Here is a 70,153-nt window from a genome sequence, read left to right as displayed (position 1 = left end):
ATAAATATTTCTCAGCAACATAACTGGAACACCGATTTTTAAAACTAACTTATGGTTTGGTAAACCTGATACCTTCAGACCATTTAAAACATCAGGTGAATATAAATTTGCATCAAACCGATCATGGACAAATTCAGATTGGCATATACTATCTGAACTTAAGTATTCAACCTCATCTCCTGGAAACTTCGATAGCAAACAGTCGTTTATTTCCTGAACCACTTCATTCTTTGGAGCAAGTATTGCTCTTTCGTGAAAATAACTTGTATTGTTGTACTTTTCCAAAATTGAAGGATATACAAAGTCGATTAATGAACCTATAGGATCATGTGGATCATTAATGAGAATATCATCTGGAATATCAATAACCGTTTCTCCATCGTTGATACCACCAAGTTTGCCTTCTCTTATATCCAACAACCATTATGCAAAATCTATGATTTTTTCTATATTAGATTGATCCATTCCAACAGTTAGCCTCATATTTTTTGTTAATCTATGGATCTTGCAATGTTGCCATAAATATGAAGAACTTAAAGAAGCATTAACAATGTTTTGTCTACTTTCACCAGAAATAACAGGTAGAATCTGTGACAACCCGAAATTTCCATTCTAAATCAAACCATTTCAATCCAATAGTAGTAGAGCAGTTACAGTGAAAATTCAAACTTTTGGAATAAGTTTGACAGTTTTAGGGTTTTACACCAAAAAGGGGTATTAGGAGAGTGGTTGCACTAGGATTTTGTGCAGCACTGTAAATTCCATTACCCTAGAATCATTAGAATCCATTCCGAGAATAGAAATATTTTCTGCCAAAAATCTCAGGACTATAAATAGAATTCTGAACCAAATTGGTTCATTAGTTGAATTCCATTTAGAGAAAAGCCCATTTCTCTCTCACGGATCTTCGGGTTTTCATCCCAGATTGTGAGTCTACTTCCCTAGATGTGTTTTAATACTTGTTATATGCTTAATAACATTATTTACATGTCCAAAACACAAGATCCGGGAGTTTACCGCCCAAGAACGTTCTTGGGGAGTAAACTCCAAAATCAAGCCTAAAGGCCACCTAGTCCCATTTCCTTGTTAGACAACTAGTTAAGGACTTATTGTAGGATGTTTTGAGGCTAGAAACAATCCAAGAACATAAAGCTTTTGGAGTTTACGGCCCAAGAGTTTCTTGGACCGTAAACACCATTTTCAAGGGCTTAAATGTGCCCTACTTTCCCCAAAGGCTTAGGATTCATCTTATACAAATACCCTAAAGTATCTAGGACCTAGAAAACATAAGGAAAGCACATATGTTGAAGAGTTTACGGCCAAGAGTAATTCTTGGGCCGTAAACTCCTTTAAAGGGGTCAAAGGACACCCTAAACACTTCCTAAGGCCAAGGGACAATTTTGACAAGTACCTAGATGAGTTATGGACTAGCTAAAACATTTAGAACCCCATGTTTGAGGGAGTTTACGGCCCAAGATGTTCTATGGCCGTAAACTCCAAGAAATGGTACCAAATGGTGCCATAAACTCTCCCAAAGCCAAGTACAAAAGCCTAGAATTGTTCCTAGTTATTATAGGGACTTGATAGCACCATAATCACCCTCCCAAGGGAGTTTACGGCCGTAAAATCCAAGGGAAAAGGGTCTTTGGGCCGTAAACTCCCCAAAGGAGTCAATATGGTGCCCAAACACTTGTATACGCCTTGAAACAATTCCCACTAAGGTTGTAGTAATTGAAAGTACCATCCCAAGCCTTGGTTGGGAGTTTACGGCCAGGAACTTACTTCCTTGGGCCGTAAACTCTAATGAATATGGTCTTTTGACCTTAAACTCACATTAGGGGCATTGCACTCCTTTGTTGCAACCCTTTAGCCTCCTAGCACTTGACTAAAAGTGTTATCCTCGCGCTTAAATGTTATTACTTGTATAATTAGTGTTATAATCACTAATTATTTATATACATATGTTTTCATATGTAATTAGGATCATTGTGTGTGTCTAAGTCTCCACTTGACACCAAGCACTTGTCCGATCCTTCCGTACGATAACAGTCCGTTCAATTCCAGTCACTTACCGCAGGTGAGTTCATACCCCTTAACTAATGTTTTAAACTCTTTTTAAATGTTTTATGGGGGGGGGGGGGGGGATACAAGTAGAATCATGCTACTTATTATGTCAATCACATGTGATTAGCAAGTAGGATTATATTACTTATTACATCAATCACATGTGATTAATATAGAGCAATCAAATGATTTGGCTACTCATTAGCCGTTTCACCAAATAGTTTCCTTCAAATGACTTTTTATAACATTTTATATGTTTTAAACTCCTTTTTACACTGTACAGCTTACTCCGTACATTTCCTTTCAAACTTATTTACAACCATGTTTCAAACAAATGTTTCCTTATACTTAAACTGTTTTATTAAACTTATGCCTTCAAATTGTTTTATAGATTGACACCAAGTCGATCTTTTCTTAAAATAATACTTATATTTCAAATATCTTACAAATCTTATTTATGCTTTTATATTATAAATTGCATGCCTCTATATGTATACTTATATAAGAAATTTTTAAAAGACTTAGGAAGGCTATCCACCCTATTTCCTTTTCGCGCCTTGAGATGTGGTCTGGTGGGATTTTGGGTATTCGTCCGAAGGTCGTTTAAATATTAGTTATATATCATGTACACATATATAGTCATAAAAGGTCCTTCCAGTTCATCCTATGCCCTTGGGTAGCAAGGGTATACATCCATGTCCATACGTAACACTTAGATTACTAGAAAGCTACCATATGGGTAGTTCAGGAAGATACTAGAACCATTGCTAGAACGCGATATCATTCAATGAGTCAGTTCATTCATGAGTCAATACTTTCTAGAACTTTTCAGTACATTACATATACAGCTATACTAGGACGAGAACATATACAACTATACTAGAATGATTACATTACTATACTTGCTAGATAGAGAGAACACACATTACAGCTAGCACACGTAGAACATTACAGTACACTACTGTACTATTACATGATCGCTCTTACTTGAGTACAATTACATGATCACACTTACATATACATAGAACAGACGTCATTAGGTGCTATAGCACGGAACCAGTTCAGGATCTAACTATACTGATGAATCACACCACAATTGTGATAGTTATATCGAGTATACATGATCATTCGGTAATGTGGATGCTCACGGCTTGCGTTCATGCAGGGGTCGTGGGTAGGTCCCAAAATCCCTTTGATAGGGGAACGTATAGTCTGGGATCTAGACATCACATTATACCTTATCCCTCAAATAAGGCAGTTGAGTACCGATGTAGTTATTTTTATTAAATACTACAGTACTTGGAAGTATTACCCTAGATTTAAGGTAATAAGTACGGTTGTAGTTGGACACTACACCATAGTACTACATTGATTTTCCATTACATATTTTTAGTGATAACCTCACTTAAACATTATTGTACAAACTATATTTTTGAATAATGATAGTTATACTTTGGAAAATACATCCTCTTACAAGAGACACACACATTCAGAACAGTTAGGTCTTGGTAGAAGACTACATTCAGAACAGTTAGGTCTTGGTAGAAGACTACATTCAAAACAGTTAGGTCTTGGTAGAAGACTCCTTTTGTTATTAATAGGAATCATAGGGATTCTAGGGTTTTTCAAACACTTACAGTTCATATACACTTTCAATACTTTTAAGTACATATACTTACATTTTCCCACATACAAATTAAGACACTAAATACTTATGATCTCACCAGCTTTAAAGCTGATACTCACTTTCAAAATTACTTGTATCCTCAGGTCATCATAGACAAGTACCGATGCAAGGAGAAAGGAAGATGGAGCTTGTTCAAGACTTATCTTTCATTTTGATTTATGCTTTAGTGTTTATCAAAATTTGACAGAACACATTTGTATAATAATTATATTATTAATGCAATGGGTGATGTTGTTGCTTGTTTACTACTTTACATTGTTGTTGATATTATACATGACGTCCTCCGCCCCAGAACGTTTCCGCCGTTCCTGGTTTTGGGGTGTGACAGATTGGTATCAGAGCATTGTTTATAGTGAATTAAGTATATCAACCCATAAAAGATATACTAACTATAAATACATAAGGGATTAAAAATACTCTGACCAAGAGTTTATACTTTAAATAGTAAAATTTTTAAGTAGGTATACGTGCTGCATTCATACTAAAATCAGTGTCACTAGGATAGTACAAAAGAATTACGATTGTTGGACAACACAAGTGGGCTTAGAGAGATATGGTCAAAACTGGGAAGATATAGCCTGATCACCTATATTATCCGAGGGTTGACTAGCATGTGCCTAAGTTTAAGTGTGTGGTTGCAACAATGCTAAAATCTTACCAACCCTACCACAATGAGAACAATAGAACAACATTAAAATTCAAATACTATAGGTGTATTTGGTGTTACTATAAGTAATTTATACTTGAGAATTAAAACGGGATCTTCATTACTAAGTTGATAGTTGCTAAGTGGATACACTAAGGCTACATGTAATTAGGATGTTATAGACTTAGAATCAGTGATAATTTGGCCTTACCCCTATTCTGTGTGAATTTGGAATTAAGGTCACTTATTAGACGGTCTATCTTGTTTAGATTACACATAGCTGGTATGCACTTCACTAATAGCGATGTAACTAATGAAGATTTTCTAAATAATTATCTAGATAGTTTGTCTAATAATTATTCTCTTACCCTAAATTCTCGCATAGAAATCATAACTGGACTCCATCCCCTTGACAACCAGTATCTTCCGAATGAAGTCATAGCTGGTTGGTTATGATGAAGACCTTTCGTCTGATGCTAACTCTGAACCAGAGTTTGAAAACCTACCCCGAGCAGCTCCCTTTCCCATTTCCTAACCCTCGTCTGACTTTTCATGGCCCGACCCCCTCTGAGTGAGGGGAATGCTTGGAAAAGAGGAGCCAAGGATAAGATCAATCTATGCTATTTTATGGCGACCGAAGCTTTTACGACTGGAGCAATGAGGGCTTAGCAGATGTAGTCTTGCCAATCTTGGTCCGCAGAGTGGCCCGAAATGAGATTCAAGGCAGGACAACCCTACATCAGATTACAGTAGTAGACCCGTTACTTTAATTTTTCCTTATAAAAAGGAATCGTGTTTTCTGTCTATGCCCGATGTGGCATTTTCTATGAAATTATCTTGTACCGTAAGTACTTTAGTCAGGTATTTATGCTGTCAGGAACTATCCTTAGTGGATATGATGTAAGACCTTTCCAAGGTCATTTTCCAGAATCTTTACATCATGAATATCACAGATATTGACAGCCGGCTAACTTCTGTGTCATTCTTCATTCAAGTACTCTTGTCATTCATTCATAAGAGTCTATCTGAATCATGCTTTAGTCAAATCATTAGACTATAGCGATTTATCTCCGGAGACACTTCCAAGTCTCTTTCAGTGGTTGGATCTTGTTATTCACCAACTCACGATACCTCAGCTCGAACGACAAACATCTTGAGACCATTCTACGAACTTACTTCCACCCGTGACTAGGACTGCATCATGGGGATGTAGGTCCAACTTTCGAGAACATACTTCTACTCTTTACATGAACAATCTAAGTACATCAGGGTCAACCAAAGTCGCTCACAAATCCTTATCTTTCGTATTACAGAATCATGTCGTCATCCGGAAACAACCAGCCAAGCAACGAGACCTCTACTTTTTCGATGGACGCTGCTACCTTTCAAACGACATTAACAGCTGCTGTAGTGGCTACCGTAACCGCGGTCATTACGCACCGTAGCGCTAGCAGCACAGTCGATACTGCTGATGGGAATGAAGTTCCCAATCGTGATATCCATCCAGGAAGTCACCAAACAGTAACAGTCATAGGCTCGCAAAGCCAGAAAGCAGAGAACAAGAAACGAAAGCGTCAAGCCCGGAAGGAACGCAAGAGAGCCCAAAAGCTGGCTATACAACAGCAGCAAGTGGAAACCCCTTCCGTTCCCGTACCGAGCAGGCCATATGAGGGAAAACTCTCTAAGTGTGATAAATGTAGTTTCCATCATCATGGGACTTGCCATGAGATGCAATGTTGCAATTGCCTAAACATAGGGCATCATGCTCGTGACTGTGGAGCACCGAAACGACCCATCACTCAAGTCCCTTTCTCGACTTATTTTACAAATAGAATCCTCTGTTAGTTCAAATGGAATTATAGTGTGCTGTTCTACATCCAAGAAATAATAATGAAGCAATCCCACTTGAAGCAACATTTAAAACAATATGACCATCACATTTAATAGCTGCAGATATTGTCTTTCATAAAAAAGTTTTACCAGTCTCACCATAACCATAAACAAAGAAGTCACCTCCTTTATTTTCTTTAACTACACCCATGATATCAAGGAAAATGTGACGCTGCTTATTTGTCAATACAAGAAACATACGATCAAACTCAGTCTTCAAAACAGGAATGTCATAATCTAGCTCCTCGGTGATAAGTCAATTGTTTGAAGAAGAAACGTAATCTACATTTGTGATAGGCATGTTTTTATAATTTTTGAGAGTGGAGTTGTTCCTTAGTAAAACTTGTTCTATCTCGAACAAAGTTAAGTTCTTAAGTTGATCTTCATTGAGTGATAAGTTTGGAGGATAAAGAGAAAATTAATTATAAATATTAGAGAAAATGAAAAAAATAGCCATTTACACTAATTACATTACAAAAATAGCCAAAAAATATCGAAATTACAAAAATAGCCAACGATTTCGCAGATGGAAATGCCCCATATTCAAAATCAGCATGCCATCTGCGAAATTGGTACCCTATCTGCGAAATCCCCATTATTTCACTATATAAACGTTTTTTTTTCTCCATTTTTCACCCTTCTCTACACAAAAACTCTCTCTAACTCTCTCTATCTTTGGGTTTTTTTCGTGATTTTGGCTAGTTTTTGAAGAAAATGGAGGATTATGTCAACAATCCGGCGAATATGGTTAGATTTTAACTCTTTAAATGTTTAAGCTTTTTTTTTGTTATCATTTATTGTATTATTTAGTGTTAAAAAATGGTAATTTTGTTGTATTTTGATAGTTTTAATATTTCTTTAGTATACTTGAAGCTTAAATGGTATTTTGTTAGTGTTTGTTTGAATGTACAAGTAGAGAGTGCGTAGATAATGTTTACAATTTGTTATTTTTGTTGTTTGTTTAGTTGTTGTATAACCTGAAAACTTGTATATGTTATCGTATAATTGTTTATATAAAGTGAAAAATAGTTAAATTATAGTATGTGCAAAATAGTCGTTTGTATATATATTTGTTTTATAAGTATAGCATTTGTATAAGTTGAAAATTTGTTGTATATATATTGTTAGAAATTGTTTGTGTTTGTCGTATAAGTTGTCGTATAACTTGCAAAATTGTTAATTTGGTTGTCGTTTTATTTGAAAAATTGTTTGTTTATGTGACATCCCCAAAATCACGGGCAAAAAAGACCGATTTTGTTTATGCTTTATAAAAATCAGAGTAGTTCATTTTATAAAAAGGTTGCAGAATTTGTTCCCAGAAAAACACGATAAATACGTTATTAAAACATTTTCGAAGAAACGTATTTTTATTCATCTTAAAACGTTTGGGATGTCATCGTTAATACAGAAACATAAGCATAAACAGAACTTACATTTATTTACACTAGTGATCTACATCTCTTTAAATCTCTCAGTGTAAAGTGACTTCATATCAACACCTGTGATATACATAAACTGAGTGGGTCAGGTTGGGAAACCTGGTGAGTACATAGGGTTTTCAACCCACAATAATATAATTGTTATGTTTAATCATCAAACAATTAACCCCATTACCCATCCCCGTTATCTTCTTTACTCTTAAGGATTTAACCTAAGAGTCATCTATCATGCATTTGTTTATTCTGAAGTCCCTTACTTCCAGGGTTATAGGACTGGCACTAAATCCATAGCTGCCGATGTTAGTTCGTAAAACACTAATTCCATAGCTGCTATATCCTACTCATCGGGTACTAAATCCATAGCTACCAGCGTTCAACAGGTACTAAGTCCATAGCTACCAATTCCTACAGGTACTAAATCCATAGCTACCAGCGTCTAACTAATAGGTACTAAGTCCATAGCTACCAATTTCTAACAGGTACTAAATCCATAGCTACCAACGTCTGACATGTACTAAGTCCATAGCTACCGGTGTTTGTCCCATAGGCACTAAGTCTATAGCTGCCAATGTATACTCACATCATCTTCTATCTCTCATCATCTATCTACCCATCATCATACCCCACATATTCGTATATATAAAATACGTATACAGTTTAAATCCTTTAAAACATGTATAAAACGTTCATCCAACATAGACAGCAAGTATTAAGATAATATGCACACATAGCACGTAGTTTATATTAAATACTTCATATCTATGTGTAAGATGAAAGAGACTATGCACTCACCTGATTAGGTGGTGATTCCGAACTCAGACAGCACTTCGTTATCTCAAAACAATTTTCCTCGACAAAACCTAGTATCAATACCACTAGGGTTTAGTTTTTAACGTTAACCACGACTAATTAATAGTCTAGCTATTATTACTATTATATAAGCGTTAAATAACACTCAATATAACTCATAATAATAGCCCAAATAATTATTTTAAGGTCCTAATAATGTTACTATAATTAAATAAAAGCTATATTAAATATAGTATAGGCATAACTCACTTACAATGGGTTTTTATTAAAAACCGGGCTTCGTTGGAGCAGCGTTTCCGAGCCGAAAGCTTTTCTTCTCGGAGCCGTCGGGCGCTCCGGGGCTTTCTTCTCGTGATAGGGAGGTTCCGTAGACTTGGGAGGGGTTTAGGGAGGCTAGAGAGAAGTTAGAGAGAGAAAGAGAGGCTTATGGTGTGAAGAAAATATGAGGAGTTCACCCTTGTATTTATAGGAGTTTTATAGTAAAGTAGCCTCTAAGCTTCGTCCGTAACTTTTGCATACGAGCTCCGTTTTTGTCTGTCTTTTTACCGTTGAGATCCTATTAATGAGATCTTCAACTTTCGTTTAGACCTCGTTAGCTAATTCTCATTCTATCTCGGATTTACAAAACTGTATCGAATTCGCCGCGCTCGAAAAGTAGGGACTAAGCTTCGTCCATAACTTTCGCATACGAGCTCCATTTTTGTCTGTCTTTTTACCGTTGAGTTCCTATTAATTAAATCTTCAACTCTCATTTAGACCTCGTTGGCTAATTCTCATTCTATTTCGGATTTACAAAACTGTATCGAATTCGCCGCGCTCGAAAAGTAGCGACTAAGCTTCGTCTATATCTATCTCATACTATCTCCGTTTTCGACGTTCTTTATATCCATACGTAGGTAAAAATAATATCTACAACTTTCATTTTGGCTCCGTCAGCTAATTCTCGACCGATCATAAATTTAACAGTATGAGGCGTTTAGACGGTTAAATGACCGCGAAGAATTCGTAACTCTTTCATACGAACTCCGTTTTCGTCCATCTTTTTACTGTTGAGTTCCTATTATTGAGATCTTTAACTCTCATTTAGGTCGCGTAAGACAAAAACCGCTCGAACTAAAATTCGAGTTTTGGGCTGTACACTACTAAGCTGAAACTTTGAAAAATCATAACTTCCTCATACGAAGTCAGATTTGGGCGTTCTTTTTACGGATTTTCTCATTTTAACATACTCTACGACTTTGGTTTAGATAACTAAGGCTAAAAAGTCTTCTATCATAAATTCACTTTTTACGCTTCCCGGTGCCGTGCCGGTTTTGCCGTAAAACTTCGACGGGCCATAACTTCTTCGTTATAACTCAGATTTCGGCGTTCTTTATATGTACGGAAACCTTGTGACATATAATATAACTTGGTTAAAATTATTTATTCTAAATAATCTTTTGCCGAAAAGTCATTTTCGACCCATATTGCCTCTAAATTGACTTGCCCGGATCTACGGGCGTTACAATTATCTCCCCCTTAGGATGATTACGTCCCGGAATCATCAACGAAACAGGGCTCGTATAATGACTCCATACGTCATCTCTTCATCCTAGGTAATAATTATAACTTCTATATTCCTTCAAGTCTATCTCTTAGACTCATTGACTGTAAGCAGTACTCGATCGTGCACCTGCTCTCTACCTCAGGCTAGACTTCAAATTATGACCTATCATCATGTGATGCACGTTTAGACTTAGGTCTCTTAGAGTTAAATTCTAAAATAGACTATGCCTTCCTTCATGTTCTAATGTGATATAATCACACTTTAACATGTAGCGTTTCTGGCTACCAACTTCTTTAACAACGAACGCGATACTTTTATTGATCGCTTTGATTTCAATTGTTTGGTTTTTCTCGGACGCTACATCGAACTTGGTTCCCTGAACCACGCAACATACTCATCGTAGTCGGACTCAATTCGGTACGACCACTAGGGTCGGAAATTAACAATCTTTTTAGTCATTATCGAAACGATGGTAATGACATACTTGAAAAAAAAAACAGAATCAGTTACTAGCTTCTTGGTAATCCTTGTGACTTTCCCTGATCCAAGTGTGAGTCCTGTGCTTCCGGTAGTATAGGCCTCTACTACCATTCACACCTACTCATACTCATCCCAAGTATCGTCTCGCAGTTTCCCAAGTCACCATGCAGCAAATCACACAACAATTTCACACACCAGATAACAAAACGAAGATTTCATTATTTCTCGAAACTATTACATAGGTGTTCAAGTTCACCCTAGACTATGCCTCTACTAGGCTACATCGTACGAAAGTATGGCTACTGCATAATCCGATCTTCGGGTAAGAAGTCCTCATTCTTGATTCCTTGCATGGTTCTCTGCCTCGTCAAGGATCATGTGAAATGCCCTCGGCCTTGGTGGCATTTCTGGTCTTGCTGCTTTATTTTTCCTTGGGCAGTCTCTGGACATATGCCCCTTGCCTCCACATCTGTAACATACTTTGTCATTATGCGTGCAGTCTTTGGAATAGTGACCAGTCCTCCCACACTTGTAACAAGTCACTTTTTCGTTGCACTTTCCACCATGCTTCTTCTTGCATCTATCACACCATCTTGCTTCACCTCCATCTGCTCCTCCAAGCTTTGAGAATTTGCTTTCCTTGTTCGGCCTTGAAGATCCTTCAAACTTCCGCTTCTCTCCTACCTTATCTTTTTCTAGACCTTTTTCTCTTATCTGGGCCTCTACGTTCTTAGCTGCCCTAACAACTGCTTTCAAAGTAGTTGCCATTTTGACCATTGGGCCAAAGTCAATGGGCAGTCCGTTAGCAAACCTATCAATCTTGGAGAGTTAAGTAGGCACCAAGTAGGGGAATAGCTTCATCCTTTCGGTGAATGCGGTGGCATACTCGTCAATACTCATCTTCCCTTTCTTCAGGTTCTGAAACTCGTTGTTTAGGTCTATCAGATCTACCTCCGAGCAGTACTGCATTTTCAACTGCTCCAAAAACTCTTCCCACGACATCCTTAAGGCTTCTCCTCGTGGCATCGTATCTGCCAATAGCTTCCACCAGCTCAAGACTCCAGCTTTCAGTTGTCTTACTGTGAAGACCGTCTTCTGTTTCTCATTACAGCTGCAACTCTCAAACACCATCTCCATCTCAGAGATCCAATCCATAATCTCAACCGGCTTCGGGCTTCCTGAGAGACTAGGGGGTTTCGCACCCAAGAAATTCTTGTATATCCACCCATCCTTGTTGTTTCTCCCTTCAGGGCCATCCCTTTGCTCACCTTGAGTCCCTACTTGACTCACTTGGCGGCTGTAGTTCCCTTCCTCTGATTGCTCGGGAACTGGCTCTGTCGGTTCAACATGTACGGTAGGTTCGTCCCTATTCAACATTTGTCTCATTTCTTCCCTTTGTTCAGCCAACATAGCCCGAATCATGGCTTGAACTCCAGCCATGGTGACTGGATCAGGCACAACTTCTTCTACAACAGGTATTTGCTGAACCACTGGGGGTTGGTTCCTGTTCCCATTTGCATTTACGTTTCCGCTACGGGTTCTTGCCATCTTGATCTATACACCGAATAAGGTGAATCTAGATCTTAATTTAGGATTGATGTCTTAAATCATCCTTATCACCCCGAAACATTTGTATGCTAGTTCTAATATCGTAGTTAAACGCTTAGAATCCTAAACATATAAGGCTTCCAGATCCGGTCGGCAACAGACCATAGATCCGAACAAATAACAACATATCATGCACAAAGCATTTAGCACATAAAAGCAATTTAGGCATCATTCCTAAAATAAGCTAGTGCTCACACCTGACAATCATCGCTTAGCATTCTAAGTTTAAGTCTAGAAATAAATCCATATTCCTAGTTCGCTTAAACTAATGCTCTGATACCAACTGTGACATCCCCAAAATCACGGGCAAAAAAGACCGATTTTGTTTATGCTTTATAAAAATCAGAGTAGTTCATTTTATAAAAAGGTTGCAGAATTTGTTCCCAGAAAAACACGATAAATACGTTATTAAAACATTTTCGAAGAAACGTATTTTTATTCATCTTAAAACGTTTGGGATGTCATCGTTAATACAGAAACATAAGCATAAACAGAACTTACATTTATTTACACTAGTGATCTACATCTCTTTAAATCTCTCAGTGTAAAGTGACTTCATATCAACACCTGTGATATACATAAACTGAGTGGGTCAGGTTGGGAAACCTGGTGAGTACATAGGGTTTTCAACCCACAATAATATAATTGTTATGTTTAATCATCAAACAATTAACCCCATTACCCATCCCCGTTATCTTCTTTACTCTTAAGGATTTAACCTAAGAGTCATCTATCATGCATTTGTTTATTCTGAAGTCCCTTACTTCCAGGGTTATAGGACTGGCACTAAATCCATAGCTGCCGATGTTAGTTCGTAAAACACTAATTCCATAGCTGCTATATCCTACTCATCGGGTACTAAATCCATAGCTACCAGCGTTCAACAGGTACTAAGTCCATAGCTACCAATTCCTACAGGTACTAAATCCATAGCTACCAGCGTCTAACTAATAGGTACTAAGTCCATAGCTACCAATTTCTAACAGGTACTAAATCCATAGCTACCAACGTCTGACATGTACTAAGTCCATAGCTACCGGTGTTTGTCCCATAGGCACTAAGTCTATAGCTGCCAATGTATACTCACATCATCTTCTATCTCTCATCATCTATCTACCCATCATCATACCCCACATATTCGTATATATAAAATACGTATACAGTTTAAATCCTTTAAAACATGTATAAAACGTTCATCCAACATAGACAGCAAGTATTAAGATAATATGCACACATAGCACGTAGTTTATATTAAATACTTCATATCTATGTGTAAGATGAAAGAGACTATGCACTCACCTGATTAGGTGGTGATTCCGAACTCAGACAGCACTTCGTTATCTCAAAACAATTTTCCTCGACAAAACCTAGTATCAATACCACTAGGGTTTAGTTTTTAACGTTAACCACGACTAATTAATAGTCTAGCTATTATTACTATTATATAAGCGTTAAATAACACTCAATATAACTCATAATAATAGCCCAAATAATTATTTTAAGGTCCTAATAATGTTACTATAATTAAATAAAAGCTATATTAAATATAGTATAGGCATAACTCACTTACAATGGGTTTTTATTAAAAACCGGGCTTCGTTGGAGCAGCGTTTCCGAGCCGAAAGCGTTTCTTCTCGGAGCCGTCGGGCGCTCCGGGGCTTTCTTCTCGTGATAGGGAGGTTCCGTAGGCTTGGGAGGGGTTTAGGGAGGCTAGAGAGAAGTTAGAGAGAGAAAGAGAGGCTTATGGTGTGAAGAAAATATGAGGAGTTCACCCTTGTATTTATAGGAGTTTTATAGTAAAGTAGCCTCTAAGCTTCGTCCGTAACTTTTGCATACGAGCTCCGTTTTTGTCTGTCTTTTTACCGTTGAGATCCTATTAATGAGATCTTCAACTTTCGTTTAAACCTCGTTAGCTAATTCTCATTCTATCTCGGATTTACAAAACTGTATCGAATTCGCCGCGCTCGAAAAGTAGGGACTAAGCTTCGTCCATAACTTTCGCATACGAGCTCCATTTTTGTCTGTCTTTTTACTGTTGAGTTCCTATTAATTAGATCTTCAACTCTCATTTAGACCTCGTTGGCTAATTTTCATTCTATTTCGGATTTACAAAACTGTATCGAATTCGCCGCGCTCGAAAAGTCGCGTGTCAAGTGGCCTACTCGGCGAGTCCAAAGATGGACTCGGCGAGTAGGTGCTGTATGGAGAAAACCCTAATTTTTGGGGTTGAGCCCTATATAAAGAGCATTATACCCCTCCACAGCCTCCCTTATTCCCCCCTTGAGTTCCAGAAACCCTAAATTCGTGGAGAGTCCCATTATTGAGCAAATTAGAGCTTGGAGAGGTGTTGTTTGAAGAGATCTTGAAGGAGAAGTGGCTTGGATCAAAGGGCTTTGCTTGGATTCGAGTTTGGTTGCTATTGAGGCATCTTTTGGAGGTAACACTTTTGTTCTTGGGCTGTATCTTCCTAGTTTCATCATTTTCGGGTTTGTGGGGAGTATATCTTGGAATGTTTTGGAGTTTGGAGGTTAGATCTGAGGTTGCTACCTCAGATCTGGAATATTGAAGGCCTAGAGTGCATTAAAGTTCCTGTGTTTGAGTGCTTAGTGAAGCCACCATGTCCCAAACCTTGGTTCTAAGGTGAATAAGGCTTAGATCTCCTTAGATTCACGTAAAGTTTGCCACTTTACATGATGGATGGATTGTAGGAGGTTGGATCTATGTTTTGGATCAATTGCATGGCCTGAGATGCTTCTGTATGGATTCAGACCGGTGGTACTCGACGAGTCACATGGGTGGACTCGACGAGTTGCTTGAAGATGGCCTGGAACTCGACGAGTTGGAAGAACAACTCGGCGAGTAGGTTGAAGATGGCCTTGGACTCGATGAGTCCATTTGGACTCAGCGAGTCTTGTCGAGGAAGTCCCAATATTTCTGGTTGAGTCGATGAATCGGTGAGTCAAGGGATGACTCAGTGAGTTGGCTGCGAGTGGACTCTGAGTTGTTGGACTCGACGAGTCTTGGGGTGACTCGGCGAGTTGGGTCGCTAATTGAGGGAAGTTCTGAGCATATGGACTCGGCGAGTCATCGGGTTGACTCGGCGAGTAGGGTCAATCAGGGGTTGACTTTGACTTGTCCAAGGTTGACCAGTTGTCTTCTAGGGGTATTTTGGTAATTAAGGGTATTTATTGAGTTGTATGTTTTGATGTTCAGTGGAGGAATTCGTGTTAGAGTTCGGAGCAGCGGGATCTTATCCTTTCAGCCGACAGTTTCGAGGTGAGTTATCCTCACTATATCAACAGGGTCTAAGGCACCAAGGCCGGCCCTTTATTGGATTGAGATTTGGATATGGTTATTATGTTATTGTTTGATGTGTCTGCATCCTGGTAGCTAGGATGGTACATGCTAGGAGACCTTGTTAAGGTCAGTTTCCCGATATACAGAGTGATGCTATGCTAGTGACCGGTTAGGTCGGTAACCCGGTTAGGGTAATGATATGCTATGTGATCTGCTTGCTCGGTTTGTTGACTATGACTGTTATATGATTGTATGTTTTGTGCACATGGTTGTTTGGACTAGAGAAGGGTTGAGGCGGGTCCTACTGTGTGCTGTAGGCCAAGATACCCAGGGCGGACCGGTTGTTCCGAAGGCCCAGCGAGCGGTCCGGATAGGCTGTAGGCCCTACGAGGGCGGACCAGACGTGCCGAGGCTCGGAGAGTGGACCAGGCCGACTGAAGGCCCGATGCGGGCGGACCAGTCACACTGTAGACTCAGAGAGTGGACCAGGTGGGTTGAAGGCCCGATGCGGGCGGACCAACCCCACTGTAGACTCGAAGGACATGACTAGACCTGGAGGATGGATTCGGTGGACTGAAGGCCCGATACGGCGGACCAGTCACACAGTAGACCCGATATGCATGGCTGTTCTATGTTCTGTTATGTTATGTATGTTTTATATGTTTTGGACCGGAAGGTCATAGCCTGGAAGGGCGTATACGTGGTTGGTATTTTGGGGGTATCTCACTAAGCTTTCGGGCTTACAGTTGTGGTTAATGTTTTTCAGGTTCTTCAGGAGACCGTGGCAAGGCGAAGGCGTGATCGTACCACTCCTCATGATTTTGTAGCAATGTGATTCTGGGAATACTCTAATGATTTGTATTGAAAACCTTTTTGTAAACATTTTAATGAAAATCGGGTTGTTTGGAAAAATTTAAATTGGTTGTATTTTCGGATGTTACATATTAAGCAGTAAAAAAAGATGTTTATTGCGTGAACGACTATTTCCGGACCATACCAATAGTTCGGTGAAAATCGGCGACCTTAAACGTTTAATTTTAAATCGAACATTCCTAGCACTTGATGACGTTGATGCAGTTAGAGTATGTTTGATATACATTCTGTGTGAAGGTTTTTTGGGTAAAGAAGTTAATGATCGGGTGCCACAAGATTGAGTTTTTTTGGTTGAGAATTGGGATCTCTAGAACATGTATATTTTGTTTACGTTAAAAGTTATATTTTATTAAAGTTATAATTTATACAAAAACTAATATTGTTTTTTTGTTTTGTTAGTTTCACTTGGGGTAACTATCTTTGAGATTTTACTTATGTTGACATTGAGGATACATGGAACATAATACATCATTATTTATCACTTTCTGAGCGTCGTCAAACTTTAAAGTACTCCGTATCAGGATTTACGACTCCAATTAGGGTATACAAATATTCTAATATTTAAATTGTTTTATTGTTAAGTTTTTTATTTTAATTTTAACTTTTATTACTGTAATTGTAAAAAATTGTAGATATGGATATATGAGATGATTCCGGCTATGCGCGCATGTGGATTTGTATTGAAAAATAATAAAGACTTGCCTCGGATGAAACGATGGAGTGGAACAAAAAAATTAAAATGGGTTGACGTGAACAAGATTTGGTCAAAGATGCAGGTTTATAAATTTTTCGTTTATTATTAATAAACTTGATTATTATACTTTTATATGCATTTTTAATATGTTTAATTTTTTAGGAAGGTCTACCACCAAGACAAAACATGTTTCCGGGTGATGGTGAGATGACATCTTGTTATTATATGTCATCTCAAGAGTATGTATTTGGTGAAGGGAAAGCAGTTCCATCCCCAGTACGAGACCATTTTAGGAGACAAGACGAATCTTCGTCTAGTATGTCGTCCAATGGTCGCTCTCATGGTAGAGGTAGAGACAGTGGAAAACACAAGTTAGACGAGGTGTTGAAACGGCTACATGCACTGGAGCAGCATGTGTTTATGAACCGACAACCTACAGAGTTTTTTGGTGAAGAATTGAATACTGAACAATTTTGGAACGACATTGCTTTTGATGATCCGATAGTGTCACAAAGAAATTATGATGAACATGTTAGTTACACGCTACATTATTTTTTAAATTTTATTAACAAATATGAATACCTGTATTCATATTTTATATTTGAAAATATAGGTTGTGCAAGATGAAGTGATGAATAAAAACAATACAACTGAAAATGTATTTGGTGATATTCAAGACGACAAGGTTGTTATAGATATTACCTTTACGATTTTAATAATTACTTTTTAAAAATGTGTCTTTCGGTATTAAGTAAAAAGTTATATTTTTAATGTAGGTGTTGGAGGAGAGGAATGACTATGCGGGGAACAAATTTGATGATGATGTGTTTGATGTAAATGATTATACTGAATTTAAAGAGGTTCTTATAGTTACATTAATTTATATTTTGTTTTTAGTAGATTAAATCATTTATTTAATTAGATATTATTGCTTATTAAATTATGTGTATTTCGTTATTAAGTATAAAGTTTTATTTTTAATGTAGGAGTCGAAGGAGAGGAATGACAATGCGGGGAACAAATTTGATGATGAGGTGTTTGACGTAAATGATTATAGTGAAGCTAAAGAGGTTCTTATACTTACATTAAATTATATTTTGTTTTTAGTATATTGAAACTTATTTATAATTAGAGATTATTGGTTATTAAATTAGGTGCCGGACGAAGATGAAATAAGAATTACGGCAGTTGTAGATTATTTTGATGAGTATGATGGCAAAGAAGTTACACACGATAAAATGAGGACTCGAAAACCATCACAATATTTGTGCACTCCTTACACCGAAGTATTCGTTTTATTTATAAAGTCATGATTTTATATTTATGTGAATTATCTGAAAGATATAGATTTAAACATTTGAATATTGATTTTAGTTGCACACGACACCGAAGCCAAAAAGAAGAACAAAAAAGAAGGTTGATATCAAATCAACAAGCCCAGTTCCTCCTCCATTTTTTGGTGTTGCTCATGACTTCTCCATGTTGCGCCTGCAACCTTACGTAGCAGGCGGTGAGGTTGTCATCCAAAATTATTTATTTCATTCATATGATGTCTATCATCGTTTGTTAAATTTCGTGTTAGATAGAGATTTTTGGAACTCATTGTTTGGGCATACACACGACGGATGGTTGGAGTCATCGGTAAATTAATCGTTAATTTATTATTTTAAAAGTTAATTGTTTTTTAGTCAATAACAAAAGTATCATGTGTGCAGCATATAACCATTTGGTACCGACTATTAATGGAGAGACGGTTTGAGAGCGACCGGCATACAATAATGCCTCCAAATTTTTTTTGTTTCTCATGCTTTGGAAGAAGGACAGGACTGGAGGGCGTTTATGTCTGGTATAGCTACGTACCCCGACTTCATGGTTGCTTGGTGGGATGTTGATACGGTAAACTTAATTGTTTATATTGAAAATAATATCGTTATTTTTGTTATGTTTTTGTATTGTGATGTAAAAAAACATAATTTTATTTTATGATCCTTATACAGGTCTTATTGCCAATTCATTCATCCCCTAATCATTGGCTATTTGGGGAACTACGATTAGCGTCAATGGAAGTCCATATTTATGACAATCTTGGTAGAGGGGCTTATGAAAAATTCTACTATGAAGGAATCTTTTCCAAATTTGAACGTCGGGTGGCAAATTATTTGGACAAGATTAAGTATTGGGCCCGAAGGAACACCCCAAGGATTCCATTGAATATGCAATTCATTTATGAAGAAAATGTTCCCCAACAAAGTAGTCATTTGGGAGATTGCGGTGTTTTTGTTTGTATGTTTATGGAACAATTCGTTTCAGGTCAACCAATACGTGTTCTTATTGACCCAAAGAACGCAGCTTTAGAGTTCCGTCAACGGATGACAAATTTTTTTTGGGGGTCTAGTCTTGGTCCTATGTAGTTGGATTATATAATTGTATATCTAAATTAATGTTGGATATGATTATTAGTTTATTTTTTCAGTTTCGTGAACGGATGGCAAAAAATTTAACGTTACAACAATTACAACAAATTAATGACCTACTAATAACTTATGAATACATACAACATAAGAACGACTACAACATTTGTTTTAACGTTACAAGTAGACTGTTGTAAACATAAGTACAAATACAACAATTTATTGACCTAAAAACTTCAAAACCATAAAAACAATATTAAAATGCTTACAACTTGTAAACAAGAACTACCAAGAACAACACCCAACTACAAATCAATGCTATCTTCAACTTCTTATTTTCTGATTGAAAGAGCTTATTAGAGTTAGCTACTTTAGCTATTACCATAGATGATTGGTCCTTCTCTTCACCAACCCAACTGATAAACCCGCATTTTGGTCCCTGTTAAATTTAACATTGGCAGTAAGAAATTAATTTTTTGTCATGTAAACACGAGGGTTTAAATTTGAATGACGTTAACAACATGATACCAAATATGGGCAAGCGTAAAACAATCTTCCTGGGTTTTTAGATGTTCCCGAAATCCTAACGATACGTTCTCCTCCACAATTGCAGTATGCCATTAGCCTTGTTTTTCTTACAAATAGGAGTTGCTTTCACAGATACATTTTTCATACTGAGTGACACCCTTTTATAGAAGAAATCATATTACAGACAATTCTTTTTGACTATGAAATCAAATCCAGACAAGTACATTCTGCAGTATTGTCATGTCGGTCAATGAAATTTGACTATGAAATCAAATGGTTTGACTATGAATTCAAAAAGTTGAACTACGAAATCCAGACAAGTACGTTATGTAGTATTGTCATGTCGATCAGTGAAATTTGACTATGAAATGAACTGGTTTGACTATGAATTTAAAAGGTAAAACCATGAATTGTGAACAGTAGAGATACAATATTTTCTATTTATAATCTCATTTTACTGATATTGCATTTGTGTGATGATTGTAGAGCACTTTCATCGGTTTTTGAAAATGAGTACTTACACCGAAAGAAGCTTTTCTCAACTACCAATTTTCTTGCATAACCTTCAAAGAACAAATCCTAATACCTTCACAGCCATCAAGAAAACCGATACCAACCGCTTTCAATTCTGTTTTGTGGCTTTAGGTTGCGTGGTATAACATACTTCTTTTATTGAGTTATATAATATTTCATGGTAATGTATCTCGATTAGTTTTTACTCATCACTAATATGTGTTCGTTTTTAAGTAGATTCGTACCTTCCTTAGGTGCATGATACCTCTGATATATGTGGGTTATTTACCCCTTATTGGGAGCTATCTGACAACAATGTACTTCGCAGTGGCTTTAGATGGAAATCATGAACCACTATTCTTAGCAATTGGTTTGGGAACCTTAGAGTGTGAAGAATCATGGAGATGGTTCATGATGAGGTTAAAAGATTGTTTAGGTGAGGACATAGAGGTTGGTTTCATAAGCAACCTGTGTGATAAAATAGAATTTGGTGTTCAGAGTGCCTACCCGGATTCCTATCATGGATATTGTCCTAAAGATATAGCTCGAAAGATACGTGACTCTGTGGGACATAACAATACGGAAGTTGAATCGTTGTTTTGGAAGTCATGCAATGCATATAGCGTTGATGATTTTTACTTGTGTTTGGAAAGGTTGCAATGTGCATGTAAGAAATCACCTTTCTTCACCTTGCTTAGGAGTCCAATTTACTGTCTTGACGATATACCGATTTCAAAATGGACACGAGCATTTTTCCCAAAAATACGCTACAATGTTAAATCGATTGACGTCCCTGAAATTTTGCAAATTATATCCAGACGTGAGTTTCCTATAACAACGATAATTGAGTTAATCACCACGTCGATACGATCAAAGTATGCTGAACGGGCCGACGTGGCGGGTAAGGGAGATTGTTATATTTAGTTTTTTTAATGTGCTATTACTTTTATTAAAATATCAAATTTTACAGGGAGGTTTTCTGGTGGGTTGACCCCTTACGTTGAGAGTAAGGTTCAAAAATGTGTCAACAAGTCTTATAATTGGAATGCAAGACGTTTGTATGGGGATACATATCAAGTCGATGACAATTTTGCCACCACCAACGTACAACTTGAACGAAGGGTATGTAGTTGTGGTAAATGGCAAAAAAGCGGTATACCATGTGCCCACGCTATAGCATGTCTAAGAACCCGTACATCTGAATCCATTAACAGAATGGTTGATTACAAGTTCACTAATTATGTGTATTGACTTGCATATGGATCTGAGTTGGTGAATACTATACCATCACATGTGCATTGGGAAATACCAAATGAAACGGTGGTCCTGTTACCTCCCTCAATGCAATAGTTATTCATGTAGCACCTTTATATTTTATGTAGTATTATGTATTAGTTTTTTATGTACCTCGTTTTTATTTTAGTGTCGTGTTACGTATTAGTTATCCGTGAAACCTGTTTATATTTTATGTCGTATTATGTATTAGTTATTTATGTACCTCATTCATATATTATGGCGTATTACGTATTAGTTATTTAATTTATGTCGTATTATGTATTGGCTATTGAGGAAACAACATACATTAAAAGAAATGGACGTTTATTAAATAGTGACGACTATACACATACAACAACAAGCAACTTAAATAACGAAAATCAATTACCTTAACCAACATGCATATTAAAAATAAGGGACATTCTTTAAAAGATTCCATGCATCTAAGTGGGTAAACTCGCTACCATCATATTCAAAACGGTATAGTTCCAAAGCCACCTGCCGTAGAATGTCTTCATCCGTATTTGCATGTTCGTTATCCAACTCGTTGTAAATACGTTGAAATTCTTTCACCTTCATTTTCAAATCCAGAAACTTCGCTTTGACATCTTTTCTTCTTCGATATTGAGTACGCCCTATTAAATGGTGAAACAAATGATAGACACGAGACCAAAATGATCCAGCACGAACTTGTGGGGGACCCGGTGGAAAATCCTCCTCTATAGTTATAATCCAAGCTTAAACCAAAGCGACCTCCTCTGCGTTCCTCCATGTATGTGGTGAGTCCATAATTGCAAGGAGGGAAGTAATACGAAACAACTACAACGGATATTAAAATCTATTTATAACGACTCCTTACTTTCCTGCTGTAATGGCTTGTCAATTCAAGCAGCAATGTATTGTGTTGTCATTCGACCGGGGATGACTTGTGAACTCGAACAGTGCTCTGTTGTGTTATAAGTATAGTACACTGCATTCGTCAGTTAATTTTGACTATGAATTGCAGACATATTAGAAGATTGGACTGCGATTTTGTGTAGAAACTATTATAAATTGACCTTATGTTACATAAATAATTTATTAAATAAACCAATACAGCTGTTCAAATATTGTTTTTTATATTCTACTCTATTAGTTTCAATCAAAATGAGTTCTATATCATGGAGCAATGAAGAGTTCTTGGTTCTTACACATGCTTATATTCATGTGTACGAGACAAGCAAGTTGAACGATCCAATGTTTTGAAGCCGTTTAACCAATATTTTCAATGCTGAAAACCAAATGGCTACAAGAAACGATCGTGATGAACTAGACATCTTAGCAAGATGGTATGAAATGAAAACCGAAGTTCTATTATTCAACGATCTTTATACCAAAATTGACGACACCCGTTTAAATGCTACCGAGGAGGTCATCTTGGAAGCTTCTAAGGAGGAGTACAAGTCATTAAGTAACGGGTTGGAATTCCAGTTTGAAGCCCCTTGGAATATTTTGAAATATATCCCGTTTGTTTAAAATCTATTTTAGTTTATTATGTGAGTACTAGGTTATTTTCATGTATTTCATATGTATTTCTTATGTATTTCGTTTGTTTAAAATCTAAATTAGTTTATTATGTGAGCAACTCGTATGATTAATTTGAATTAATAAATACCCATTGCATTAGTTTTCACAATACATCAGAATACATTTCTAACAAGGATTCCATGAACCATTACAAACATTACAACAATTACATGAAAAACAAAGACATAATACGAACAAAGCATTAACGTAAAACACAAGTCCATGGGTTATTCTTAACAGAAATTAGAGCGGTCTACATGAAATACTATTTATTTTTAACAACCTTCCAAACTTCCTCATATTCGAAGTCTCTGCCGTCATGCTCACAGATGTAAAAATCTGTAACAACTTCCAAGAACTCTTCTTCATCCCGATAACGAACATTGTTACATTTCGCATAATTACATGCTCGATTGAACCATGTCACTTCTTCCTTTACATCCATCCACTTAGTAACAACATCTGATTTTTCTGTTTTTTGTCCTTTTCCCATCTCATGGTTAAACAAAGATGTTATGCGAGTCCATTCATCACCAATTAGGCAATGCGGGGGAGCAAGTAACGATACACCATCCTTAACACTTAGCTAGCAACGTGTTAGAACTAACACCTCGTTTGTCGTCCGTGGCCTTTCAGAATTGGAACCAGGTACTTCATTCGAAGAACTTGCTGCATTCGACGACATTTCTAATAATGGGAGTTCGTTTCGTTTAGGTGATTTGGGTGTTTGGTTTTTAGATCTTAAACATCTATTTATATAAATAAATAGACTACGAATTAAAACTTTGACTATGAAATGGTTACATTTGGACTACGATTTTCAGCTTTATGCAGTGATTTATCATGTCAAACTGTCATTTATGTCATGTCACTTAAGGGTTCTACTACGATTTGCAGGTTACTACAGTAACTTGGCATTACTGTCTAGTCATTTCAAAGTTGGACTTATCATTACTGTCTAGTATGTGTAAATACCGCTTATAGATCAAGTTTATTAAAAATTAGTTACAAAATTGTTGTTATATTATCATGATACAGATTAGGTTGCAAAAGGATCGTTTGTTGTTTTTTTTAAATAACAAGTTGTAATTGTTAAAAAAAATTCTGCAAACTATATTTTATAAAATAAAGGCTTCATTAATTGTTATAATCAACAAACTAAACAAAAATATGAAAGCATAGCAATGTCTTGTAAGATTTAATAGAAATATTACAATACATAATAAGTTAACAACTCGTCATTAGTCTTCATTTCAAGGTTGTTTTATATCAAAATCAGCGTTAAAGGTTTGTGAGCAACTCGCTGAACCACCAATATTAAATGCCATTTCTGCAGTAGAAATTATGTGACGTGCTCCGCTACCGGATGCCCTTCCAGTACAATTATTTCTCGTGTGTCCTATTTGACCACATATAGAACACTCTTTTATAATTGGACCCTCGCCTTGGGATGGAATGCGGTCTGTGTTTCTTGGCTTGCCTGGCTGACGTTTATCCATTATTGGTGGCTTAACAATCATCAAATCATCGGGGATCTCCCATTCGGATGGCTTTGGCAGAGGGTTTATTGATTCCTCATATGTTTTCCTCAGTGTTTCGGTAAAGTAAGCATTTAATGCATACCTCGAGCAGTCTTGGTAATTGTTCACTGTTAAACATCTTATGACATGACCACAAGGGATCCCATCAAGTTGCCAATGCCTACATGTACATGTCATATGTTTGAAATCAACAATCACATTTTGTGCCCCCTTTTTGACCTCGCATTTCGTATTTGAGATCATGCGAACATCCCATTTGGTAAAAGTTTTCTTATTTTCTTTTACAATTTCATCCGCCCAAGGGGTAAGTGTTGTTGTTGCTTCCGCTAAAAAAAGAGCCAAAATGAAGAAGTTAAGATCAATAACATCAAAATTAATAAAACATTAATATTAAAAATTTACTTAATACCTGCAAAGTTACGTCTTTGAAACCACCATTGTTGCATTGTAGCACGAAAAAAATCGATCAACATAAGTATTGGCACCTTACGTGCGTGTCTAGATAATGCATTTATAGACTCCGCACCGTTGGACGACATAAGATTGTATCGGTTCCCTTTAAAATGTGCTCTTGACCAAGTTTCTGGATTTATACTTTTTAAGTACTCCCATACTGGTTCTTTTGTCTTTTTCATAACATCCATGGCAACATCAAAATCATCAACTGTGTACGCCCTACACGCCTCCAAAAAATTCCTTTAACCGTCTTACTCTTGCCGAATCTAGATACTATGTTGAAATACAAATGGACACCAGATATTTCATGATGAGCGTGAGGAAAAATGTTGGCAACGGATGTTGCTATAGATGGAGACCTATCAGATATAATTGTAAGCTCCTGCATATTTCCTATGCACTCACGTAGTTTTTGAAAAAACCATGTCCAAGAATCGGTACACTCATTTTTGCATATACCATATGCAACCGGTAATATTTGGTTTTGTCCGTCCTTAGTAACTGCAAGTAACATGGTACCTTTGAACTCGCCCTTTAGGTGAGCTCCATCTACTACTAGGGTCGGCTTACAAAAATTGACAAAAGCGCGTACCTACAATACATTGTATATCTATTCAAATACACCAAAATAAATATTAAAAAATAATATAATATGATAATACTAACCGAGCAACCGAGTGCGACGTATAAAAACTCAAAGCGATCATCAGCATCTGTTTTAATATGTGTGACAGTACTCGGATTATGTTTGGCCAAGTTGTGACAATACGCCGGAAGTTTGGTAAAAGAATCCTCTTTCGTACCCCTTAACGACAACAATGCATATTGCTTCGCACGCCATGCCTGATGGTATGAGATATTGATATTCAATTGAGCATTCATATCATTAACAATTTCTTTTCCCCGATAAACTCTACTATAGTTTTCAGCCAAAACATCAGCAACATATTCACCCAAAACATATTTGTTTGCTTGTCGATGATTAGGTTGCAACAATGTTGAAGAACATGTGTGTACATCAACGAATTTATTCACTTGGAAAAGTCCATCAGAATTTTTAATTGCTTTTGCTCTTAGTAACCAAGAACAATTTTTCGAAACACACACAGCTTCATACCTTGATTTGGTGGATCTACTTGTCCTCGTCTGGAAACCTTCTCGAAGACATTTTTTACCAATACATCGCTTTAAAAGTTCTTTGTTCTTAAATATACTCTCACATTGAATCTTTTGAAGATTCATGTCTACCATCTGTGTTGGGATATCTTCATTAATATCAACTGGCCATGCTGGTACAGGGGGCATACCGTGAAAAAGGTTATCGGGAAACTTAGCTTTAACTTCATCACCCAACTCATCTCTATCGGAATTGCTTTGTAGCTCAGTTATATCTAAACATACATCACCAACATCAACACAATGCCCGTAAACATGATTTTTTTCATTTTTTTGACTTGATTTTTTTTCTTTTTAGTTTTATCTACTACACGCCTACTTATAACTTTAACTTCTTGTTCGGCAACATCATCACAATGACCACCCACATCATCAAGATAAGTACCAACATCATCATCACCAACATGCTTGTAATTCTCAGGATCCACATAGTAAATAGGTGAATAACTAACATTAACATTTTCAGCAACACTGTGAAACTGAGGTACACTAGGAGTATTGAAAGTACCTATCGGATCGTTGCTCCCTTTATAACTGCATAAATTACCAACAAGCTGGTTTCCAATTTCACCACCCCCATTAACCTCCTCAACTTCATCAACCACCACAAACACTTTCACAGCCCTTCCTCCACTACATTTGCTTACGTTTATCAACATTCTAACATCCGTGTCTTCAACTATAGCTATATAATAATTTAATTCGGGATGGTGGAAACGAAGACTAATTCTATATTTGTCTAACAAACCAATTTTGCTTCTTACCAAAGATACAAAATCACTATAACTAATATACTCAGAAAATATCAAAGCAAGTTCAGAAATACCTCCCTGTCGACATATGTATTCCAGATTAGTTCTATTAACTTGTCATCTCCCACCGGTTACAAGACAAACCAAATATTCAATCATTTTTTGAGCAAATTGTAGAGAAAGTTCCTAAACAAATAACAACCAAAATGATATTTTTCTACAAAACTTTTTATATAGCAACATGATTTCGTAGTCAAACCAATTCATTTCATAGTCAAACTAAAAAAAAATACAAAAAAAATCACAATTTCGCAGATAGGAGTGAGAGTATTTCGCAGATGGACCTTCTCCATCTGCGAAATTACCACTATATATACAGAAAATTTTTTTTAAAAAAAACCACCTGCAAATGTACAAGCACCTAAAGCACAGTTGTGCTTCACGTGCTTGTACATTCGCATATGAGATGCTGATTTCGCAGATGGGGCATCTCCATCTGCGAAATCGTTGGCTAATTTTGTAATTTCGATATTTTTTGGTTATTTTTGTAATGTCATTAGTGTAAATGGCTATTTTTGTCATTTTATCTAAATATTATTAACAATATTTAATTATAATTAAAGTATTAGTTAATGTATGTTTAAAAATACATAATTGACTTTTTAAATAAGTAATAATAATAATAAACTTTAATACCTGGAGTCTTGAATCTCTATCGTTGGTTATAAAGAATTCCATTTGCCAAATATTCTCATGTGTTTTCCCAAACAACCTCTGGTTTAGACATACTGTTACACATCAATAATGTAGCAAATAAGATGTAACGCCCGGGTTCCATGGCTTAGCATTTTTGGACGATGTAATAGTCTAGGTCAACTATTGTAACTCTTTTTGAAGTAATAAAGATGAAATATTTGAATTCTATGTGAATTATATGTATTATAAATATATAGTTAATAAAGAATAAAAATAAGCGTCAAAATTAAAGTATGAGATAAGTCCGACATCTTTACATAAAGTTGTAGTGGTCGAAACAAGGATTCCGGGGATATAAAAATGCCAAAATTTGAGTTATAACGAAGAAGTTATGGTCCGCCGAAGTTTTACGGCAAAACCGGCACGACATCGGGAGATGTAAATGGTGAATTTACGATGGAGGACTTTTTAGCCTTAATGATCTAAACCAAAGTTGTAGTATATGTTAAACCGATAACATCCATAAAAAGAACGCCCAAATCTGTCTGCGTATGAGGAAGTTATGATTTTTCTAAGATTCGGCTGAGCAGTGCACGACCCGAAACTCGAATTTTAGTTCGAGCGGTTTTTGGCTTACGCGACCTAAATGAGAGTTGAAGATCTCCTTAATAGGAACTCAACAGTAAAAAGACAGACAAAAACACAATCCTTATGTAGAAGTTATGAATTTTACGCGGACGTTTAACAATATAATCTCCTTGTACTGTTAAATTTAAGATCGGTCGAGAATTAGCCGACGGAGTCAAAATAAAAGTTGTAGATATTATTTTTACCTACGCGTGGATATAAAGAACTTCAAAAACGAAGGTCGTATGTGAAAGTTACGGATTTTAGAAGTCGGAAGTGTGTTGTGCGAAAATGGGTGATGTGGCACAATCTTGGCCATTGCTTTCTCCCCATGTATTGCCACTAGATGGTGACATGTGGCAACAAGATCAGCCAATATTCACCCTATAAATAGAACCTCTCCCACCCTCATTTTCTTCACACATTTCCCATTCTTTCTTCTCTTTACTCTCTCTCTAGAACCTCTCTCTAGCCCCGAAATCCCCCGAAAAGCCTAGGGAACCTCCCTAGCATGAGGCGGAAGCATCGAAGTGCTCGATGGCTCCGAGAAGAAGTGATTTTCGGCTCAGGAACGCTGTTCCAAGCAAAGCCCGGTTTTCTATAAAATCCGCTGTAAGTGAGCTACACCTACGCTATTTTTAATATATCGTTTATTTAATTATAGTAACGTTATTAGGAACTTATAATAAGTACTTGGACTATTATTATGGGTTATATAAGTATTGTTTGACGCTTATATAATAGTAATAATAGCTAGACTATTAATTAGTCTCGGCGAATAATAGACTAAACTCTAGTGGTAATAATACTAGGTTTCGTCGAACGAAATTATTTTTAAGAAGCGAAACGCTGTCTGAGTTCGGATTCACCACCTTTTCAAGTGAGTGCATAGTTACTTTCAGCTTGCACATAGATATGAAGTATTTTATATAAATTACGTGCTGTGTGTGCATATTATCTGTATACTTGCTATCTATGGTGGATGAACGATTTTATACATTTGTTTTTTTTTTTTTTTAATGATATAAATTGTATATGTATTTTATATCTACAAAATGTGTTGGATAAAACATGGGTAGATGTAATAGTTGCTGTGTGACAAAATAAATAATGAGAGGCCTCGTTATAGATGTTATTAATGATCCAGTCATCTAGCGGAGTATAGATGACGACCACGGACTATTCTAGACAGTCCAGTGGAACGCTAGCAGGCTCGCAACTTGTAGGTGTTTATTTGAACTGTGTGTTTATTTGAACTGTGTGCTCACCAGGTGCAATCCATCCCCCACATGGTTTCCTTATGGACATTTATTGCTAAGGAATCCCCTTAGCAGTAGTTTCCATCCCGATGAAAGTCCTTAGACTAGGTCTCTTGTATTAGATGTTTTAGGGATGTAAAGTAAGGATAACGGGAGCGGGTAATCGGGTTGTTTGGTTTGATAAAGTTAATAAACTTATTTATTGTGGGTTGAAAACCCTATGTGCTCACCAGGCTCCCAAGCCTGACCCACTCAGTTTCTTGTATTACAGGTAGTGGCGCATGAGCATAGATGTGATGTCTTGGGATGAGAGATTAAGGAAAATTTAGGCCTGTAAATATGGAATAATGTAGTAAGGCCTATGTTGTATTGTTTATGCTTACGATCTGTATCGAACGTGACATCCCGAGTCTTTTTAATGAAATACATTTCTACGGAAGTGCTTTTGATAAATCTTTATCATATTTTGTTTTGGGACAAATTCCGCAACACTTTTATTTGAAATGTTACTCTGATTTTTAAAACAAGGATAAACAAAATCGGTCTTTTTTGGCTATGAAAATGGGGATGTCACAATTGGTATCAAAGCATTAGTTTAAGCGAACTAAGAATTTGTAGGATTTCTAGACTTAAACTTAGAATGCTAAGCGATGATTGTGAAGTGAGCACTAGCTTATTTTAGGAATTATGCCAAAAATGCTTTTATGTGCTAAATGCTTTGTGCTTTATATGCTATTAATTATTCTGATCTATGGTCTGTTGCCGACCGGATCTGAAAACCTTATGTGTTTAGGATTCTAAACGTACGACTACGATATTAGAACTAGCATGTAAACGTTTCGGAGAGATAAGGATGATTTGAACATTAGTCCTAAATAAAGATCTAAATTCACATTATTCGATGTATAGATCAATATGGCAAGGACCTGTAGCGGAAACGTGAATGCAAATGGAAACAGAAACTAACCCCCAGTGATTGAGAAAATACCGATTGTGGAAGCCGCTGCTGAGCCAATAATGATGGCCGGAGTGCAAGCATGATCCAGGTGATGTTGGATCGTCAAATGGAGGAAACTAGACGTTTGCTCCAGCAAAATCGAGAGGAAGCGACCATACAAATCGAACAGCCCGAGTTGAACGAAGGGAAGACTGAGGAGGGAAACTACAGTGGAACCGTTGGTCAAGTCAACCTACCAATAGTTCAACAAAACAACCAAGATGACAGAGTCGAGAGAAATGGATGCAAGTACAAGGATTTTATGACTTGCAAGCCATCAAATTTCACTAGAAAAGAAGATCCGATCGGGGTCATGGATTGGATCTCGAAGATGGATTTAGCTTTCATGACATGCGGTTGCAGAGGAAAACTACAGACCATGTTTGTAGCGCGTCAGTTTTGAGGAGGCGCTGTACATTGGTGGAATACCTTGGGGAAGACTTTAAGCCCCAACGAGCCCCTGCAACTGACATGGGCAGAATTTCTGGTGCAATTCAAACGAAAGTACTGCTCAGCTCAAAACATGCTCGAGCTAGAGAACCAGTTCCTAACCCTGAAGAAGGGAAGCATGTTAATCGATGAATACAACAACTTCACAGAAAAGATGGAGTTTGCCTTGCGTCTTGTTCCAGATGAGCTGATGAAAACCGATAAGTACGCAAAGGGACTTCCATGGGAGTACGCGATTCCAGTGCGCTAGGCACATACTCTGGAGGTAGCTATCTGGGCTGCCAAGTCTGTGGAGGATATGATTAAGGGAAGAGCTGCCAGTAAGGTTGAGGTTGGCGAGAAGGGGAAATTTGACGGGTCTGCTAAACCCAACAAAAATAAGAGCAAGTTTGGTTCAAAGAAGTTTGTGGGAGGAGGAAATGAATTGAAATGGTGCGAGAAGTGCAAGAAGAAGCACTCGGGAAAATGTAGCGAGGAAGTAACCTGCAACAAGTGTGGGAAAACGGGGCACTATGCCAATGAGTTCACCATCAACAAGAGGGTGTGCTATGAGTGCCGTGAAGAAGGGTATATTGCTAAGGATTGCCCAAAGAAGAAAGATGCGGGAAGGCCCAACATTCTGTTGGATTAGATGTCTAAGCCCATAACTATTATTGGTATGTACTTGACCCAAGAGTAGCATGGTCCATTTGGGTTGCATATCATCAGGACAATTTGTTAGGATGGACTTTTGAGAGAAGGTTATTTATGGTTTATTAATATATTATAAGTTATAATATATTAATATGAAATCATATGTTTTAATTAGTATCGATCAAGAATTAATTTGGAATTAATTTAGTGATCAAAAGAGACTAATTAAATCTATGGGGACTAATTATGAAAATTAGTTATATTTATATGTGTTGGGCTTATGATCCATGTTGGACCAAGTTTATGTATGGATACATAAAGAGTTGGGTCACATGAACCATGGATCATAAAACCCATGGGTATGGATTATGGGTTATACCCATGACCCTTGGAATCCTACATATAAATTGGTTACTCATTAGCCAAAATCACCACTTCTTTTCTTAGAGAAATATAGAGGTGTTTTGGTGCATGGAATTCTCTCTCAAGAGCCACCTTTGTCCTAGGTGTGTTGTGATTCCATTTGAGGCATTTCATACTATTGGTGCTAAGCTCTTAAGGCCAAATACATCAAGACTTCAAGCCACACAAAAGGTATGTTTCCATCACTAGTATATTATATGGTTTATGTCAAATGCATGCTAGTTATAGGTTTAATGCCTTGGAAACCATTTACATGTATAATTAGTGAAAACATAGATCCAAGGTATTTAGGGTTGTATGTGCACCATAGGATGTTGTATGATATCAAAACCCAACAGTGGTATCAGAGCCATGGGTTGTTTTCTACTATATTTGATGCAAATGTATTTTTTTTTTCAAGTTGATGGAAAAAAAGAAAAGAAAACATGAAGTTTGTCAAATTTTATGATAATTACTTGATTTTATGAAAAACTAATAATTTGTAAAATTTGAGTCACTTTACTACAAGAGTTGAATTAGATCAATTTATTAAAAGATAGAATGATATGATTATTTTATTTGTTTTAAAAGTTTGATCTAAGTGGTTTTAAGGAGTTAAAAATTTTGTCATAAAATTTTGGAACTCGAAAGTTTTTTTTTAAAGTTATGATCTTAAGAGTTTTGAAACTTCCATAAGTTATGGATGTGAAATGTCTCATTTATTAACTCTTTAGGTTATGAAGTCCAAGAGTCTTCAAGGATAATTATCAAAGTTTCAAGATTTGTATTAGTTTATATGATTATCTAATTTCTTGAAAATTGTTAATATGAATTATCTTTACTTATGAGTTTAATCTAGATCATAGAAAAATTATTTTATTATTGTGTTAATTGGAATATTTGATCTTAATGGTTTTTATGAACTCCATATCTTGTACTCAAGTTATGGAAAGTGAAGAGTTTTTCTTTTTAAAGTGTCATTAAGACTCATAGGTTATGAAAATAGAAGAGTCTCTATTTTTAATGTCATCATTAAATGATTTAATGTCTTCCATAACTTGTCCTCAAGTTATGGAACTTGTTTTTTTTTTCATTAAACCTTAATTAAACTCATAAGTTATGAAAAATCCAAGAGTTTTGAAAGGTTTCAAAACTTGTCCTCAAGTTTTGGAATTTGTAAAGTTACCCCCCATGTATACTTTAATTCCAAACTAGACCTTAGAATTTTAAAAGTTAAAATTCAACCCTTATACTTTATAATATTATAAGTAAATAATATTTATATATATGTATAAGAGTAAAGTCAGTCTTATCATTAGTAGGCCTCATTCACGAAGCCGGTCTATAAGGGGGGTATAAGGTTACAGCCTATAAAATGGTAGTTTAATGGGTGTCCACTCTCACCCACCGCTTCCTTGACTGGTGGAGGGTCGTTAGCCGAACGGGTAGGACAAGGACTATAATTCTCCCTTAATTAAAAGTATTAATGATAAATACTAAGTAACTAAACCTTTTATAAATACCCAATCTTAGTTACTTAGGAAAATGTGAATAAGGTGCTAATCCATGAAATTACACTTTGCACTTTGTTTAAGTCGGTTAGTGGAGCGTGTGTGGTTAACCGGCACACTAACTCGTATTTAACAACGTAGGCAAAGGGTAACTTAATGTTTATCATAGTATCAATGGAGTGTGTGTGGTGAACCGGCACATCGATTGAGGGGTAAACACTTAAGGGTGCCAAGTAATTTGCATGGTTACTTCACACCTTGTTTTGTGATCCTTGGCATCCCAGTCACAAAACCTGAAGGGCACACTCGAGATTGAAACATGCCATTGAACAGTTCAATGAATCTCAAAGATCTTGGAGTTTCAAAACCAATTAAAACCTAATTATTATTTCGTTTTTCATGGTGGAAATTGGTGAATCGTTATTCACCTACCTTCAAATATTTTATAGCTTGGATTACGGCATCCCTCTTCTAAGTTATAAAATAGTTTGTTGGGTCCTAGCCTTAATATTTCATATTGGGTGTCATATTAAGGACTTTAAATCAACTATCTTGAATATCTCCCAAAAGATGTCTAGTTTAGACATTTATGATCTTCCCAAATCTCTTGAAACAAGCTTTCCTAATGAAGATGATGTCCCTTGGAAATCATACTTCTTTCACCTCCTCCAATTATTCTCCCTAACCCACAAGTTCTTGAAAAGTTTAAGATAACTCAAGCCCTATTGGCAAGGAAAGGTCTAGGTGTGGTCACATCTTGGAGATGTAGTCACATATTGACAAGCCAGGAGAGTTGGGTGTCAAAGTCTTGAGAAAGTTGGTGGTTCAATCACTTTCTAAGTCACATAGTGAGTTCCTTTGGGACACCTATGAAACAGACTATGACATGACCGTTAATGATCTTATCTATTTGTTAAGATCAACTTCCTTAAAACTTGATGGACATTGACAATAGGGACACAGGAAATCCAAAAAAGCATTCTCTTCCCAATGGAAAGGGATCGGCCATAGTCAACTCGGTTGACCAAATGGTAAAGAGAAAAGCTAAGTCCGTGATAGTTTCGTGTACCATTATCAAATGGTCCATATGTTTATATTTCCAAAGGAAGGGGCATTGGTTGCGAAGCTGCCAAATTTACCTAAGGAGGTTAAAGTCAACAAGTTTTACTCTACTTCAGGTAAAGTCCACTATCTAACTCTCTTAAGTTTCTATTATGAGATTCCTGATACATGATGTGACTGGGTCACATGGTAATGTTTTAAGAATCAAAGAAAAGTGAAGAAACTTAAAGAAAGAATACGCTGAATCTGATCGCACAGATGGATTTCTATCATGTAGTTTGAAGATCGAATTCTTGAGCTACTTCTTAGAAGTTATGAGATATTGCTTAGGAATAGATAACAACAAGTTTTCATATGGATTGTAAGGATAAGTTTTTCCGCATAGTTTTAAAATAAAAGAAAATTTTTGATTTTATTTATTTTAAAATATCCTTACAATGGCATTTGAGGAAAAATTGTTACTTATATGATTCCATTAATAGTAAGAGTGGAAATATGAAATTGATTCCTTCATTTGTGGTAATGTCTAAATTTACCCAATAAGAAAAGATTCTCATCACCGAAGTGTCAATTGGACCGGAATTTGGAATCATGCAAGTTGTATAGCATGATGAATGAGAATTTTCAAGTATTGGAAAATTAAGACTAATTACTTGTTCACATGGATGTGTGAGTCAAGTAAAGGACTAAGGGGTCGAGTACACATTCTTATGCATTGGTCAAGTCCACCACAAAAGATCAATAAGATTATTCATCATAATTTACTAAAGTTCAGTAAATATGGTTATACTTACAAGCTTAAGTGTAATTTTGAGACATTGGAAAAAGGTTCCAATGTAAGGCAGAGCGAATAAGAAGAATCAAATTAGGCAGAAGGATAGAAGTTTCTCAAATCTGAAAAGATGGGAGAGTACTTTCGTATCAGTTTTTATGATCATCTTAATGATTTAGAGACCTTATCACAATTCATCCTTTAAGTGATTTCTTATAGCTAAGAAGAGGAACTATGAATTGTTGAAGTGGTTAAATCAAGAAGATGATTCATACTTCGTTCCAAAAACAATTCTTAGAGTCATACTCCAAGATTGTAACTTGAGTGACATGTCTCAAAGAAGGTTTAAAACACTTGTCAAATGTAAGAGTAAAAGTTTTTTACTCTTGTACATTTGAAATTGGTAAGTTGTGATGTTTTGGATAAAACAAAGACCAACTTAGGCCAATTGTGTGAAGTGTTTGTCTTGGTTAGAATCCACACTATCTCTTGGATGTTTGACAAGGGAGTCTTATAGGTCAAGAGGACAGTGGGAGTCTTAAAGGTCTTGAAAGTCTCAAGAACTAATCAAGAATAGAACCTGAAGTTCTTCACTAGCACACGACTTGAGGTTTATAACCTATCGTGTTGACATATTCTGTGCCCATTCCAGTTAAAGTTGGCTTTGCATATGAGTTCTTAGAGTTCTCAATGTGTTGCACAACAACTTGGAAGCAATGGCAGGCCCTTGAGCTGCCAGGTGGCAAGAAGTTAAGATTGAGTTTAGTCCATATGAGTTTGGATTTGTCATTATCCTTGTCTTGTGACTATGGTTTTGACAATTCACGTGGATAAGAACACATACACCGTTAAATCTAAGTGTCATAAGGTTGCTCTTCGATTCATGAAAATGATGGTAAGGAAACTCTTTCACTAAGTAGATTTTGAGTAGATAGCAATTGTGGGAATGACAAAAGGTCTAAACATTATGATTACGGCATCCCTCTTCATAATTGTTTAGACACACATGTGAGCTATCTAAGAGAGGTGTATGATATTGATAAAGTCTTGTCAAGGCAATCTAGTATCAGAAATCTGAACTTTGGTAAGAAAGTCAATAAAGTATTGAATTCTAGAAGTTCAGTTGATTTCTGGGTACATGTCAAAGCTAGTGGGAGCATAAGTTTTATGCTAATAATCATCATGTTAGTGGGAGCATGATAATTTTGATAAGTATTGCAAGTTAGCAATGTTAATTATAGAAAACAAAAGGTTTCAATTGGGAAAAGTTGTTTTGCTATAATTAAGGGAGAGGAAATTATACTTCATCTCAAATCTATAAGCTTAGACCGTGAGGTTTTAATCATTTAGTCAAGGAAATATATATGAATTTCATGTTGGAATGGGTCAACATAAGGAAATTATGTATACGGGTCCATTATTTGCGTTCTTAAATTCGATTATGATTACGACATACCTTTTCATAATCTGAACTTGGCAAATAGAAATGGAAATGTTATAGCAAAAGACTGGTTTAGTCTTTATGTGAGACATCATGAATCGTCTCCCATATGCTTTGGATATAGGATCGATTACATGTGTTATATTCATCCTTTCTAAAATTTTCCGAATGCCTGGGGCATTAAGAAGGGAAAAGGTTTAGAACTGGATATAACTAAAAGGATTAAACAATTATCGAGGACAATCTAAGGTTTACCAAAGATTGGTTACTCAAGGACAGTTGGAAGTATAGTGATAATTCTGGAAGGACTATATTGACATAATCTGTAAGGAGGCAACTCTTGTTCAAAAGTGATAGTCAAAATGGAATCTGGAAGTGTTTCAAAGTTAGAATTTTCAATCTGTTTAAGATTAGGAAACTTAATGCAAGAAGGATGTTTCTAAGGAGCTGATCTCTTTTGGAATTCTCTGTAAAGGTTGTTGTCAAGTCTGTCTGACTTTGTGCATAATCATTACGAGAGGATCAATGCATATAAGTTTAGAATCTAACAAATTTCAGTAAATGACATGAATTTGGAATTCTTGTATTTGCAGTAAGGATTTGGGAGTGTGAAAAGAGAATCATTGAAGTTATGTTCAATTGATCTAGTTCACAAAGTAAAGATCATAGACAAACATAGTATGCATACTTGGTGTATGACATGACTAGTGTTTAGAAAACATAGTGTACATGCTTGGAGCATGGGACAACTATTGTTTTAAATTCAAGAATATAGTTGATAGCTGAAACAGTATACAATGAATAATGTGTAATCATATGGTGATAAATAAAAGATGTTTTATTTATGTTCATAGGTTTTGATACCATATTGGATTCAATTATTCTTGTGTTTCATTTTTCATGTTTTGACTTCCAGAATAAACTAGGTTATTCTTCCGGAATGACTAAGTTATTCAAACCATCCACATTCGGTCATATGTTGGAAGTAGATATGAATCAAGATTGTCATGGGTTGGCTTGTAGAGGTCTAAGATGTTGGAAAAAGGGCTACAACACTCATGAGTGCTCATAAGTTCTGAGTATTGGATTCAACCCGCGCTCATTGGAATCACTTCATGGATTTTATCACGGGTGATCATGAGACGATAATATCTTATATTCTTCAAACCTAGAGATATGAGTTGTTACTATGAGTTGGTTGTACATTGATTGCACGAAAACGCATTTGGTAACTCGGTGCTATAGAACGTGCCTTTGTGTATGATTCAACAAGTAGTAGAATAAGCCATATGAGTCGAAGTTTATCCATTCCTTTTACCTTCGGGATAAAAGTGATATCTATGGGCCCCTCGATGATTTAATGATGAAAAATGGAAGTGCTCGGCCGGGCCAGGACTGATTTGATTTGTTCAATTAGTCAGTCGTCATAAATCGGAAATCGGGAAACAACAAATGGACAGAGAGAATGATTATAATCCATGTCTCAGTCCATATGATATTTAGAATGGAGGAATATATGATCCCTTATCTAATGGACGCGTCATTGATTTTTTCAGAGTTCGGCAGCGGCTTTAAGAGCTACGATTGCTAGTCGGGTTATGAAGTCGTACTTGCAATAATAGTTTTAGACTTATCCAAGTGGGAGATTGTTGGATTAGATGTCTAAGCCCATAACTATTATTGGTATGTACTTGACCCGAGAGTAGCATGGTCCATTTGGGTTGCATATCATCAGGACAATTTGTTAGGATGGACTTTTGAGAGAAGGTTATTTATGGTTTATTCATATATTATAAGTTATAATATATTAATATGAAATCATATGTTTTAATTAGTATCGATCAAGAATTAATTTGGAATTAATTTAGTGATCAAAAGAGACTAATTAAATCTATGGGGACTACTTATGAAAATTAGTTATATTTATATGTGTTGGGCTTATGATCCATGTTGGACCAAGTTTATGTATGGATACATAAAGAGTTGGGCCACATGAACCATGGATCATAAAACCCATGGGTATGGATTATGGGTTATACCCATGACCCTTGGAATCCTACATATAAATAGGTTACTCCATAGCCAAAATCACCACTTCTTTTCTTAGAGAAATATGGAGGTGTTTTGGTGCATGGAATTCTCTCTCAAGAGCCACCTTTGTCCTAGGTGTGTTGTGATTCCATTTGAGGCATTTCATACTATTGGTGCTAAGCTCTTAAGGCCAAATACATCAAGACTTCAAGCCACATAAAAGGTATGTTTCCCTAACTAGTATATTATATGGTTTATGTCAAATGCATGCTAGTTATAGGTTTAATGCCTCGGAAACCATTTGCATGTATAATTAGTGAAAACATAGATCCAAGGTAGTTAGGGTTGTATGTGCACCATAGGATGTTGTATGATATCAAAACCCAACACATTCCACCATAGGTGAGAGCCTTCTAGATGACGCTCGAGGCTGCAAAGGAGGCATCAGACGTCGCTTCAGGTACCTTTCTTGTAAATGGTTTGCCTGCTAATATACTATTTGATTCCGGAGCCAACTACTCCTTTGTGTCGTGTAAATTTGGTAGAAAACTAGCATTAGCTGTAGAAAAACTTGATAATGCCCTGATTGTAGATGTTGTCAGTGGCAAGTTCGTACCTGTTGTTAGTAATCGTATTAAGAACGTAGTCATCGACCTAAACGGAAATGAATTCCATGAGGAGCTATTACCCATATAGTTAAACGGTTTCAACATTGTTTTGGGTATGGGTTGGCTTAGCACCAACGATGTTGAGATTCAATGCCAAAAGAAGATAGTAAGGGTAAACCCACCTGGAAAGGAATCATTTATGGTGTACGGGGACAAACGCAGAGTGAATTCTGGAGTCATCTCCCTAATGAAAGCCAGTAAATGTTTGTCCAAAGGATGTGCATCGTACTTGGTGTCACACCCCCAAACCAGAATGGCGGAAACATTTGGGGGTGGATGACATCACGTAGTACCATAACAATTGAATATCGTAAATAAAGTACACAACCATCATATATATAATAAAAACGTACATTGTTGCGTTATACATATTTCCAAAAGAATATTACAATATGATGATATAAATGTTTAACGATAAACGTTCTTAGCGTTCCTTCTTCTAAAGGTTGATGGTTACCTGTATTACTGGTTCCCTGAGAAATACAAGTGGTTTTGAAAAAGTGTCAACAATTAAATTGGTGAGTTCATGAGTGTTTTGAGTTGAAAAGTATATCCTTTTTGGCAGCAAATCGGTAAATGAGGTTTTCAGAAAATCCAATATTTTCTATAAATGATTCGAAAAGTTTCCAGAGTTGGAATGCGTTAGTATTTTTCGTACTTGAATGATAAAGATAACTTTGTATGAATAATAATGTAGAAAACTGTAATGCATATATGAATCTCGTAAATCAAACTTGTTTTTATACTTTTTATGTGAGTTTTATAACCATACTATTGACACTGAATGCCTGTAACAACATTCTTCAGGTGTTGTAGTGTTATGACATTTGTCACCCCAGACCTGTCGGTCTAACTACAGCTAATAGTTTAGGTACGGGATTGTCAATCCCGTATAGATCTATACACAAGTATCATGCTCTCCCTCCAAGAGATTATGGTATAATATACAGGACTTGAAATGCATACATAAGTGTACATTGAAGTTTGAATACCTCACATTGCTTAGTATAAATAGATTTACAATAAGAATGTATTTACTTCTTTTGAAAGTGTTTCGTTTTTCCAAGATGTATATATAATATGTACGATTGACTCATTAACTATACCCATTATAGTTTTTCAGAAAGTATGTTCCATTTGGTGAAAATAACTTGATGATATAATAGCCCTTTATACATAAAGATGTTTGTATCGATATTCGAAGATAGACATTTCATTTATGTTTATAAAATGATACTTTAACGTGTAATGTACTTGTATTTCCCCCCTAAAACATGAAAAGAATTGAAAGGTAGGGGTATGAACTCACCCGTTTGGTTCGAAGAGAGAGAGGCTAAAGTTGAGCAGAACTTTAATCGTGGAAAGCTGCGTCTTCGGGGATCTCGGTAGCGTAGATCTTTCGTCGGGAGCTTGGGTACGGAAACCGAGGTGTCGGGATGGTCTCTGGAGCTCTAGGGTGTGTAAAAGTGAGAGAGGATCTGAGAATTGTGTGCAAAATCCCGGAGCTCAACCTCTCTATTTATAGGCTGGAGGATCCTCGTATGCGGGGCGTACTACCGGAGTACGCTGGGCGTACCCAGTACGCGGGGTGTACTTCGGTTACGCGGGGCGTAAAAATGCATCATGGATTACGACTCAGGTCTAGCTAGCATAGAGCACTCGAGCCGATGGGACTTGACACTGGGTCTAGTACGCGGGGCGTAATCCAGTCTTCCATCTTCTAAATTCTGTAACTTTCGCATACGGGCTCCGTTTTTCACGTTCTTTATATCCACGCGTAGGTGAGATTATGCTCTACAACTTTCATTTAGACTCCGTCGGCTAGTTTTGACTTTATTTTTAATGATATAGTGTTAATAGGCCGGGACTACTAAAGTCCGTTAAAAATTCATAGTTTCTTGATTCGACGTTGGTTTTTGTTTGTCTTTTTATCATTTTATTACTATTGTGGAGATCTTCAACTTCCGTTTAGGTGGCAATAGCTAAATAACACTCAATCTTCAATTCGAGTTTTTAGCCCTCTACTACTGTTACCAAACTTAGGAAATTCGTAACTTCTTCATACGAGGTCCAGTTTGGGCGATCTTTTTATGTATGTTTACAGTCTAACAAACTCTACATCTTTTGTTTAGATACTTAAGGCTAAAATTCATTTTATTGAAATTTTACTTTTTACGTTAAATAGCGTTTTAACGGTGTGTCGTAAATATACGAGTGGTTATAATTTCTTCGATATAACCCGGTTTTGAATGTTCATGTTTTTGGAAACCTTGGCACGATATCTAACATTTGATGTATCCCAACTCAGATATTTGAACACTTTATTTTTGAGGTTACTTTAATTGACTCCAAAATTTTTTATTGTATTTGACTTTTGAGCGTTACACTGCTTTTGGAAAATATCGGGTTGTCACATCATCCCCCCGTTAGGGGAATTTCATCCCGAAATTTAATCTAAGATAGAGTTTACAGGTTAAGGAAAAAGGTGCGGATACTTTTGTTTTATCTGATCCTCGCGTTCCCAGGTGTATTCAGGTCCTCGCTTGGCGTTCCATCGGACCGTTACAATAGGTATGCGACTTTGTTTAGTCCTTTTTATTTCCCGGTCCATGATCTCTATTGGTTCTTCCACGAATTGGAGATTATCATTTATTGCAATTTCGTCTAGCGGGATGACAAGGGTCTCATCGGACAAGCACTTCTTTAGGTTTGATACGTGAAAGGTAGGGTGTACGTTGTGGAGCTCCCGAGGTAATCGAAGTTTGTACGCGACTGGACCGATCCTGGAAAGGATCTCGAATGGTCCGATGTATCTTGGGTTTAGTTTCCCACGCTTTCCGAAGCGTATTAACCCCTTCCAGGGCGAGACTTTTAGTAGGACTCGATCTCCAACCTGGAATTCCAAGGGTTTTCGTCTTTTATCCGCGTAACTCTTTTGTCTGTCCCTTGACGCCTTCAGGCGTTCCCGGATCTGAACAATCTTCTCCGTAGTTTCCCTTATGATTTCTAGTCCAGTGAGTGTGTGGTCTGTTGCTTGTCCTCTTGCTAGTTGTGTGTCCCCCACTTCGGCCCAACACACAGGTGATCTGCATTTACGGCCGTAGAGGGCTTCGAATGGGGCAACCTTGATACTAGTGTGGTAGCTATTGTTGTACGAGAACTCGACCAAGGGAAGATGGGTGTCCCAAGCTTTGCCAAAATCGATTATGCAAGATCTCAACATATCTTTTAGGGTTTGTATGGTTCTCTCACTCTGGCCATTAGTTTGTGGGTGATAAGCGGTACTCATGTCTAGTCTTGTTCCTAGAGCTTTTTGTAGTGACTGCCAGAACCTTGAGGTGAATCTACTATCTCGGTCCGAGATAATGGATATGGGCACACCATGTAGTTGTATAATTTCTCTGAGGTACGTCCTAGTTAGCTTCTCCAATTTATCCGTCTCCTTGATCGGTAGGAAGTTCGTTGATTTAGTTAACCTGTCGATGATCACCCAGATGGTGTCGAGTCCGCTTGCCGTCCTGGGTAGTTTGGTTACGAAATCCATGGTTACCAAATCCTATCCATGAAGTAATGAACTCCATCATTCTTGACTTCAAGCTTCTTATCCATTCCCCTTAAAGCTTCCCCTACCACATTCTCAGATGTTAAGGCTTCTATTTGAGCTTCTTTGATTTGTGTGGACAGGTGTGAATGGATTGTCATGGTTAAAGAGTTTACTCTGCGGCCCGAGTATTCCTTCCGGCTGAGTGCATCGGCCACCACGTTAGCCTTTCCAGGATGATATCGAATCTCGCATTCATAATCATTTAGCAGTTCTACCCACCGTCTTTGTCTCATGTTGAGTTCTTTTTGGTTGAGGATATGTTTGAGACTTTTATGGTCAGTGAAGATCGTACATTTCGTGCCGTAGAGGTAGTGTCTCCATATCTTTAGAGCGAAGACGACTGCTCCTAGCTCAAGATCGTGCGTTGTGTAGTTCACTTCGTGCGTCTTTAGTTGCCTTGAGGCATAGGCGATGACCTTCCCTCGTTGCATCAGGACACACCCGAGTCCTTGATTTGATGCGTCGCAATAGACCACGAAGTCCTCCGTTCCTTCTGGCAAGGTTAGGATGGGCACACTACATAATGCTCGTTTTAGCATTTGAAACGCGGCGTCTTGTTTTTCTCCCCAGTCGAAGGTCACATTCTTCTGAGTTAGTGTGGTGAGTGGCTTGGCAATCTTGGAGAAATTTTGTATGAACCTTCGGTAATACCCGGCGAGTCCCAAAAATTGCCGGATCTCTGTAGGGGTTCTTGGAATCGTCCAACTCTCTATTGCCTTGATCTTCGAGGGATCCACATGTATTCCCTCCTTGCTTACTACGTGTCCTAGGAAATCCACCTCCCGAATCCAAAATTCGCACTTTGAAAATTTTGCGTACAACTTCTCTGTCCTCAGTGTTTCCAAAACCTGGCGAAGATGTTGGCTGTGTTCTTCCTGACTTCTAGAATAGATGAGTATATCATCTATGAACACGATCACGAATTTGTCCAGGAAGGGATGACATACTCGGTTCATCAAGTCCATGAACACCGCTGGAGCGTTTGTCAATCCGAAGGGCATTACTACAAACTCGTAGTGACCATAGCGTGTTCGGAAAGCCGTTTTGGGGATGTCTCTTTCCAGTACTCGTAGTTGGTGATAACCAGATCTTAGGTCGATCTTTGAGAAGTAGCTCGCTCCTTGTAGTTGGTCGAACAGATCGTCTATGCGTGGAAGGGGATATCGGTTCTTGATTGTGAGTTTGTTCAGCTCCCGGTAATCGATGCACATGCGAAAAGATCTGTCCTTCTTTTTCACGAACATGACCGGTGCTCCCGATGGTGAGAAACTCGGTCTGATGAAGCCCTTGCTTAGCAGCTCGTTTAATTGACTGGACAGTTCCTGCATCTCGGCTAGGGCTAAACGGTAAGGAGACTTTGCTACTGGAGTAGCCCCGGGGATTAAGTCGATTCTGAACTCGACTTGGCGTTTTGGTGGAATTCCTGGAAGATCTTCTGGGAAGTTGCAGACTTCCGGAATGTCATTAATGTTCTTTGGTTCTTGTTTATGGTCTACTACGTGGGCTAGAAAGGCATGGTATTCCTTGCGAAGATATTTTCGTGCTTTAACACATGAGATGACTTGCAAATTTGAACTAGGTTTGTCTCCATATATGATAAGATTTTCACCGTTGGGCAGATTGAGACGAACGGCCTTTTCATGGCAAAGAATGTCGGCATGGTGAAGACTCAACCAGTCCATACTGATGATTACATCAAAACTTCTTATCGAAATGGGCATAAGGTCGATTTGAAATAAGTGTTCGTTTAAATTTAATGTGCACCCTACGTACATATCACTTGTGCTTTATGTTTTTCCATTAGCCATTTCTACAGTGAATATTTTATTGAGTGGTTGGGGTCTTTGGTTAAGTAGGTGTTTAAATTTATGACTCACAAAACTTCTCTCTGCACCGCAGTCAAAGAGTATGCATGCATAAATGTTGTTTAGGAGAAACGTACCCGTAACCACTGTTGGATCAGTTATTGCTTCATTTTGACCTATCGCCAGCACTCTCCCAATACCACCAACATTCCTTGTCTTGGGGCAGTCCCTCTTGAAATGCCCAGTTTCTCCACACCCATAACATGCTTGGCTTATCCCAGTACCAGGAACTTGAGTGACTGGTCGCGCTAGCGCTTTACAGAAACGGGCAGTGTGCCCTTTCTGTCGCAGTTCTTACAGTGCATCTCGCAGAAATTACCGTGGTGATGGTAGTTGCATTTGCTGCACTTGGGCAGGTTCCCTGCATATTGTTTTGTTGGCGTCGGGGTAGTAGGAGTTGTGGCGGGAGCAGTAGTAGCATGCACCGCTACCATTTGTTTCTTTGAAGGTTCTTGCGAGGTTTGCCCCTTTCTCTAGTTCCAGAATTTCTTCTTGCTGTTGTTGTTGGCATTGTTATCGTTGTTGTTTTTCCCTTTGGTTGGTTCAGCTACGATAGTCGTGACTCCTTGGCAGACACCATGATCAACGAGAGATTGCGCCAGTTCCTTGGCGCTGTCGAAGGTCATGGGCTTGGAAGCTAACACACTTCCTCGAAGTTGGGGTGATAGTCCCCAGATGTACCTCTCCACTTTTTGGCTTTCTAGAATCAACATCCCTGGACAAAGTGTTATCAAATCACTGAACCTGTTGGTGTAGCCTGCGATGTCCGAGCCTACCATCGAAAGGCCCCACAGTTCCTGTTCAAGCTTCTGAATCTCGCCTCTTGGGCAGTATTCTCGTAGAAGCATTCGTTTCAGGTTTTCCCAACCCATGGAGTTCGCCACCACTAGGGTTAGTGTCTTGACGTGGCCGTTCCACCACGTCAGTGCGCGTTCAGCGAAAGTAAAAGCAGCAAATTTTACTTTGCTTTCTTCAGGGCATGCACAAATTTCGAATACGGCTTCCGTTTTCTCTATCCATTGGGACAGAGCCAATACTCCCCTAGTCCCATAAAAGGGAATAGGTTTTCCATTGGTGAAGTCTTTGTAAGTGCATACTCCGGAACGGCCTTGGCTTGGGCCACTTGTAAAGTTGTTTATTCCTCCTCCTGACCCATTGTTGCTCATTTGAGCCATCGCCGCGGTTACAACGGCTGTTATAGAAGTTTGGAACATAGTTGCATCCATAGTTGGAGGGGGTGGTGGAGGTGGTGCTGGAGTTGAGTTTCTGCTGTTGATCTACGAGGAGGCATGTTCTGGTAGAGAAAATAAGAACGAATACTATAAGTTTCTAATGTTTTGACAATCGTGTATTTGAGGGTTAGTCGTATCTTGTAATTTGTTTTGACTTTAGTTTTTGGTTTCAAATTAGATACAACAATTTAGTTAATTTCATAGGTTTCGAGAGGTATATAAAGAAGTACTTCATATTTATATATATGTCACACCTAAGGTGTGTTACATTATGCTTCTAGTTTTAGGAAAATTTGACCTATCTAGAGGTCTCCGTTTACAGATACAAAAGAAAATAAGGGGAAAAACTTTATCCGAGGTCCTAGTCTATATCAAAATTGTTGGAGCTGAGCAAGTTCTACTTGCGGGGTGTTGTACGTTTGGAGTTAGATTTGGCATCTGACCGCATGACTCCCATCAGGCGCCTTTCAAGATCTGCTTGTTGTTCCTTCATTTCTCTTATTTCTGCTAGTGCGTTCACCATTTGATTCTGAAGCGTCCCCGTGTAGATTTGGGTATTTTTGTGTAGTCCTTCCAGACGACGGATGTCTGCGGCGTTACCTTGAGTAGCAGCATTGATCTCGCGAACTCTGGCTGCTTGCTGGTCCGCATGGTAGTTATGGGTAGCGATGGTGCCCACAATAACAGGAAGTGCTCGATCAGCTGAGCCTCCCCCACTGACATTGTAAAAATCTCGACACATGTCGAAAGGAGGGCGTACACCTAGTTGGCGGCTCCAGTTGTAGAGATGGCTTCCCCAGATGGGGATGGGTCCTGGGTAATATGGTCTGACTTCGGGAGGATAAGGAGCAGGAGGGTCGATCACTTCCGGTTCAGAGTCTGTCCCACTAGAAATTTCCACGATCTCCTCATCGACTTCGAATTCTTCTTCGACTTCCTCCTCGAACTCTTCTTCGACCTCTTCTTCGATTTCCTCTGGGTCTTCCTCTGGGTCTTCTTCTATCCAGCCGCCGTTACCTTGGTTTAGGTAGTAGGGGTCTCCCGGTGAAGGAAATCCGGCCATTTGTCTGTACTGGGATAGAGGTATGAGATTTTTATAAGAAAAGAAATTTCTATTTAACGACATCCTACGTTTAACTATATCTTACGGAGTGCAAGTTTTTCATTGTACTATTATTTATAACAATCGTCCTTTAGTATTCCAAATTAGCGAATCTAGAATAATTTTATAAGTTTTTTTTTGGCTTGTTGACTACTACGACCATTCCTCGACGTACATTGGTCAAATCCAGGATAAATATAGTTGATCAGACTATATTTATTCTTGATTTGATTACATACCCCAAGGCCCAATCATGGTATCGCAACTTGCCTTAATACTTTTTAGAAAACTTGTCATGATACGAGACTGATACATGCGGGTAAAAATGTATATATTTAAAAGAAAAAATATTTTTATGAAAATGTTTTGTCAGAGGGTTTTTGGTTCCCGTTGTATTTATAGTTCGTATATCTTATGTGGTTCGATATACTTAGTTCACTATAAACAATGCTCTGATACCAATCTGTCATAACCCCAAACCAGAATGGCGGAAACATTCGGGGGTGGATGACTTCACGTAGTATCATAACAATTGAATATCGTAAAGAAAGTACACAACCATCATATATATAATAAAAACGTACATTGTTGCGTTATACATATTTCCAAAAGAATATTACAATATGATGATATAAATGTTTAACGATAAACGTTCTTAGTGTTCCTTCTTCCAAAGGTTGATGGTTACCTGTATTACTGGTTCCCTGAGAAATACAAGTGGTTTTGAAAAAGTGTCAACAATTAAGTTGGTGAGTTCATGAGTGTTTTGAGTTGAAAAGTATATCCTTTTTGGCAGCAAATCGGTAAATGAGGTTTTCAGAAAATCCAATATTTTCTATAAATGATTCGAAAAGTTTCCAGAGTTGGAATGCGTTAGTATTTTTCGTACTTGAATGATAAAGATAACTTTGTATGAAAAATAATGTAGAAAACTATAATGCATATATGAATCTCGTAAATCAAACTTGTTTTTATACTTTTTATGTGAGTTTTATAACCATACTATTGACACTAAATGCATGTAACAACATTCTTCAGGTGTTGTAGTGTTATGACATTTGTCACCCTAGACCTGCCGGTCTAACTACAGCTAATAGTTTAGGTGTGGGATTGTCAATCCCGTATAGATCTATACACAAGTATCACGCTCTCCCTCCAAGATATTATGGTATAATATACAGGACTTGAAATGCATACATAAGTGTACGTTGAAGTTTGAATACCTCACATTGCTTAGTATAAATAGATTTACAATAAGAATGTCTTTAATTCTTTTGAAAGTGTTTCGTTTTTCCAAGATGTATATGTAATATGTACGATTGACTCATTAACTATACCCATTATAGTTTTTCAGAAAGTATGTTCCATTTGGTGAAAATAACTTGATGAAATAATAGCTCTATATACATAAAGATGTTTGTATCGATATTCGAAGATAGACATTTCATTTATGTTTATAAAATGATACTTTAACGTGTAATGTACTTGTATTTCCCCCCTAAAACATGAAAAGAATTGAAAGGTAGGGGTATGAACTCACCCGTTTGGTTCGAAGAGAGAGAGGCTAAAGTTGAGCAGAACTTTAATCGCGAAAGTTGCGTCTTCGGGGATCTCGGTAGCGTAGATCTTTAGTCGGGGGCTTGGGTACGGAAACCGAGGTGTTGGGATGGTCTCTGGAGCTCTAGGGTGTGTAAAAGTGAGAGAGGATCTGAGAATTGTGTGCAAAAACCCGAAGCTCAACCTCTCTATTTATAGGCTGGAGGATCGTCGTATGCGGGGCGTACTATCGGAGTACGCTGGGCGTACCCAGTACGCGGGGCGTACTTCGGTTACGCGGGGCGTAAAAATGCGTCATGGCTTACCACTCAGGTCTAGCTAGCATAGAGCACTCAAGTCGATGGGACTTGACACTGGGTCTAGTACGCGGGACGTACTCTGGGATTACGCGGGGCGTAATCCAGTCTTCCATCTTCTAAATTCCGTAACTTTCGCATACGGGCTCCGTTTTTCGCGTTCTTTATATCCACGCGTAGGTGAGATTATGCTCTACAACTTTCATTTAGACTCCGTTGGCTAGTTTTGACTTTATTTTTAATGATATATTGTTAATAGGCCGGGACTACTAAAGTCCGTTAAAAATTCATAGTTTCTTTATTCGACGTCGGTTTTTGTTTGTCTTTTTATCATTTTATTACTATTGTGGAGATCTTCAACTTCCGTTTAGGTGGCGATAGCTAAATAACACTCAATCTTCAATTCGAGTTTTTAGCCCTCTACTACTGTTACCAAACTTAGGAAATTCGTAAATTCTTCATACGAGGTCCAATTTGGGCGATCTTTTTATGTATGTTTACAGTCTAACAAACTCTACATCTTTTGTTTAGATACTTAAGGCTAAAATGCATTTTATTGAAATTTCACTTTTTATGTTAAATAGCGTTTTAATGGTGTGTTGTAAATATACGAGTGGTTATAATTTCTTCGATATAACCCGGTTTTGCATGTTCTTTATGTTTTTGGAAACCTTAGCACGATATCTAACATTTGATGTATCCCAACTCAGATATTTGAACACTTTATTTTTGAGGTTACTTTAATTGACTCCAAATAATTTTTGTTGTATTTGACTTTTGAGCGTTACACTGCTTTTGGCAAATATCGGGTTGTCACACTTGGCATTCGTAATCAATGCTAAGAAGGAAAAGAAAGAGGTGCAGAAATATACCGGTTGTGTGTGATTTTCCGGAAGTCTTTCCTGAAGATCTTCCCATATTACCACCTAATAGGCAAGTGGAGTTTCGGATAGACTTGTTACCAGGTACAACACCGATAATAAAGGCACCTTACCAATTAGCACCGAGGGAGATGAAGGAGCTTATGACACAACTTCAGGAGCTGTTGGACAATGGTTTCATTCGACCTAGTTCATCGCCCTGGGGAGCTCCGGTGTTATTCGTGAAGAAAAAGGACGAAAGTATAAGAATGTGTATAGACTACCGAGAGCTGAATAAGGCAATGGTGAAGAACAAGTATCCATTGCCTAGGATTGATGACCTATTCGATCAGTTGTAAGGTTCGAGCTACTTCTCAAAGATCGATCATAGGTTAGGATATCATCAGCTGACGGTAAGAGAGCAGGATATTGAGAAGACTGCATTTAGAACGAGATATGGACACTACGAGTGTTGGAAGTATTAAAGAAGGAGAAGCTTTACGCCAAGTTCTCCGAATGCGACTTTTGGATACGAGAAGTCCAATTCTTGGGTCACGTGGTTAACCAAGAAGGGATAATGGTTGACCCCGCAAAGATCAAGGCTGTGATGAAGTGGGAACGTCCGAAAAGTCCTATGGAGATCCAAAGCTTTATAGGATTAGCCGGATATTACCGACGATTTAGCCAATGCTTTTCTTCGATAGATGCTCCATTGACAACATTGACCCACAAAGGAGCTAAACCAATGAGATAGTCCATGGATAGTCCATAGAGGTTTAACCCATGGAGCCTAAGTAATATGAAAGGTCATGCTGCATTAGATTTTGCATGGATGTATGCCTAGGATTTGCTACACTATAAAAGCACACCCCTAGAACCAAAATCGGTTACACCATCATTCTAAGAAGTTTGATATTGATTTTGTGCTAAGTAACTTATTCTATGAAGCCTCCTCTTGCATATTGGTGTTGGTGAACTATTAGAGGCATCACACTTGAGGTGTTCAAGCTTTCAAAGGTTAAGAACTACAAGTCCTTCTAAGAGGTAAGTCATCTAACTAGTTGTATTGCTCAAATGTCAATTTGTATGCTAGTTAGGATGTATGATTTGGAAATTTGAAAATGCTGTATAATTAGAGAAAGCATATATCCAAAGCATCTAGGGTTGCATGTGCACCATAGGAGTGTTATAGTGCTTAAAACCCAACAAGTACACCTAGTGTACACCCAACATACTCACCATAACCTAAAACTGACAAAACTTCAAACATACATAACTTCTTTGTTCTAACTTCGATTTTGACTTTCTTTCTATCCGCGAAAGGTAAAGAGAAGCTTTACACTTCTACCAACTCATCCTTTCCTTAAAATTTTCCAATCAAAAGTCCAAAAACTCATAAAAGCCCGAACTAACATTTTACCGAAATACCCATTGGTGCCAACACATAGACTAAACTCCCAGATCATCCAAATTACATTATCCACACCCAAATGGGTCTAAATCTATTTTCCTCAAAGGCCCTAATCATGATGGTATTCGGTCTTCGGGTCACCACCCCCCATAGGAAACGATTCGGACCAAGGCGTTACAGTAGGTAAGTGAATATGGAAGCTAGTATATGAAGACCAAACATATATTGGACTGATTCAATTAACCTAATAGATCAATCCATTATAAGCATCACATAACTCAAACCAAACACTAGTAAATTTGTTAGTTTATCCGCTTGATCACCGAATGAATGAACTTAATTGCTAAAGGATTATGTTAGTGAACATTAATCTAGTCACTTTAGGAATTGGTAACAATGAAGCATTAATCCATTGAACTTCCACTAAATCAACCATAAAATCAAGTACATCGAATCTAAACGAAAGTCTCATAATTATCTTGGTAAAAATCTTTTCTTGTTTTCCTAGTTTTTCTTGTGTTTGCTAACTGTTTTCTTTTTAAGTGTTAATGAAGTGTTTAAGTTTCTAGTCTTACAAAATAATTAATCTACAACTATAAGCACAATGCCTATTGAGTTCCCCAAATATCTCATACAACACAACATATAACAACAACCTTGGAACTATCAATAGTTCCGAAAAACACATAAAACACAAAATAATAAACAACTATGGGTTCTCATCAAACTTGGGGACTATCGACAGTCTCAATTGGAAAATAGCATGCCCTATGGATTAACAGCACACATCAAGGGTTATCAGCAATCATGGGGACTACCAGCCGTCTCATAGACTTACAACAACACAAAGTTATTAACAACTCAGTTCATATACAACAATAATTAATAACTAAGACCCATTTGGTCAACTTATATGACCACATATGCAACTATAGTGAGAGGCCTCACTTTACAAGTAACATCTAAACACCACGACTCTGACCCAACAAAGACAGATCCTACATAGTACCTAACATCAATAAAGCGTACCCTCTCAATCTACACTTCAAAACCCTTAGCTTAGCCAAAAGTCAACCATGCCAAAGAGCCAATGGTTAATGTCAAAGTCAACAACCAATAATAATAACAGATGACCTTCACGTTGTGACCAGACCATAGTCATGTCATGAGAACATACCACGACGTGAACCCTCATTGGTCACATCGTGAAACACAACAAAATAAAATAGTTTTGGGATCCTCCACCTTCACATCATGACATTCTCCTAGTCACGAAGTGACCACCATCTGAAGCATAAACCTAATGTTTTGAGTCCTTAATCCATCAAGTCCTCAACTCCAACTTTCCATAGGGTTTTCCCCAACCCAAAGGACCATAGAAATCATAGCTACCTTTATGGATCTGAGACATATGCTAAATATAAGTCCTTAACTCCAACTTTCCAAGTTTACAGAACCCATGCTTCGAGTCCAAACCACCATAAATATTCATATGTGAGACATATGTTAAATATAAGGCCACAATGATCCATAAAGTAACTAACTTTATTGATCCCATGCATGCTACCCAACCCAATCATGAAGAAAAATGCATAAAACTTATATCTAGCATGCATAAGAGAGAAATGCAAGAGCTTTAGGACTTACAAAGGTCCAAAAACATTACAGGGTAGTGAGGAAAGGTTTGGTTGCTAAAATCATGCACCAAAGGGTCCATTTTCTTCAACAAAGATCACTAAAACCTCTCAAAATGAGCCAAAACCACCAAGATGAAATAGGGTTAGAGTTTTTGAGGTTTAAGGAAGATGGAGGCTGAGAAATGAACCCTAAATTTGAGTCTACGATGCTTAAATACGAAGCAAACCCTAAAAGATCATGGGCTTGGGTTGCAACCCTCTTCACGTCGTGACTGCTCAGCTTCTCACATCGTGACCACTCTATGGTCACGTCGTGACACTTGATTTTCCATTAAAACATTTTTTTTACTCCTTAATGCCCTAAATCGATCCAATCCAGGAAACAAGTGTTACAAATTTCCTATCAGAACCCTTTCGGCTAACAATAATCCACTATGCAAAGAAATAGTTGGTGAAAAGGGCACCTATTCGACGGTCATTTTATACTTCGTATCCTTATACATCTATTATAACATAGCTTCATGAATGATACCTAGTCTTGGTTTGACTGATAATTGTTAATCTTATACATATAGTATTGTAAACATTTACAATATATAAGGGTGTATTTTAAACATTTTAAAATTAAAAGTTTTGAATTTAATTAATTAATTTAACTTTTAAATGATAAATATTCAAATAATTAAGATTAATAATATTTTATGGATTATGATTATTATAGTTAAACTATTAATTAAATAATATAAATCCCACAATTATCTTCCTTTATTTTAGAATTTGGATTTATCCCATTACTTAATTAAAAATTCAAATATTAAATTATTCAAAATACCCATTACATTTTAAGCAATTATCGTCCAAGATGAAAAAAGAGGCAAGAAAATCAGATCTGACTGACAATGAGGCATGCCGCGCCAAGCATGGGGCGTACCATGCTCAACGAACATAAGGGTTTATTCAATTTTATTTTCAATTATACACCTATAATGGAAAGAGCCCTAGGTTATGATACCACTAATAAGTTTTATATGTTACATTAAACATATTTGTAAAGTGGAAACGACATAAAATCTAATTATGGGTACATACAAGCTATGGACATATGTCTTTACACATTATTGCAACATATTATTGAAACTATCATAAACCCTAGGTATAATCGAAATTCTCAAGTTGAGTTACATACCTTTAGTGTTACAATCGTATGTACCATTCTTGAATCCTTAGTTACTCTTCAGAAAGCTAGCATCAAAATATGGTTGTCTCTACTGGTTTACACTTAAACCCTAGAAACTAGAAATAAGAGAAAGAGAGTGGAGAGAGAGAAATTTGACTATGCGCGCGTTTTCAAGAGATCAAGTGGCCGAATTTAATAAACCTATGAGTCTATTTATTACTACAAGATATCTTGGATAAACCCAAATTTGAATATTAAAATAATATATTTTAATCCAATTCAAATCAGTTTCCATATCTACACTTGGAGGCTTTAGAACCCCTTGGAGGAGCCTCTAAAACTATCAAAGCAAGGAGGATTTTAGAATCACTCATTTTCTCAACTTTTAAGCAACTGCAGTTCAACCCTTGTTCCTCTAATGAATTTCAATTAACCAAAAATTAATTTTCAACTAATTATGATTAATTCTAATCAATTTATGATTAATTTATTACATAATAAATTAATAAATTATTAGGGGTGAGCATAATAACCGAAAAACCGAACCATAACCAAATTAACCAATATAACCGAACCATAATAACCGAATCGTTTTAAAAACCGTTGGTTCGGTTTCTAAATTTTGTTAACCGATAACAAATGGTTCGGTTATTGTTTTATAGGTTAACCGAACCATGATTAACCGAACCGCTAACTTTATATTTTAATACATAAAAATTATGGATTATATATAAAATAATATAGTCAAACTTATTTAAGACCCATTAAAATTTCAAAATATAATTTATTAATCCTCACTTATCAGGAGATGAATGTGCAATCAAACCATCAAAGGATGATCACGCAGATTGTGCTGACACACACAATTTACCAATCATGCATGAGTGAGTTTATTGATTAGACTGGAGGGTATGGGATGGATGTTTCCCTTACTTTTTGTGGGCCACACCACCCTTTCCCTCACCTAAAACCCAATGAATGAGTGAGAAACTTCCCTCATTATTATTTTTTTTAAATATATTTCTTACATATATTATACTCATTTTGTAGGGAATTAAAAACTATGAATTTTGATATATATATATTTTTATATTTTTTAGTAGGTATATAATTTTATAAATATTAAAAAAGATTAAAAAAACTATCAAATAGCATGAAGAGAGAAAGTATGGCACCCCCTCCCCCCACCTTTTTCCCACGGGTTACTCACCCAAAGGATGGTGTTCTAGTGTGAGGGAAGCTTCCCTCACCCCTTTTCCGCTTCCATTCCGTCCAACCTTAATGTTGTAATTCCTAATTGGCTAATTCTATCATTTGTAAACATTATTCACAATTAGTTTAATCTTCACACTCATAATCCTAATCGGGGGTTTCTCACACCGTTAATCCTAATCAAATATTGTTTTGACGTTATAGTTCTATTCGAAGGATTTTTTTAATTTATAATCAAAACTTATAGGTAAGTTAAGTTTTGGTTCTTCTCCACTTCGTGATATTTTAAGAATGTATTTTTTTTAAAAAAAATTGTCTTTTTTTATTTATTGTTTTTGACTTGATCACGTTGAATGTATATAAGTGATTGTTTTTTTTAATCCAGATAACACGTAATATAAATGTTTAGCTATTTTATGTTATAGTTTTTTATTTAATCGCATTGAACGTGTATGGATGTTTGACTTTATTTTAATGTTAATATCAATTATCAATATATGAAGTTATTAATATCAATTTTTTAATGTTTTATACTTTTTATTGAATGTTTTTGATTTTAAATGTGACTATGTGTTATCTCACTTTGAGTATCAAAGGTACACATTTTATTCTATTACTATAAGCTAGGTTACAAACATTGGCGTCGATGATTTTTTGTATTCTCTTTTAATTTTTTTTTGCCACTATACTTTCGCCATTTATATTATTTTGAACATTATGGTTAACCAATATTAACCATTAACCAAAACCGTTAACTGACAAAAATCATTAACCATAACCAATATTAACCATACCCAATGGTTATCAAAATGCATTAACCAATCATAATGGTAATAGTTCGATTTTGACCAATAACCGAACCAAACCGCCCCATACACACCCCGATAAATTATTTCCTATCCATTCCAATATCATTCCTGACTATTTCTAGATGTGAAGGCAACCCAAAAATTCTTATGTTTTTATTCATAAGAATATATCAAGTTAGTTAAGACCATAGACACCTTAATCCAATACCTATAACTTCCTAAAAATAACCATAATGGTTAGACTTCCATGGAATTCACAAAGAACACAACTTGAATAAAAACGATGGAATTCATATTAAAATTCATAAACAAACTTGAAATCATAAAACCAATGAAGTATAATGATCAATCAACTATGAAGCGATGAACCCTTAAGGGTGAAGTAACCAAATCTAGACCTTGTTGGAATTGATGAAGATCCTCCTGTTGAAAGATCTACAACGTTGAATGATGATGAACTTGATGTTTTATCTCCTTGGATTCGGAAATTGATGATCAGGAACATGTTTGGAGAAGGTTTAAATGTGTTTGGAAACCTCCAAAATTGAGGAAAATCACAGGGGAGAACTCCATTTTTTATTAGGGTTAAATCCCCTTTAAATAAGTGTTGAAAAACTGATTTTCAAGGCATCTTTTTGGGTTAGCATCAAAGTGGGCATCTTTGACGTTGTATAGGATGCCTAAGCATCCTTGGCAGCATTCTTCAGGCTATATGTCGTCCTTGATTTACTCTAAAAAATGGCCTCAAACGACTTTCCATCCATGATGCATGATGGGCGTCCTTCAAGGTTTCTTGCGTTTTTCATAAGTGTCTATTTCAACACGAGACATCCCAATAATGTCTCAACATTCTTCAAGGTGTCGTTGACGCTTGGGGAGTCCTTTGGCGTCCATTATCATTTTGGCAACGAAAACGAAATAATCTGCAAAAACACTAAACATGATAGTTATAGGAAATTGTGTCTTGTTTCTGAAACTTCTTGATTCAAGTCAATCGGAACTCGAGATCTTTAGATATGATCAAAACATAAAAAAGTGATAAATTTCCCGACAATATTTTCTTCAACACTTTCACAATTCGTCTATTATGTTTGTTAGCTTTCTTTTGCTCGTTTTTATTAGAGGTTCCTCCACTGTTAGTCGTACATGATTACTTACGTATAAAGTTTAACAATTTATCAAATGAGTGCTTTTCTTGAGCAAACACACATCAACTCAACACATTTAATACTTTTAAATATGTTCCTAAAATATATCGATCATTGGGGAACTATTTCAGTAGGAAGTTAGTTTTCGGATTTTAACTATGTGGAGAACATGTCTTGATGTGGTTTTAATTACTTTTTGTTAGGTTATTCTGACGTTCAGAAACGACACTTCTTTTGGAACGATTAAGCCAAAATTGTTTGATATTATGGTTTCACGATTGTTTTTAACTTACACACAAAAATTAAATTAAAAATAGATTGGTAAGCTTCAAAACTTATTGTTAGCTAAAGCTTTTTATGTAAAGGATAAAGCTTTAAAAGGTAACACATTTTATATTATGTATAGATTTAGTTATTTATATTTATTTTTGTACATATTTATTTATTTATGGGTTTTTTTTACATATTTTAATCATTTTTCTTTGTACACATGCGTAATGGTATATACATCAAAAAACATAAGTAACTAAATATGTTTAAAAAAAATAAATGATTAGATATGTCTAAAAATAAATATATATGAACAATTATATATAAAATTTACATTATGTTACCTTTTTAAGTTATTATTTTTATGTAATTACTTTGTTAGTTTTTTCTAAACAAAATTTTTTGTTATAAAAAGCAATATGTATGTAATTCTATAAATAGCAATAATAGATCATAAAAATGTTTAAAATTTTTTATAATTCGAAAACATGACTTCAAATGATTAATTTCCAAATAATACAATATATTTTTAATATTTTATGAATCTGTTTTCAATCATTTATACAACAAACGTATCGTTATCACTTTATATATAATGTTAAATAAAATAATGTAGAACATAAATTTGTTAAATTTTAAAATAAATAAAATAATTTGCATTTGAGACACAACACACACAGTGTCAGAGAAGTAGGCCCACGTCCACTGCACCTGACACTTATTTCATACAATCATACATAATGAAATCGAATCAAATAATATAACGAAATTTGAATTAAATATATGTAACAACTTATTTGGATTATTAACGTTTTAGATTTTTATGTCAACATAATAATTCAATATTCACAAAATAAACACTTAACAAATAAGCAGATTATTTTCTCAAAAATGACAAGTTGGTCGGTTGCGAAGTTATAAAATTTCTCCCACGCTAAAAAACAAGTGCTTAAAGGAATTAAGAAGAGATCCTAAAAGAATTTCTCTTTCGAAATTTTGAACAATATTAAGTTATTATTATAATTTAAAAGTACGAAATCTTTTCTTACTATCTTTATTTTTTGATGATTTTTTCTGAGGGTGATAATTAGTTTTTAAATTCGCAACATAACTGCAAACACAAACAATTATTTTTGGAGAAATTTATAAAAGTAACATGTTTGTGCTATCTGAAAATCCACTTTGTCCAATTTTTAACATTAACATTAAGAAATGAGACTATTTTTTTTTTTTTTTTTTTTTTTTTTTTTTTTTTTTTTTTTTTAATTTTCTCTTATTTTTGTGATTAGTTAAAAGCTGTATTGGTAATTTTTCTAGACATTTTTATTTTATTTTATCCGTATTTCTATAGTTTTGTGATTAACTTTTACATTCACAAACTTAGGTATATTTTCAAACATTGATAGGTGTTTGAACTAATTTTTAATATTTTAAATCATTTCTATATAATAAATGAGCAAATAATGTTCGACATTATTGAAAAAATAAATAAAAAAAATTAATCTAAAAATATCGTCATTCAAAAATTGTATAAGTAATTCACAACTATGAGTATTACATAAAATGTTATTATTGTTATGTAAACGATTTCATAAAACTTACATGTATATCAATTATTGTGACTGGAAAATGGAACTACATATTCTAGGATGTTATTAGGGTATTTTTCGTATAAATTAATGAAATAATTGTTAATATGTATTTCTAGGTTTTTATAATTTTTTGTGTGTAACAGTTTTTTAATTACTTTGAATATAATCACCAATTCACCATAGTTTTATAACATTAAAATAAAATTAGGGATGAACACATATTATAGAATAAATATTCATTTGCAACCCATGAAATCCCCTAAAACACATGAAAACACACCAAAACTAATCGATTGTCTTAAAATTATATAACAAACTTTTTCTATTATATCAGAATTGTTATGAAAGTATTTTTGATACAGTTTTTATCATCAAAACAATTTTTTTAATTATTTATATTATTATATCATAAAATTAAACGGTGGTAATACGAATATAACGTTTCAAAATGATTGAGATTATTTTATACTGAAATGAAATTTATTACAAGAAAAATGATTACTAAATTCAAAAAGTTGAAATGCTCAAGTAAACTATTCTTGTTGAACGCAAATTACTTCGTAAACGTTTTTTTTCCCATAATAAAATTCTATCGTCTTATTATATATATTTTGTTTATCGTATATAATAATATAACGTATTAATATACATTATGTTGTTATATCATCATGAACGAACGCAAACAAGCCATAACAAAAAAATTTACTTTTTGTATTTTAGTAATTGAATTAAGTACGTTATAAAAAAATTAAATTATTAAATCGCCTCTCACGAGCATATGCAAAAAACTGTATTAAACATTGATTACTATCAATTTATATTTATTATTAATAGTAATTAAAAATGATACTATCTTATTATATATGTTTTATTTTTTATATGTAATATTAGTATTACAGTTTGATAGAGATAACTAGATAATACGTCAAACATCTTTGCTAACTGTACAATTTGTTTCTTATAGTTTGTAGAGATAATAAAACAATAAGTAGATTATAGAGTAAAAGTTATAGAAAGCTTATAACGATAACGGATTGAAATGTTTTTCATATAGCATATTCTTATACGAGTGATAACGAATTATAGTGTTATTTATATATAGTATTTATATTACATCTTCGTTTTTTTTTTTTTTTTTTTTTGCAAACGAAAAATTATCACATATTCAACAAACACTTTATTTTCCTATCACCTCATGCAAGTCTTTTGTTTTTGTTTTTTTTCCTTTCCATAAATTAGATTGCTCACTTTTTCTATGGTGGCAATGATACACATATTTATCTTCCACATTGCAAGGTTCACAAACTTTTTTTACTTTCTTATCCTCAGATCCCATCCTTTTTTCCGTCACAAACCAACACTGCAATTAAATTTCTACACCTCCACGATACCACAAATTACACATTTACTTTTCCTTAAATTTTATAATTATGAATAATATCAAACATAGAATATAAGACATGCACCTACACAATCTAGTCCTACAACCAAAAGCTACCTAGGTGTACAAAAGAAGTTTAATGATCAAAATAAAATACAAAAAAAGTTATTTAACTGGTAAATTTGTTATAGTCGGTAATAAAAACTAAATCAAAACAATTTTATTTTATTTTTATCTATTGTGTTTAAGAATCCAACATGAGGTTTTCTTAATAATCTTAAACAATAAATATAGATATCTAGGAATGTTTCAAAATTTTCCCACTGTTATTCGTAAACTTGGAGTCGACGAGCAATTTTTTTATTTTTTTATTTTTTTATTTTTATTCCCCTATTTTTGGATATGTATACAATTATTAATGTTTTTATGTTATTATTTATATGCGTGGGGTCCATAAACAAAGCCTGAGACGTTTCTTCATCAAAATCAAATATCAAAATACAATGCTCTATGATTTTGATTAGGCAAGTGTTTGAATTTTTGTATTTTCTATTGAATGGTTTAGTCTTAGATTTTTTCGAGCATAAAAGTTTTATTTCCTCTAATAAATGATTATTTTTTTTTATCATATGTCACATTCTCATTTAATTTTACTCTCATTTAATTTGTTAAATATCATTTTGTGGTTATTTTGAATTAATTTTTTTTATATGTCATTTTATAAGTTTTTCTATTTTAATAAATTTCATATAATATTTTAATATAATAATTACAGTACATGTAGTAATAAATAAATATCAATTTTATTAATATACTTACCTTCTTATTTTAAAATAACCAAAGTAAAGTTCATTAATTTATTTTATTTATTTAATTAAATTTAAAAGATAAAAAAAATCAATTTTAATAATTCATTATTTTTCTTATTTTCTTATAAATCTAAAGTTATTAAATATTTAAACCTCTATATTTAGTTTTTTTAATTAATTCATGTAATACATGAGTCTTACACCTATTATTATATAAAACAAAAAATATTTCTGTATACTTAAGAACCTCAATGTAAAAATAAGATGGTGTCAAATATTTTTTCAATTTAGAGATTCTAGATACATATAAAAGATATAAAGAGTATAGATATAATATTTTTGGTTATTATTTATATTTGATAATAAATAACAAATTCTAATAACTATTTATGTAGATACACAAATATAATGAATTAATGATATAAGAACAAAAAAGAATATATTTTTTAGAAAACTTAAGTACACAAATAAAAGTTTGATGATTCATTTAGGATGGTATATAAATATTAATGTCAACTAACCTATGATAATTGATTATATATAACTGATGGACGAAGGAGGAGACTGGACGGAAGTGCGCCGGAAACGTCAAACAAGAACTAACCACAGTGAAGTAAACCGTATTACAACGGTCTATGTGGCTGGATGTTAAGGAGATACAACGAAATCGAAACTGTGGAGACTATTTGCTAGGCATGGCACAGTGACAAATGTATATATGGGGGGGGGGGGGGGAGAGAAAGACTCTCGAAGGATGAACTTTTCCTTCGCCAGATTCAAAGTAATGGAAGATGAACAGGTACTGGAAAAGAAACTACAAGGGACCAAATGTAATGGGAAGAGCCTTCTGATAAACATCTCAAAACATCTAAGGAAACCACGGAGAACCTAGTATAAAACAATAGGGAGGGATACAATGCAGAGTCATGCCTCCAAAAAACCATATGGGATTAGAGATGGTAGATCGTTTGCACAAGTAATCTCATGGAAACATGGGACAAGTCCTACCCCTACTCATGCTTCGCCTCCCCCACCCCACCCCCAATGATCATGTTAAATCCACAGACTGAATTGGGAAATTGGTTAAACAATAGATTCTTAATCGGGGGATGCACATTGTTATATGAGCAAACAAAGTACCTGCAGGGGGGGGGGGGTTAAGATTAACCTTGGAATTTGATAGTTGAAAGATGGTGAAAGAGTTTCTTGAAGACTAGACCAGATGGAGCGACTAGTTCAAATGGTTAACCACGACAGATAAGTACAAATTTCAGTATGAAAGAGTATCTTGGTTAAAGATTATTGGTCTCTCGCATAAGTTATGGGGAGAAGATAACTTTCCAAAGATTGCTAGTAACTATGGAAGAGTAATATCCCCCTTTAGTGACATTAGAAACAGAAGAGATTACTCTATGGGTAAGGTTGGAGTGTTAACTTCAGAAAAGAAATGGATTAATGATCAAAATATTGTATGTGCTAACGGTGAAATATTCAGTATTGGTGTTGTTAAGTATACCGACAATTGGTCCCCGTTTTATCCTGTCCCTTATGATAAAGTCGAAGATGATTCAGACAAAAACGACGAGGAGGGTGATGAAACAGTGGTGGAAGACGAAGATGATGAAGACGATGGAATCTCGATACATGGATGGACGGTCCGAATCAAAATGTGGATACGGAAGAAGGGGATATAACACCGGAAATGGATAGTTCCGGTAATGATTTAGGCGGGAATGTCTCGCCGGTTGGTAAGTCGACGGTCGCCGGAAACATAAAGATGCCATCGAAGTTTGTGGGAAATGATGCTGGAATTAATGCGGAGGGTTCCCTAAAGGCGGTTGAAATTCCAGAGAACAAATATGGGGAAATGGAGGATAACGAATGATTAATTTCTCTCCCAATTTTTAAATTTTATGCTAAAAAAGATAAAATGCCTGTCTCGGAGCCTAGTGAGCTTGGCCCAATTAGTAAATTGGTCTCACTGGGTTGCTTTGGGCCTTTTCCAAAATCTCAGCCCAATAGTTTTTCTCACGATGAGCAGTCAATGAAGCCTCACTCAGCCAATTTAGCAAAAAAAAAAAGAAAGAGGTATCACGATGTAACCAGTGAAACTTCTATGATTCAATCCATGTCTCAAATTCCACTAACTTCTACGATGCACTTCAATGCTTCATATGAAATCCATCCGCCCAACATAAACCTTAATCAAAGCCCTAATTCCAAAGAAACTTCTGTTGTTGAAGTAACAGAGAGCTCGTGTGCAGATGAAGTATCTCAAACTGTAAAATTCGGGGAAGAACTCGGATACCAATTTGAGGGTGATTGCAGTATCCTCAATGCGGTCATTAACGGAGTTGGTGTCCACAAGAAAGACCAATGAATTTTATGTCACTCAATGTTCGTGGCATTGGGGTCGATGCCAAGGTAAAATGGGTAAAGAAATTGAAGATGCAACACACTATTAACTTCATGGGACTACAGGAAACACAAATCTCCAATTATTCCAATATTGACGTGAAAGGATGTTGGGACAACTCTGAGATGGACTTCGAAGGGATGGACTCTATTGGTCGTTCTGGTGGTATGGTTTCAATATGAAATTCCATACTTTTTAGAAAGTCAAATGCTATCAAGAGCCGACATTACTTAATAGTTTTAAGCTCATGGGTTGGCATTCTGGGGCACACTATCATAGCAAATATCTACGGTCCTTAAGCACCACCAGAGAAGAAAGCACTATGGAGGGATCTGATGCAAATTATGCAGAACTGGTCTGGAAATTGGCTCCTATTCGGGGACTTTAATGTAGTTAGGCGCAAAGAGGAATGATTCAATTCGCAATTTTGGGAGGTTAGCGCTCGTGACTTTAACTGGTTCATTCATGAGGCAGGTGTGCAAAATTTCAACATGGGTGGAGAATGATTCACTTAGCTGAATTGGGTTGATGAAAAATTAAGCAAAATTGACAGGTTCCTTGTATGACCTAATTTCCTGTCTTCTTGTCCTGCACTTACAATAACTGCTCATCCTAGACATCGATTTGACCATTGTTCTATTACACTCACTTCGGGTAGAAAAGACTTTGGTCCTAAACCATTTAGATTCTTTAATTCCTGGTTATTGGTGGATGGCATTGATCAAGTGGTGGTGAACTCATGGTCTGAGTTCAAAGGTTATGGGAGCTAATGCATATATGGCTGCCAAACTCAAACATGTGAAAGAAGCTATTCGTCAATGGAGTAAATTATAACACAGTAAGGAAGATAAGGAAAAAGAAACATTGAAAGAATCTATGGTGAAACTTGAGAAAGAGGCAGAAACTCGGTTGTTAACTGAAGAAGAACTTAAAAATAGGAGCAATTGTCTAAAGAGAATCCTTGAACTTGAAAGGCTTGTTATTGAGGATTTAAAGCAGAAGGCGCGTATTAAGTGGACTAAGGATGGGGATGAAAACACATCATTCTACCATGGATTTGTTAACAACTATAACAGGAAGAACCAAATTGATGGCTTGATGATCAATGATAGATGGAGCACTGAAGTTGAGGAGATTAAGGAAGAGGTGTTTAACTTCTTTCCAAACAAGTTCATGGAAAGATGGACTTCCATACCTAAACTTGTGAATTCCTGTTTCAAAACAACCTCGATGATGGAGGCGATTCGTATCGAGCCCCCCTTTAATATAGACGAAATCAAAAAGGCCACATGGGCTTGTGTTGGTCCTTGGTGTTGGGAGGATATAGCCATGAGATTCCCTAATGGCTAATAACACAATTTTAGATCAGGAGGAGTACGCTATGCATACATAAGGGTACGTTGAGCATACTAGGTGCATCCTAGTACGCTGGGCGTACTCACGTTAGGAGAAAACCATAATATTTAAGGTTTGGGTGCCATATAAGTGTCCTTATGAGCTCATAACACTCTATCATTTCACCCTCCATAGCTTTGATCCGTTTTCCCCAAACCCTAACCTTTATCTTGAGTGTATGAGCTAAAATTATGTGTTATGAGTAGTTAAAGAAGAGGAAATTGCATCAAAGGTGTTGGAGAAGTAAGGCAAGCTTGAAGATCTAAGATTATCTTGTCCTCAAGAAGCGCCAGGGGGTAAAAAGCTTCTTCCTTTATGTTCGTATGATGTAGATCTTGCCTTGATAGCTTTATGACACCATTTTTGTCCCAAAAAGTCCCAATATTGTGCATGTTATGATTTGGATGTGTTAAGTTGACCTTTCAGACCCTAGGAAGGGTTCTAAATGATAAAAATGAAGTGACAATGGCTAGAAGTGTTCCATATAAGTAGTAGAAAGGTCTTAATGGATTAAGACCATGTATTAAGGGCTTTTTGGACATCCAAAGTCTTAAAGTTTGAGACTTTATATTTCTGAGGTACATTTAGTCAATGGATTTGGAATATGAGCTTAAGTGTTTAAACCATTAAGAAATTATCATGATTTTAGTCTTAACGAGCGTACACCCCGCATAAGCTGTTGTGTGCCCTGCGTACAGAGTCAACCACCCCGATGGTGGTCAACGCAAGAAGAAGTACGCCCAGCGTACGCCCTCTGATGGGCTTTTGCGATTTGGGTTTCAGATTAGGCCACCTTTGGGCCAATGTTGTTTGGGCCTTTGTTGGACTTTCTGAATAGAAGTGTTTTAGGCAAAATATGGAAATTGACCTTAGGGTGAGGCCCAATTAAAGAGTTGGGCCCAATTTGGAAAATTGGGTCAATTATAGGCCTTGTATTTTGGGCTTTTGGATTAAGGAATTAGATTTGGGCCTTGGCCCAACTTAAGGAAAGGATAACATGGACTATTATCCTATGTTTGGACCCTTGGTCAAGATTGATATTCCAATTGTTGACTTAGTCACTGTTAATTTGGATAGTTCGGGATTTTCGTCAAGACAGAAGTCGGAGACTTTCAATCCAGTTCAACACTACTTGTGAGGTGAGTTTTCCTCACTGTACTAAAGGGTCGAAGGCAGCAAGGTTGGCCCTTTGGATGGTTATCCTGGTTTTAGTATGCATGTATTCAGTTATGATCTGTTAGACCGGTATCCTGGTAGATAGGATGATGCTATGCTTAGTGATCTGTAACATCCCAAAATTCAAGACCAAAATTTTCGTTTTTAGTTGAATAATTCATAAAAAAAACAGTATAAAACATCCATAATAATATCTCATGTCAAAACCAAAGTGTCAGTAATCAAACATACAATCATATCAGAGTGTAATCCCAAAGATCTCATGTGCGGAAAACATAGTGTGATGCGCTGTGATTGAGCCGACTCCTTTCCTTTGAAAATGAAGTACCCGAAACCAAAACTGAAAACCGTAAGCATGAAGCATAGTGAGTTCCCACATCATACCACATACCATATAACAAACATACTATCAGGCAATCCTGGGGTGCCCGACCTACCCTGCCAGGTAATTCTGGGGTGGCCGACCTACCCATGTCAAGCAATTCTGGGGTACTTGACCTATACTGCCAGGAAATTCTAGGGTGCCTGACCTGCCCTCCGGTTTATCTCAACCGGCTACGGGGACTATTTCACCCCTACCACTACCACATAACAACATAACAAAAACATACTGTCAGGCATATCTGGGGTGCCCGACCTACCATTTGGTCCTTACAACCGTACTCGGGGACTATTCCCCCTACTACCTACTATCACATAACATCATATCATGCTAGCACAAAAACATATTAGGTAGTAGAAAACCTAGATGATTATCACAAAGACAATCATCTATCAAACAACTCTACTAGTAGGTCGGCATTGTAGCCTTAGACCCACTTCTACTGGAAGGTAACCAATCTCACACTACTGAAGTCCCGTAGACAAAACTCTAGCTACTAGATGACAGGTTTTTCAAACTGCCAATCATCAAAATAACACCCAATCAGCAATTGGGTTCCAACATATACCCTTTGGGGTAAAAGATTGCTCTACCCCTACCTTAGCTTGATTCAAGCCCAAAGCTCAATTCAAAGGCCCAAAAGTCAAATATGACTCAAAGCCCAACATACGACCCAATTTTCCAAATTGGGCCCAAACCTCTACATGGTCTTCCCCTAAGTCCCGATCATTTAGTCCTGTCCAAACATTTCGCATTAAAATGGCATATTATCTCATAATCATCAAGGCCCAAATTATGGCCCATCTATGGCCTAATTTTCTAAATTGGGCCCAACCCCTCTAATGAGCCTTACCCTAAAGCCCATCCAATTATTCTAGTCTATATGTTTGTTATTGAATGGCCCATTATTGGCCCAATCAACAAAGCCCAATAGAAAGGCCTAACTTAATGCCCAAGAGAAATTAGGATTTTCACATAAAATGACGATTAAGGTTAAGTCTTTTGTCACTTAACCCACTAAGAACTTAATCCATTAAGTCCAATATTACCTTAGATTAATTGCAAATGATTATGAATTAATTATTTTAAGTTTAGCAAATAATTCCAATGCGGGTCCCGATCAATCCCCAAAATTAGGGTTTCATGACATTAGGGTTTCCAACCAAAATACTAGCCCATTAGTCACATGGTTAATCTTTTAGATCACTTTGGGCTTCATTGGGCCCATTAGGGTTTCATTACGCACACTAGGGTTTCATTAGTTGGGTACCGCCCACTACCACCTCAGGTAGTGGTGGTCAATGGCAGCTCATAGCGGCGGCCACCACCTCACGGTGGTGGTTATCGTTCTAGTCCAATCGTGTCCAAGCACTCCAAAAGCAGTCCAAAGACAACTAAGCACACAACCACCCAACACGGCGGCTGGTGGCAGCAGCCACCACCTCATGGTGGTGGTTTTGAGTTTTCTTTTCATTATTTCGGCACTATTAAAGTTTACAATGCAAATCCCAAAAACACATACACTCACTAACATAAACACACACACATACATCCACCCTAGTGGTGGTCGGCGGTGGTACATGGCGGCAGCCACCACCTCACGGTGGTGGTGGTGGCATTTTCTTGGTTAAGGCTCGTGTTTCTAGGCTAGCCATTAATTATGATGTAATAGTCTAGGTCAACCTTTGTAACTTATTTTGAAATAATAAAGATGTATTATTTGAGTATTATGTGCTTATACTTAATTATTATGATTTAATAAATCAAGGATAAAAATAAGCGTCAAATATATATTAGATAAACCTAATATTTATGAAGGAAATTGTAGAGGTTGAAACAAGGATTCCGGATATATAAGAATACCGAAATTCGAGTTATAAGGAAGAAGTTATGACATGTCGAAGTTTCACGAAAGAACCGACACGATGCTATATGACATAAAAAGTGAATTTTTGATAAATTGATTTTTAACCTTAGCGATCTAAATGAAAGTCGTGGTATACATTAAACCGAGAGCGTGTATAAAAAGAATGTCCAAATCTGACTTCGCATGACGAAATTATGAATTTTCTAAGATTTGGTATAATAGTATGTAGCCCGAAACACAAATTTTAGATCGAGCGATTTTTAGCCTACATAACCTAAATGAGAATCGAAGATCTTGTCGATTGTAGTTTAACGGTAAATAGACAGACGAAAACGGATGTCGGATGAAGAAGTTATGAATTTTTAACGGACATTTCCTGTCCTGGGCTGTTAAAATATAACTTTAAAAATAAAGTCAAAATTAGCCGACGAAGTCTAAACGAAAGTTGTAGAGCCTAACACCTACGCGTGGATATAAAGAACGTAAAAAACGGAGAAAGTATGCGAAAGATATGACTTTTTGAACTTTCAGGCACAAACTTCGAGGCTGGAAGAACGCCCAGCGTACCAAGTGGTACGCTTGGCATATAAATATGTACGCCCATTGTACGAGTTATGTACGACCAACTTACTTTTGTGTTCATGGTCCATAATTAGCTACAGAGCCCTATCCTATTGCATGGTGTACATGTGTTCGTAGCCTTGATGCATCTGAGATAATCCCTTTGTACACCTAGCGTACTCGATGTACCCCCAACATACTGGTTGAAGAAGCAGTACGCCTCGCGTACCATAGAGTTACGCCCAGCGTAACTCGAGTGTTCAACCAATATAAATAGTGAACGAAGCCAGCCGGATTGATGTTACAAACTTTACATCCTCCCACCCTCTACTTTTCTTTAAGTTACACTAAATACCTCTAAACCTTAAATACTATCCTAGCATCATAATAAATCCCGAAGATCCCGAGGAAAAGAGTTTTCAAGTCGAAAATGTGCACACGTGAAGCCAGGTTTTTGAGAAAACGTCTCGGTTTTATCAAAAAAAAAATATTGTTTTAAGGGACGAAGTGCTGCCCAATTACCGTCTTATCAAGTGAGTGTGTGGTCACTTTCATCTTACACATAGATATGAAGTATTTTCTATAAAATACAT

At 36.3% G+C, this 70,153-nt stretch overlaps 1 protein-coding gene across 1 annotated transcript; it reads left to right on the top strand.

Annotated features, from left to right (window-relative positions):
* Positions 1-20,801: 20,801 nt before the first annotated feature.
* On the top strand, positions 20,802-63,457 carry LOC145040426 (uncharacterized). The gene is made up of 4 exons (XM_078988357.1): positions 20,802-21,387; positions 21,457-21,608; positions 59,271-59,285; positions 63,062-63,457. Exons 1-4 carry the CDS (start codon positions 20,802-20,804, stop codon positions 63,455-63,457), a joined length of 1,149 nt encoding a protein of 382 aa, XP_078844483.1.
* The last annotated feature ends 6,696 nt before the right edge of the window (positions 63,458-70,153 follow it).

Source organism: Lactuca saligna, chromosome 4 (genome assembly GCF_052625555.1).
Source record: "Lactuca saligna cultivar CGN05327 chromosome 4, ASM5262555v1, whole genome shotgun sequence".
Taxonomy (NCBI): Eukaryota; Viridiplantae; Streptophyta; class Magnoliopsida; order Asterales; family Asteraceae; genus Lactuca; species Lactuca saligna.
Note: the sequence above shows the minus strand (reverse complement) of the source record. Positions and strands in the feature narration are given on the sequence as shown.

Coding starts and splice junctions, on each gene's coding strand:
- LOC145040426 (XM_078988357.1), top strand. CDS start 20,802: ATGTACTTCGCAGTGGCTTTAGATGGAAATCATGAACCACTATTCTTA. Junction 21,388..21,456: donor TGAACGGGCCGACGTGGCGG/GTAAGGGAGATT, acceptor CAAATTTTACAG/GGAGGTTTTCTGGTGGGTTG.